This window comes from Coptis chinensis, chromosome 4, assembly GCF_015680905.1.
Source record: "Coptis chinensis isolate HL-2020 chromosome 4, ASM1568090v1, whole genome shotgun sequence".
In the NCBI taxonomy this organism is placed as follows: domain Eukaryota; kingdom Viridiplantae; phylum Streptophyta; class Magnoliopsida; order Ranunculales; family Ranunculaceae; genus Coptis; species Coptis chinensis.
The window spans coordinates 22495229-22565615 of NC_141459.1; the positions used below are offsets into that span (position 1 = coordinate 22495229).

Genomic DNA, 70387 nt, shown 5'->3' on the forward strand with positions numbered 1-70387 from the left:
ATTCACTTAGATCATAACCAACTTGAGACTAGGTCGGCATTATCGATATAGTGGACACCATGGTTTCATACTCGATATATGGTATTAAATGTTGGTGATGTGGAGAGAGATACCATGGATGATGTTTGGTTACGTAAGGCGATTCATCGTGTACGCCGTTCGTATAATCTTACAATGCGCCGAATCGTCTTTAAGTTTTAAGGTATCATCGTGTGGTACCTGGGCGATAGGTGTTGGCACCAAATCGTTGGGACACCTTTCATCCCACACCCTCCTCCAGAGAATATGTGCCCATTGGGAAGAGCTAGTCAATAGAGGTCCTATCTAAGAATGCACGAAGACTTGTGGCCACAAGCTTTTCTATATTTAGATATGAATGGTGACTACGATAGTTACTGGGATTGCGTCTCAAGGAGTCCCATATTGCCTGCTAATATGTACAGAGCTGCTAACATGGACTTTGAGGGACATAATGCTATTAGAAGTGATTTACGTATCCCACACCCTGTTGAACCTTACTCTTCATCTTCAAGATCCTTACGAGTATTTTGTTCCAGCTCCTTCCGATCCGGATAACCCATAGCGCTATGACATAGTTACATCTAAGGGAATACATGTCGCTATACCTATACCTCATGTTGATCAAAGTTATTTTTTGAACCTTGTCTCGGATTTTGACACTCTAGATGAGGTTAGTATTTGGTTTATATTTTGAAACTTGAATTATATTTGATTTATAGTGATGATTTTTCTTAAAGTTATTGATTTTTTTGTAGGCTACACTTATAGCGCGATATGTCGAGTCGCAGTTAATGATGCATGGGATGCGCAATTCGTTTATGACTACAACCGACGAATACTATCATTATTTGGTGGCCGAGCGAGAAGAGAAGAAAAAGACACGTGATAGAGCCGCGGAGTTAGAAGCGCAGGTGCTAGAACTGACATTGTGAGAATCATGACGAGCGAGTAAATCAAAGAAGAAGCAAGTTTGAGAGGGATCGAGCTGAAATTAGTTTGGAATTTGTTTTTATGTGTGTTTTGATTTACTTCTATGAATTTTGTTTAGTTGAATGAATTGAATTATATTTGTTTAATGAATGCATTTTGTTTAGCTGAATGGATGTGTGGATTGTTGTCTCTATTGCATGAACGAAATGGATTGGAATGGAATGAAGTGGAGTGAGTTTATATATGAAAAGAAGAGTGAGATTTGTCAATTTTTACGTATAGAAAGTATAGACGGCAGAGTTTCTGCTATCCGTCCATTTAATTAAAACGGGATACGGACAGCATAGTTTCTGCCTTCTGTACATAAATAACCAACAGACGGTATAAACTATGTCGTTCATCTCACAGAACTTATTATGGCAGCTGCTAGCAAAGGTCTTCACTTTGGCTGAGTTTTTGAGTCCTTCCAAATTTAGCTGCCCCATTGGAATGATATTTTTGTGTTTGGAGTGCTATATTTGACTTTAGCAGCCTATATAACCCATTGGACTTGCTCTTAGAGCATCCCCAATGCAGGTGAATATAAAGGATATGACAATTTTCACCTCCAAATGGTTAAATTTTTTTGCCCAATGCAAAAATGAAAATGGAGGTGACTATTTTCCCAAGTCAAAACGAGAGTGAAACCTTCAACCAAGATAGTGGTTGAGTTATGAACTTCGGACAGGAGATGTTTGATTCCGTCTCGTGTGTTTTTAAAAAAAAAACGGTTTTTTTTTCGGAAAACATTTCCGTTTTGCGTGTTTTTTCGGTTTTTTTAAAACTTCAGATAGGATGTTTTATTTAATTCGGCATATTTTTTCAATTTTTACATTCAGACGGAATCAAATATCCCATCCGAAATTAATATTTACCTCTGTATTGGATAGCCTCACTTTGCTTTTCACTAAACTTAAAAAAAAAAAATAGAAATAGAGCTGATGCGGAGTTGAATAAGAGTTGATTGCACTAAGAAAGTGACAATCGCCCTCCAAAATACCTTCTATGATTCTATCCACAATTCAAAATTTAAAAATTCAAAATTTAAGTTTCAAATTCTTATCAATTTTCTAGATATTCGTGTTTCCAAAAGTAAAATTTGTCTTTATTTTATAGGCCAGCTGGTCCGCAATTATCACACATAGTCCAAATCACATTACCGAAAATGGAAATCGAACGTCTGATAGTGAAATAAAACATTAAAACCAACTCTAAAAAGGCACTCTCGAGACTGAGGACTGTTGAACCGTCACAGGGATTTCGAAATTGAGTTCACGTCGGTTAAGAGAAGTAATGAGAGTCCGATTTTAACTCCTATCAATTGCCACGTGTAACAAATTTCTGTAACCGACCTATACAAATCCTAACAACCGTCAAAGAAACTCTATAAAAGCCGGATCCACTCCATTCGTCGATTGTGTGCGCAGTATTGTTTTTTTTTAACTTCCTCTAGTGATTAGGGTTTGTGTTTTTTTTTCCTCTCTCCCTTTCTTGAAGAACCCTAATCTGTTGTAGTTGTTTGTAATATCTTTGTTGTTCTTCTTCTTTTTCATCGTCATCATCATCATCAAGTATTTCTCTTTCTGAGTGTCAAAGATGGTCAGAGAGGTTCAGATTAAGTCTAAGGTTGAGTTTTATCTTTTTTATTTTCTCTTTCCAACTTGTGTTTGTACTTCTGCATTGTGTTTATGATTACTTAAATTTAATGCTGTCTTATTTATAGCGTTAATTGTGTGTTTATGTTTTGTTTGTGAATTTATTTAGGGTTTTTTGTGCTTAGTTAATGTGTGAATCCTTTTGTTTAGTGGAAAGTTAGGTTTAGTGTGAATTACTTATTTTTTGGAAAACTTTTATGAAATATTTGTTTCCTTATTTTTGTGTTTTTTAAACTTGATTCAAAATTTTTGAGACACAATAGTGACATTGTTGATGGTAATTGTTTGGAGAAGTTGGGTATTGGCCTCATTAACCAAAGCATTAAAAGAGGAGGAAGTAAAGTGTGGTTGATGATGATATTGTGGTAAATTGTGGTGGAAAGAAAAAAGATATTTGATGATGATAGAGCAGGGATGAAGACTAAAAATTTGAAGGGTACAATCAGTATACAATCTCAACACTTAAAAAAACTTTGTAGTTTGCTCCACTTAATATCAATTGTTATAAATATATTAGTGGTATGTTTAATTGGGCAACTCACTCTACCAGTGCTTACTATTGTGATTGCAATCGATAGTGGTATCACTGCTTGCTATTATGGTTTTGATGATTGGTTGAATTTAAGGGTTTGCTTGTGGTGAGAAATGATAGTGATGTTCAAAGTGGTGGTGTATATAGGTGTTGGTTGATTTGGCGGTGGTCGATATAGTTAGGAGGTGCAATAATATGGGTTGGGCATGGAATTTGTAGCACTGTTTATAATTTGTTCTTTTTTTGAGTGGAATATTTCCGTGTTTTTGAGTTGTAAATGGTTCAACTCTTTTTTCAAAGAAAAATTATGCACAATTTGTTTTACCTTGTGGAGTAATACTATTTGGCTTAAAAGGCCCATTTACTCCAAATTCTCCACGTATCACTTAATTATGCTATAAGCATATTATACTTGTGGATTGTATTTAGCATTGTCTTGGTAATGTGTTTTGTGGATATTTTCTTTGGTTTTTTTCATTAAAAATTTACCTTGGGAAATTTAGAAGTTTGAGATGTTCTAGAGGTTTGTTGCAATGGGTTGGTTTATTGAAGTTGACAAATCATAGCCGTGCAATGGAACCTATTCATGGAAGTTGAACTTTTAGAGCAAAGAAGATGGAAAACTGAAGCGGTTGTAGTTTTTTAGTATTTCAAGGTTGTAGTTTTTAGTATTTCAAGTCGCTTGTTTTGCATTGTTGCCAAGTCTACCCTTGACTATTTCAAGTCCATTTGGTGTCTAGGTGTCTAGTAAGGGTGGGATGATTAAAGTCTCCCTCTTTAGCTTTTGTTAGTGTTGCTAAGTTGCTAAGCACTTGGATTGAAACACGAGGTACTTTTTGTGTGAAGATTCATACAGGGTACATGTGTGCTGCCGAAGGATTATTGTTTTTAAGCACATATTGGTTCTTTTTGGGTTGGAGAAGTTGTGATGTGATCATCCTTTGAGGTGAGGATTGTGGAAGGGGATAATCAAGTGAGCGGAGCGAACGATTTTGGCAGAAAGGAGGCTATGCGGACAAAAAACAATTTGGTTGGTTTCTGTCTGTCTGTCCTCATCTTTTTTCTTCTTTTTTTTTCGCCCAAATACCTTTTTTCTTAACCCATCTCTCTCTCTTCCGCAGCTCCGCTCACTCTCCACTGCCACGCAATATACTAGTATAGTGGTGGGAGGATTTTTTTAATTGGGGATAGAGCTTTGGATTGAGATGTTTAGAACATCATGCCATGTTAGAAAGCACTATTTTGGGAAAAGACTATTTGTTTATAGTGGGAAAGCTTGGTGAAGCAATTATCGTACACATTCCGATTTAAACACTAAATTACTAATGACGGTGGAGATTAAAGTTTGTGTCAAGGTGTTGAGTTTGAGTTTGGTATAAAGATTTTGTATTAATTGTGTGAGGGAAAGGGGAGAGGGAGAGATTGCAGTCGAGACATTGAGAGGGTTTGGAGAGGAGAGGGATGAAGAGAAGAGACGAAGAATGAGGATAGACAGACAGAAACCAACCAAATGACTTTTTGTCTACATAGCTCCACTCGATCCAGAATGTTCGCTCTGCTCACTTGATTATAGTTGTTTACTCTTTTAAGAAAAAATAGTGGTTTGATGGTAGCTACGATATAGTGGTGGGAGTGGTCAATCGGTGGCCTTAACAATTATGTTAATATGGACACATTGCATTATGAAAATAATCTGTGTCGGATATGTATTAACATGTTAGCTAGGCACTTTGTTTGTATCTGTGATACTCTGTTAGTGTTGATGTAACTCAGCATTTTACAACTTATGTGATGGTAGGGGTTATTGTTTCTTATTATTATTACACATTAGTTGTCTCTTTATATGATCTAGTTTAAAAGCCAAATCAGATTAACAAATTTGTGTGTCCATGTTCGACATGAAATGAAGTACGACACGGGGACACTACTAATTACAAAAGTAAAGAAAACTATTGTAATTCTTTAGTTACACAACCAGGCTCAAGTTGTTGCAAAGGGGCTTGTTACAAGTAAATAAATATAAAAGTGACGTATCATAGAGTTGTAACTATGTTATAAATTACTTTGTTAGTCAGAAAAAATCTTGGTTTAAGGTAGTATGTACAAAGTTTTCATGTGTTTGACACTCTGACGTGAATGTATATGGATTTTTTTAAGAATATGAAGTGTTCATGTTACTTAGTTTAAAAGTTAGATTTTATATGCAATCAATAGTTATTAGTCCTAGAGAAAGAAAATAGTGGACTTAAAGCATTTCTAGGTGGTAGCAAACAACTGTGTTTGCGACTACCAATTTGGAATTTTGCCAAAAACCAACTCTAGCTGATGGCAAACCTGTTTGCATCAATTGTGTATTCACAAATTTGACATTTTTTGCGGATACAGAGCAACACTCGTGACAATGGGAGTTTTATGTTATATATATATATATATATATATATATATATTTTTTTTAAAAAAAAATTTAACTTGGGAATGTCGTGTAAAAATACGTTTTTTTTTGTTAAAAGTGGGTCCCATTTGAGTGTTTTTAGTATTAAAAACTTATATAGTGAAAATGGCGATACTTTCCCAAATAAAAAACCCACACGACATTCCCAAGTTAATTTTTTTTTTTAATACTAAAAACACTCAAATGGGACCCACTTTTAACAAAAAAAAACGTATTTTTTTAGCAAATAAGTTTTAAAATATTAAGAAATTAAATTAGGCCCCATTTAAACTAGATTTGTGGTTTTGGTTTTCTTGCACCTAACCTAACCTATAGTTTAGAGTTGGGGCCAGTTTGTATATTTTTGTTCACAAATTTTAGGGATTTGCCTCCATCACCTAGAGATGTTTTTAGAATGGTAAGGTAAGAGTTAGGGGTGTGCATGGGTCGGTTCCGGTCGGGTTTGGATAAAAACTGACTATCGAACCGACCCTGTTAGTTTATGTATTGCAGTAACCGAACTGACCTGATACCATTGTCTTAACCGATCTGCAACCAACCCGACCAATTTCTAGGATAATCGATACTCGATCGAAACAGACTATAGACTATGTTATGCATATTTGATCCAAACTGACAATGGGAAATTAGAAAACTCCAAAAGCCCCTACTTCTCTTTGGATGTTGACTCCATTGAAATCAGTTAAACCAAATCACCAAAAGTCAATAAATAAATCTTCTCTCTTTGGAATAGAAGGAATTGCTTCAGCGAAAAATTTGGAGATGACCTGCAACTAAATCGAATCAAATGTTGAAAATTAATGGTTTCTTTTGAAGAGAATGTTGATTGAGCAGTAATTTTGTTCAAACAATTCCATTCCTTTTTGCCTCTTCCTATTTTCTTTAGTTGGGCCTTATAAGGACATTAGGTTAGTATGTGTCTTTATATGGTAATAGTATATATTATGTACGAAATTATACACCATTAGCTAGCTTTTATGTTTATTATCTTATTGGTGTGTACCATAATATACTAGTATATTGCAAAGCAATGAGAGTGAGCGGAGCTGCGGAGTGAGAGAGAGAGAGCGTTTTGGGTGGGTGAAGGAGAGAGAGATGGGTTCCGGGCGAAGACAGAGATATTAGAGAGAAGAAAGAGTGTTTGTTTATGAAGATGAGAAGAGAGACCGAGGACAAACAGAAACGTACCAAATAACAATTTGGGCGCATACCCCCCCCCCCCCCTTCTGTTCAGAACGTTCACTCCACTCACTTAACTATTTCTAAATATTGGGTCGGATCGGTTATTTTTGGGTTTTACAAATACTAACCGATGATTGAACCGACATAATCGGTTTTACATATTATGAAACCATCCTAACCGATGCTAAGTGGATAATGGGTCGGGTCGGTCGGTTCTGTTGGTTGTGGCAGATTTTTGCACACCCTAGTAAGAGTTGTAAGAATCCTTGGCTTTGGATGGAGGAACTCTATTTGATATGTCAAGCCAATTCTGGACATGTTATAAGATTTTCTTTTGTTCATTTTTCACTAGGATTTTGTAATTCATTAGTACTCTTTTGGCATTTGTGGCATTAATAGTTAATTTTTCGTGCAGGCCAGTGTTTGTCAAACCTGTGGTAATAAGGGCTATGAAGAGCTTCTATTATGCTGCAGCAAGTGTCAGATTTCAATGAAGCATAAGTATGTAAACTAAAACCCCTTCTCATACAAAGTTTTCTTTAATAAGTTTGGATGCAAGGTCTTGTTTGTGATCATAAAATAGTAACTCTTTGAAGAGAATGTAGTGTCTTTTACTTTTCCCCCCTTAGAGCATCTTTAATGGTGAGGTGAAAATCAACAATATTTTTCATTAACTCAAACACCAAATCATTTTAAGAATCAACCTTCCAACCTTCTTCCGTTTTGAATCAAAATTTGCATCACCAAACAACACATCACTATAGACCACGTGGCACTTGATAAACTGTGTGGACCTGTGTTGTAAGCGCATGCCCCATTTTAAAAACTGTGTGGGCCTAATGAAAAAGCGCGTGCGGCTTTTATAAAACTGCTTCGTACATTTGCTGAAACACCAACCTTGACACCAAATTGAACCCTATTTGGTGCCAAGGTTGTTGGTATTTTGATGTTGATGACTCATTAGTAAAGCGCTTTTTCATCAAATTTTCAAGGAGTTGGTGTTGATATTTGAGTTGGTGTCTAGATTGAAGATGCTTTTATATAGCGGTAGCAAACAAGCTATGAAACATGGATGCATACTTTTGATGGGCCGTCGGACGCGACGTGGCCAACTAAACTGGACATGGATCAAGTCACAGTCAACATGGTTAGGACGCGGATATTTGACTTACAAAAGAAAAAAGAAAGTGAAATTATGTTAAAAGACTTAATTTTCTTGTTTTGTTGACTTATTGCCTTTAAAGTTTGATTAAGAAATATGTAACTTTTAATCTTGTTGCCGTTTATCTTAAATTGTTTTGAATTTATAAATTATGATATCTTTAAATTAGTTTCTAATGTTTAATTTATTTAAAATAAAATTACAATTATTTATTAATTTCCGCATCCTATGCCGCGTCCACATCCTATGTTTTTGAGATAGAACCGAGTTGCCATGTCCGTGCAACATAGCATACAGCCATACAAGTCTCCAAAACTTCTTTTGCTTTTTCGGTGTCTGCCTTATGTTCTGTGTGTCTATGTTTGTTTATATCTTAGGTTTCTCCCATTTTAAAATTGGAGTTGATATCTCGGTGGAAGCAAATCTGCCAATTATCATTGAGGAAATTTGTGATTGTGTTCATTGTCTCCAGCCCGTGAGGTGTAATGGCCACCTAAGGTTCAGTCCCACTTTAAGATAGGCTTGGATGACATCCAAAAATCCTTCCCAAGATACACTCACGTATACAGTGATCAAAAGTGTGGATTGTTTCTTTAATAGATTTCTTGAAACCTATATATTGCCTGTTTTGACTTGTGAGGTTGAATGTTCTTTTTATTGTTGTTCTCTGTATTCTTTTCCCGCTTGATAAATGACATGGAGCTTTTTTTTAATTATTATCCTTAGCATGTGCTTTGTGTTCAGTTACAAGGAAGAGTTGTTTGGCGAGGCGTAAACTATGAATTTTTTGTGACTTAATTGTTTCTTCTACCGTTTTCCTCTCAGATATTGTTTAATGGAAATTCCTGAAAAAGTTGGCAAGGACTTTATCTACACATGCCAGCAATGTCAACCAAGTTCTGCCAAGCAGAATTCCCCTGAAAAGGTGTTCCTCTATGCGCTCCGTTCTACTTTTCGACAAAGAAAACGAAGAAGACTTGTGACCTCTTCAGGATCCCCTGTTGCAGATCGTTTCGTAAAGGATGATTTGCTTGAGGCTCACTTGAATGAGTATAACCAGAGTACACATTGTTGTGATGTTAATAGGGAGGGAGGCCAGGACGAGTCGAATGTATCTAATAAAGAGGCTAAAGGTGTTGAAGGTAAAGAGGTGCAAGTAGAATTAAATACCAGTGATGGTCCATTGGAAAATCCACTACTTAAGCCGTCCACTGAAGGTAAAGAGATGCAAGTAGAATCAAATACCAGTGATGGTCCATTGGAAAATCCGCTACTTAAGCCGTCCACTGAAGTACAGACACGTGACGCTCATGCCTCACAAACCTTAGTCTTGAACTTTCTTGCAAAGGATGGTTCTCTTGAGGCTGACTTGAATGAGAACACTCGTAGTCCACTTTGCAATGTAACTAGAGATGGAAATCAGGAACTTAAAGGAAGGAGTGGAAGTTTGATGCTTGACAATTCAGACAAATCTGCTGAAGAGGCTATAGGTGTTGTTGAAGGTCCAGCAATGCAAGTCGTTCAAGCTGCCCAAGTTGATCTAAATTCCGGTGCTGGCCCATTGGATACTCCTTCTAATCAGCCATTCATGGCACACCCTGCCTATTCACGACCAATTATTGAACCAGCCTGGAGGTAGTGGTGTTCTTTCGTTATTCTCTCATTTGATGCATTTACTTTGTGGTGCAGTTTTTTATTATCACATCTGTTTTGTTTGTCATAATGAATATTTACTTCTGTTAGGGGATTCTTTGAAATCTGTACCGGAAAATTTTGGCTACAAGCGCATTTATCAAACAAGGCGTGTTTACAAGTTTATGAGGCTGCAAAGTTGATGCCGAAAGTTCTTTCTATGAATATGATGCCAAGGTGTGATGCATGGCCAAAGAGTTTTAGTGTATCAGCACCCACTGATGAGAACATTGCTCTTTATTTCTTTCCTTCAACTGAATGGTGCGTACTCGTTTTGTTATTTTGTGTATTTACTTTCACTCTTGGTTGCTGGATGTGTGATGCTTTATACTTGTATGTCATTATAGGGTCGTAAAACCATTTGATGAGCTGGTGCAAAACATCATGACATGCGATCTTGCTTTGAAGGTTTTGTTGGAAAATGCGGAGTTACTGATTTTCTCTTCTAACCGATTGCCAAATCACTATTGGAGTAAGTAAAGATTTGTTATTTTACTTTCTATACAAATCACTAGAAGACAATTTCTGTTTGTCTGTTTTGTAGACAGTTTTTGTAGAATGTATTTCCCAGTTTATATTTTCTTTTTGTTTTAGCTTGGTCTGTACAATAACTCTTTTCAATTATCTAACTGATTGTAGGATTCAATGGCAAGTATTATTTGTGGGGCGTCTTTAGAGGAAGGAAAGATTCATCAGATAATAGTCTACAAAATATTAGCGCCGAGTGCAGCATGTCATATTCTGCTTTAGGGAAGAATGACAAGGACTACATGGAATCAAGGCAAAGGAGTCCTCTTAGTCCTTCAAGCATGAGCAGTAGCTATGGGTCTGATTCACCACGCTCGCCTCTGCCTCAAACCAAAAAGTTCCATCATTTAACAAAATCAATTTTAGCTGACAATACTGCAAAATCAGGAAATGATGAATGTGATCCCAAAAATTTACATGGATGCTTAAATGAAGACAAAAATATTCTCTCACGGTTGGCAGATACATTTGCAACCGGCAGTTTAGATGCTTCAATCAGACCTGCTTTAGAGTTGTTTCCATTGGGAGTGGAAAATATGGCGTTAGCGACTAAGATGGGAGCAAGCAGTGGACTCCATCTTGAATTGAGGCTTGCCAAGTAGAACGTAGAGCGGTAGGGGTGTACAAAAAGTAAATTATGCAATTTTTTGTTTTTAATTAAAGTTTTACCTATCATAGATCTAACTTACCGAAGTCAAAACTAGGTTTATTGTACCGAAGTGGTAGGTTTCTTTTTCTTGTGCTTCACCTAGGTCAGAGTTTCACTCTTAGGCATGTGTTTTGTGGGCTGTAAATTGTAAATGTTGAATCTGTACATGTTTAAGTTGTAAAAATTCTGAATGTATGTCTGCTTTGGAATGTGTTTCAGTCATGAATCCGCATAGTGGATACACCTCATGGTTGGGGCAACAGTGATCCTCCTATTTTGTGATATTAACATTGATCCACCGTCTTGTGATATTAATCTCATTTCTGCAAGATTGATTTTGGAAAATGTCTGTTGAAAAACTAGTTAGTTGTCAAATCAAATCATTTTTGGGGGAGATTGCTCTTATGAGACTCTGTACTTTTATATTGGCCCTATGAGAGCTTGGGCATGTAGAATAATGAATCTGTTTTAACACTTCAGCCAATCTACTGTTCTGAAATCGAAATTGATAGATGAATGAAACATGAAAGATCTGCGTTCACACAATGCGCATCAAACGTGTTCCTTAATGAGTATTGATGCATTCGAGGGTAATAACCTGAACTTGAAACGAGATTGATTCAAACGACAATGATTTTCCCAGGAATATGTCTAAGCTTAGATAGGTTTCCACATGAACTGTTTTACAAAGATTTGTGCCCCACGTTGAGTAGCCAATAAATTGCTTTTTATGTTCCAATCTTCTGGAGGCCTTTCCAGGACTCTGAAAGAGTACCTGAAGTATATACAATATGAGAAACCAGCCAAGTTTCAGGTCAAGGAAGAAACCTTTTATTCAAAAAGGCTCTTTTATCGGGATCTGGAGTCCTTTGACTTCGTTGGTCACAATTATAAGAATGTTCGTTAGATAATTTGTCGTGTACTCATGCTGATACAAACTAGAAGTTGTAGACAAGTTGAGAAGGATTAACAAGAAAAACTAATACGTTTGAAATGGCCAATGTAATTGCAGTTGATAAATTCCTTCATCTCAAAAACTGAATGATTCAAGACTTTTTCGCGTTCATTTATTTAAGGACCCCAAGTCCCAACTAATAAATACTTGTAGAATTTCAGTTGTTGTATATATCGGCAGTTGATCAATTCCGACAACGACAGTGTGATTCTAGTCTGTTCAGATAAAAACCATAGTTTAGAAACAAGGTGATTATTTTATCACTGTAAAAATTCCCTGTTGATATGGGGACTTGGTCCGAAACATGAATGTTCTTAGTTTCTTACTCATTATTCTGAAACTACATTAACATTCTCAAATTCACTTTGGCCCAACAGCATAATGTAAAGGATATATTTAAAATCACATTCATACTAATATTATTTACACATTATATTATAGGAGCAATGCCTAGAGACCCTAAGCTCACCCAACACCTAGCCAGCGCCTGCACTCTCAAGTCTTAAACTCTTAACTATTCTACTGAGAATACCACCTGATTGATAAATGTTTACTATGGTGTTGACAAATATATTGAGTTGCTATACCGAGTCAAATGAGGCGTACTAGATTAAACCACGATGTACACAAATACACCCTACCAAATTGTACTACTGACGTGGCACTAGACCTCTCCGCGTAACCATCCAAATAAGACAAGTTCAAATTCAAAGCATCAGCAAGAATTTTGAAGGTTTCATGTATATATTTTTAGTCATCTGTTGTTTCCATTGACTTTGCTTTGTCCCAGTCTTAAATATTCACATTATATTTTAGGCCTATATTTTAAGTGAGTTGGTCTGAAACCAACGATCAAAGTTTTCTAAAGTCATCCATAATTTTCTCTATCATTTCATCAATCATTTTTTTTGCCCACCACCATATCCATATAGCAGCAGTTGGAATTTAGAGGAAGGTAAATCAGCAGTGGAACGTCTAGGAGTAGTTCTGTAAGCTTTGGACAGATTTGAAGATGGATTGGCCAGAAACTCCATATGATAAGCCATCTCCAAGGCGAGAACTCCAAGGTCCTCGACCGGCACCACTCAAAGTTCGAAAAGATTCTCACAAGATCAAGAAGCCACCAATAGCACCACAACAAGTACAACAGCACCAACAACAACAACAGCAACAACAGCAACAACGTCAACCAGTGATCATTTACACTTTATCTCCAAAGGTAATCCATACGAATGCATCAGACTTTATGTCATTAGTCCAACGTCTTACTGGTCCTTCCACATCCATACCTTCACCAATCAATCAAGCTAGTGGTGCACTTTCGCCTGCAGCTCGGTATGCATCTATTGAAAAGACTAAAATGCCCTCTGAAGGTGACAAGCCACGGTATTACAGCATGGATAGCATCCTAGAGGAACTAGATTTAGGCCCCAACGTGGAGCGAACTGGTTCGCTCCCGGGGATTTTATCACCAGTGCCATCATCCCTCCCAATTATATCACCCAGTTTCTTTTCTCCACCATCTGATCATAATTCATTTAATTTCTTACATGACTTGAGCCCAATGTTCCAAGGTAACAAGAATTATTTTGAGGGTGCTACTTATATGCCTAGTCCCAACTCAACTTTCCTTTCAGCTCCTATTGCATCTCCTAACCTACAGTTTGATCTGTTTAACCAATTTTTAGACTTCTAGATTGTTCTGATTTTGTAAAGGTAATGATGGGGTGTGTGAGATCAATGATAGAACAGGTTGGTTTTATCCTTTTGTCAATTTCAGGTGGTGCAGTTGGATTGTTTTTATGAGCCTTTAATTTGGTAGACCCTTTGAAGGGTACTTCCATTTTCTTTTGTATTTCTTATTTGGCCCTTTGTCTTATTTTCTTGATTCATTGTAACCCATTTATTTTTCATACTAATCCTTTAAGCTAACTTCTTTTGGCTATACTTCTATAGAGAATCCCATTTTTAATTTGAAATGGTAGTATCTGTGTTTTTTTTTTTTTTTTGCTAACCGGGTGTCCGGCCGGCCAGCTTACGCTAGTCTCTGTTTTTTGCACCTTGACTAATTCCGGGCTCTGGTTGAAAATTCGACCGGATACTACTTTGTCAGTGGTCTTTAGGGAATCGAACTAGTGACCATTGGGTAGCAAACCCAAGGCCGGACAGTTGTGCTACCCCTTGAGATTGAAATGGTAGTCTAAACTCCAGGTTCACTGACTCTAAGGTTGAAGTGGTAGTCTAAACTCCAGGTTCACTGAAAAAGTCAACTATCTTCACGTAGCTGTTTACACCTTAGTTTTGTTAAAAATGACATAAACTAATTTAGTAACATGTGCAATATTAATATGAGAGTGGTTGTGACTTTTTTTTTTCGATAATAGAGTGGTTATGACTTCTGAGGACGGTAAGATTATAATTGATAAATAAAAGTGAATGGTCCTTGACCAGCTTGAATTGAAGGAAGACGAGTATTTGGAAGTATTGACTGTACAAGCAAAAATCATAGCTTCTAGCCTACCATCTAATACCAAATTTACCAACCAAACACCTCCAGAAAGAGAACAAAGAAAGGGGCAAAAAGTGCTGTCCGTTCGTTCGTAATTATAGTCTATGACTAGGATTGTAGGGTGAAAAGGGTTGTTGATAACTTTCGATAATGCATTTGGAATTTAATCTCAGGTAGGATTAATTGACTAAAAGGAAAGCAATGTTACCTCAGAAATGTGCAAGTTGCAACTTGCAACCAACCACTAAAGGACAATGTTTGAACTTTGAAGTGTTGACGACATTGTGTACCATTCTCCCAAGACAACTGAACCCTTTCCAAACATTTTATCCAAAATGGTTGGCCTAGTTTTACTCAGCAAGCTTTTGCAATATATATCAAGTAAGGACTACTTCAAATCCAAACTTTAGCACAATCATATTTTGCTTCCAGCAGTATTAGTTCAAGGTTCAGGCTCCATTTGACATCTTATTTTGACATCTACAACTTACACAATAACATCTTATTTTGATTTTTAATAGAGAAAATATTCTTACTATAGATAGAATCTCCACAAAATATCAAAACATTTGAACATGTCTAATCTTGTCAAAAATTGTATTTAACTTCGATATTTATCTAACAATCCACAATTTTAACATTATTTGCTAGACATATCCAATTGAGACGAATTTTTGTGGAAATTCTATCCATAGTAGGAAGATTTTCTCTCCAAAAAAATCAGCCTTTAGTTCATTGTGTAAATTGTAGATGTCAAAATAAGGTGCCAAAATAAAGTGTTAACATAGCCTGACCCTTAGTTCAAACCATTTATTTTGTAAAACATTGATGACTGCTAATAAAAACACTTGTATACATTGTCATATTGAGTCCTTGCACTGCAATACAAAAGTCACAACTTTCATATACTTCTTATGTTCTACAAAACATATTTACATCTTCTAATTCAATAGCAGCATAACTCATAAACGCAACGTACATATTCCTAAGTTGGACAAACCAACATGTTCCATCTTGGCTATCCAGCTCCCAAATACGTAGTCAAATAAAACCTAAAACTCGATTACTAGCTTTCCCAGAGGTTCACCATTCCAAAACTGTGATATACCAACAAAAGGAATGCCAACTTTACCTTCAAACATTTGCCAAATTTGAATTCCATGTCCCGCCAATTAATGTACCTACCCTTTCTCCCTTAATGGCCTTTGATATGTTACCAGGTTTGTTTAAATTGAAAACAACAACTGCAAGAAAAGGAAGCAGACTTAATATGATATTTAAGCTAAAAAAATATACAACCTATGAAACAGCCAATTCATACCTGGAATATTGTTTTCTTGACACAAGGTGATAGCAGTCATGTCCATCACAGAAAGATCCCTTGAAGTCACATCACTATAATTCAAAGTATCTAGAAGGCAAGCATTTGGGTTACGCTTGGGGTCATCGTCAAAAACTCCATCAACATTTGTAGCTTTGAGTACTACTTCAGCATTAACTGGATCACAGAGTAGACACATGTTAGTTCGCAAGGTCTTGCTTTGTTGTCTAAAAACATCTACACGTTTGTTTTACCCTGACCCTGGAACACAGTAAGTTTACACCCTTTTGAATAGAGGAAGGAAGGCTGAAATCCAGGTCCATAGGATTGTCTAAGATGAAACACCTACTCAAATGTCTGAACTACATCAATCTCCATGTTGCCAATATAAAAGTGTTTTACTTACTTTCTGCACAGCGGAGGGCGGCAGCAGTATCTGTAGTGAAGAATGGGTTTCCAGTTCCTGCAGCAAAGATTACAACTCTTCCTTTTTCCAAATGCCTGACGGCTCTTCTTCGTATATATGGCTCTGCGACTTCAGACATCCGAAATGCAGTTTGCACCCGTGTCGGGATGCCAATGCTCTCCATTGTTGCTTGCAGGAATATAGCATTCATTACAGTTGCCAGCATCCTAGACAATTTGAATTCAAACTTTAAACAATTAAGTTACTGATGAATCTACTGTTTGAAAGTGGACAGAAATACAAGTAAAAGCACGTCCATTTATTTAAAAAAACAGTGTAATGCAGATATCAGTAGAGGGAAAAACAACCTTAGAAGTAATCTCGTCTCTTGTTAAATGTTCAAGTCATGATCATTTCACCAAAGATTTATGTAGAAAGTCTAACAGCCGAAAATACACAGATAAAACGGAAATTGTAGATATTATTTTAAGTTTGTATGATCTATGACTGGCAAGAGATCGCAGATGGAAAATAAATAAACATAATAAGATACAGTTGCATCATTCAAAATCAACAAATCCATACCCAATGTAATCAGCGGATGAACGATCAAGACCACTACATCCTGCCCAAGAGGCTCCACGGAATATATTGCCGCCACCAACCACTATTGCTACCTGAAAAAATTTAAGAAACCTCAGATTCATGCCTTCATGGTTTTGGTTGCAGAGTTTGAGGTCACATAATCAATCCAAAGAAGTATATCCAGGTCGATATAACTGCTGAATATGACATAATAATCCAACTATCAAAATTTACACATCTCAACAGAATAAAGCATGTGCAAAAAAAAAAAAAAAAAAAGGGAAAGCTTACCTCGACACCAAGACGAGTCACAGATGCAACCTCCCTTGCAATGGACATCGTTATCTACACATAAAAGATTTCCTATCCTTAAATCATAAAAGAGTTCCCAATAAATCCCAATAACGAACATTACCACCTTAGGATCAATATTTTGTGCTTGATCTCCTGCAAGTGCTTCTCCGCTCACTTTAAGCAGTACCCTTCGCCATTTATAGGATTGCTTGGAGTTGGCAGCTTCGTCCGTTGTAAAATTAAAAGGTGTGAGATTTCCTGATATGTAAGGATGCCTGCTTATGTCATTGAAAAAAACGGAAGCGACAGATTAGGGATCTTTATTATGTCAGAACTCTCTGACACTTCAAGTGACAAATCAACTCAAATTGAAAAGAAAGTCGTCTACCTAAGTGAATGGCTTCAAGTTGTAGATCAGTAGAGTACAAATTACTGACGTCTATGGTTCAGGAAACTTACAATGAAAAGAATAAAAAGCAAAATGAACCTCTCTCAGTTAAACAGCTAGAAAGAAGAAAAATAGACAATGGGAAAATAGGCAGACTGGAAAACTCAATTTGCAGGCTATCATTTAATACAATGCAAAAACTCTAAATGTGAACTACATGGTGAACAACACTGACATTCAACTTATTCATCAAGTTCATTACAAGGTTGAAAGTTGTCCAAGCACCCAAAATTCCAAAATGAGACAAAGTTCCTCTGAAGTAGCAAAGGCTATTGACACCGTCACACACTACAACAACTATGACACCAATGGGATGCACCAAAATCTAGAATCCTCAGCAAGATGGACATCTTTTCAGACCACGTGGTGTGTTAAACTCCAGAGGGCATATAATCTCGTATATATATATATATATATATATTCTTGGTCAGGTGAATTTATATTTTCAAATGCTCTAACATTAAGCATGCTTCAAGACAATCTAACGATGCATCTGATAAGCTAATCATCTTTGACCCTACTTTTGAAAAGTTAAACAGTAAATATGTCCTAACTCAAACACATTTAGTAAAGCTCCTGCACTATCCCGACTTAGCATAGAAAACAACATAATAACCATCGACTTAGCAAACACCCAAACTTGACAGAATTCGAAATAGTCCAAAAAGATAACATTTTTGCATAATGGGTACATAATAAAGTACCTGAGATTGATTGGGTCAGCAGGCATAGAACCGTTTTCAGAAGAGGAGCATTTGAGAACCAATAGCCTTCTATGTGTACTTGTTTTCTCCAGAACGTTGGGCAGCAGCTTACAAGGAAACAAACAAGAAGAAGAAAGGGTGCTTAAAGGAACAAGAGAAGAGATAGCCATCTATGAAAATGAGTTCCCTCCTCTCTCACAAGTCACAACAAATGCTGTTTCAGGGTTTCTTTCCTTTTCTAGTTTATGGACTACCTTAATTTCAGTTAAAACTGATGTGATATATCAAAACGAGATTTTCTGATTTTATCCGAAAAACTAAAATTTCGTTGAAACTTTCTTGAAATCCGGAACTGTTTATGTCGACCGAGTAGTTCAAAGTTGAAACGGCCATTTGCCGCATAAGAAGTAGAGAAGAGAATAGCCAAATGGAGCTGCAGCTTTATTGGGACGAAATAAAATAATTAGGGTTAATACATGTTTAAATTTCTAATTCATTGTTACAACTTATATCTATGGAGACCAAGGAAGAGTTCCAGGATATGGAGTTACACCACAATATCTAAACAACTCTTTCAGCTCGGGGCAGCCATTTGGGTAGGGGATTGAGCGGTGGAATGGATCACGTCCAAGTTTCTTACGCCGGAGAGAACCCAAACACCCATAAGGGTCATCTTGGAATTGGGTCCTGACTAATGCTTCACCTTTCAGTGCTGCTTCTTTTGAAGTAGATGAAGCTGGGGTCCCAGAGTAGAAGAACCTTGCTTCTGGAAACCTAATTGCTGAGCGGTGAAGATGTGAAAACCTTTCCTCCTTGAAATCATAGCTTACAACCTGCATTCAATTAAATGGAAATCGAAATGATGAACCAACTATGCAGAAATTTAGATCCAGTGGTTAATCTAATGTGAAGAGTGCTTCGGTGTTGTACTCTGTTATAAGCCCGAGTTATGAACTTATAACCAGAAAATATTTCTAGTTCAATCATTTCCTTTTAAGACAAGCTTGAGCAGTTAGCAAGGATATTAAACCCTACACCAAATTCAATTATTCATGTATATTACATTGACAGAGATAGAGTAGTTTCAGTGAACAATGGGGTTACTATGCCCCAGGTCAACCTGAAACAGGGTCATAGAATTGGCTAGTTCTCAAACTAGAAGAATTAAGACAAGCAAGAAGCATTCGTCAAAGAGATAATGAGCTCACAGTTATGTTGTCAGGGTATGAGCCAGTAAGTTCCCGAAACCGGCACACACTAAATAGAAGGTTCTCAAAACTGTCCCTTGCGTGTTCTTCTGTAAGTGCTCTCGATCTCACACCGTCTTGCTTGCCTGTACAAGATATAAAACCTCAAAAAGATGAACCATCGGATCCAAAGAAAATCTCAAACAGCAACTCTTGAACTAACTGAAGTAGAGAGTATTGAATAAAAGGAAATTTCCTCAATCTAATTCTAGCCAAAAAAAAAAAAAAAAAAAAAACTACTGCCAAAAAAATGATTTCCAAAAGCCGTTTGTTAAAAAAAAATATTAAAATAAAAATAAAATATGTATGGAAAAATATGTTGGACTCTCCAATATGATTTATAAGGTGTTCCCAGTTATAATTTGCTAAGATTTCAGTCACAGAAGATTTTAGTCAAAGAAGCTAAAGTGCAAGTCACTTCAAAATACTTCTGTCCAAGTGACCAAGTGCACTGATAGGCTCAATGTGAAGTGAGTCATATTGAAATTGGGAAGAAAAACATTCCAATCAACCTGAAAATAGTTTAGAGGACTTTGAAAATCCATATTCATGGGAATAAGTTTCCTACATCTAGAGATACAGCGGAACTTAAGAAGGAGAAGTATATATATATATATATATATATATATACCCCTTGTCAACCAAGAAGTCCGCATTATGTAACTGCACACTCATAATCACCACCAATAACACAACACTAACAGTACCTAACACGACACGGCTTAACTATAGTACCACATTGTAGACTCCAAAGAGAGGTTGGAGTTACCCTGCGAAAGGAATTGAGCAACTACAAGCTAACCACAATATTAACTTAGATGATTGATTTCGTATGGCGCAAGTAAACCACAATATTAACTTAGATGATTGATCTCATAATGTGCAAGTAGAAACACAATTAACCAACCTCTATTAATAGAGAAAAAACGGAAATTTTTGTGGTCACCATCTACAACACAGCCACTTACAATCCACATTTCTATTTATCCCTATCCTATAAAATTGACTAACAAGTGATCAACATTTGAACATTGTGGAGAGCACTTATATCTAACAAGTAATGATCAAACAACTCAAAAAACAATAACAAACTCACCGAACCAGTCCTTTGATTCAGCAACAGCCCAGTAACTCTGAGCCTCACTTCTAGGACCAGCATCTTTCCTAGTCTCCCCACCACTAAACAAAAGTAAAGCCTCCACGTCTTTCGACACAATATCAACCCCTTCCTTAATATGCCTCAAAAAAGTAGTAGCCTGCCCAGGATGTTTCTGATAACTCTCTAAAAACCATGAATCCTCCTTATCAACTTTCCCACAACTACTACTAGTATAAACTGAATGACCAGCTACCATAACTAAATTCCTAAGATTCGAAAACGGGTAAGAATTCTTGGAAACCAAACCCATTTCTTCACTCTGCCTATAACTTAACCGAAAACGTCTTTCATAAACGGAAAAAATAATTAAAATTGTTACACCAAGTGATAAAGAAAGGAAAAAAAATAATATAGGGTGTAGTTTGTAATAGTAGTAGAGACGAATTGAGATTGATTTAAGCATTTTAACGGAGTTGGGTATGGATGGTTTGGGCTTTCTTGGTTGTTTTCTAAAGGTGCCTGACTCTATATCAAAATCTGCTCTTGGGTATGCTGGAAATGCTTTGGGACTACTTGTTGGGAATGGTGGATTGTTCATGGTAGCATTGGATTGATTGTATGTATAGGAAATAAATTTTAGATTTAGAGAATGTACAGAGTGTGATTTGTGGGAATAATGGATTGGATCATGAGTTTGATGGAATGAGATCCCCTCTCGCTCGTTTCTTGTAATAACAACTTACACGCGGACGTGATTTTTAAGAGCACCCACTTTAGCTGTGATTTTTTTTTTTTTTTCCATATATTTTTATTGAATGTCATAAAATATAAAATGATTTATTTTATTTTTTGTTTAAAAGGATCAATTACAAATTAAAATTACTAGTACTGTGAATCACATATTAAAATGTAACGATCCTTTTTATGGTAGTCTTGTTTTCACTCGGCACTGTAGTGTGGGGTTTTGTCCCTACAAAACTTCTCATGATATTACTCATTCTTAAATTGTTTTTGTCTAAGCATGTTTAAGGGCATCTCCAATGGGGGGTGTAAACCGTATAGAGTTAAAATTTTACACCTCAAATATAAAAAAATTCTCTCCAATGGGAGTGCTATACCGTAGGTAATAGTGTATTAGCTAATAGAGAGGGTGGGGAATTCTCCCTCTCATTTATTGGGTTAATAAAAGTTTCATGCGACACTCGAACCCGTCGCCCGAGTGAAATAATTTTGGACGCCACTTGGAAAGTAACGCCCTTTCTAATTCTAAAGTAATTTTTTAATTCGGACGTCACGTCGGCCGACGCCCCGCTTTAAATTAAAGAGGTGACGTCCGAGTTTAAAATCTATTTTTTTACACTCTTCCATGGAGAAGTATAGAGTGTGGATATTTATAAGCTATACAATAATATACAATTATAAGTGTAAAATCCTAATGGCACGTACGTGGAGCCTAGGTGGAGGTGTAATTTTACACCCCCCATTGGAAATGCCCTAACTGCAGAGTTCTCATCAACTTAGTAGCCAAATTGAACTTGAAAATGTCTCAACATTATAATTTAAACAATTATCCGTATCCAAAATCTAAAATAACTTTCTATGCGAAATTGAGACTATATCTTGACAACCTATCAGTATGTTGGAAGCCTTTCAAACATACACATACTCCCACCACAAATAAAATCCGTCTAGCACCTTTTTAGTTGGGGTATTTTTTAGACTCTAAATAGACCTTGACATAATGGTAGCAAAATTAAAGTATGGATTGATAGATTGCTTCCAGGCAATAAGCAAGTTTCGAACAACAAGTCAACAACAATAAGTAATAACATGAGGGATTTAGCCATCTTAGAGGAAGGTCTAAATCAAATTTTTTATATCAATTTTTTTTACCGCAAAGTGTACCTTTTGAGTCTTGAATTGCACAGCTCACCAATTTTAATGTCAGTAAAAGGTACATAATGGGTGCCCACACCAAAAAACTGTAAAACAATATGTCGACTATTTTCTTTGGAAGCTAATCTGTGACTCGGACGGACAAGATTTGGCCGAGAACCTTGATAAATAGAATCCAAAAATATTCCTGGATCCAAGTTCACCCACGTCACCTAGTCCCTGCTCTATAAATCCAACGTTACACGTTTTGACAAAGTTGAGGACAAGGATAGAAAGGCTTCAAAAATGGAGAAGAAGCTCTCTGCATCACTTGGTCTTCCACCTCCAAATACCACTGCCTACCTTCAAAGTCTCACTAATTTCGACAACCTTTTCACACATTTCAACGACACTCTCTTATCTCCTCCAAACAACAGTATCACATTCTCTTCAACTTCCATTTCAATGGAACAAAAATTTTCTACCCCCAAACCAAAAAATTGGATTAACCCCATTGCTAAAGGGAGTCCAAAGATTCAGACTTTGATGAAAAACTTGACAACTTTTGAGAAAGCACTCATTGGTTCATCAGCTGGAGGTATGGCTGGTGCTTTTACTTACGTCTGTCTTTTACCTTTAGACACTATTAAAACAAAGTTACAAACTAAAGGGGCAACTCAAATTTACAAAGGAAGTGTAGATGCCATTGTGAAAACTTTCCAAGCAAAGGGAATATTGGGTTTTTATAGCGGCATTTCTGCTGTAATTGTTGGTTCAACTGTTTCTTCTGCAATTTATTTTGGTACTTGTGAGTTTGGCAAGTCGTTTTTATCGAAATTTAGTGGATACCCATCTGTTTTAATTCCACCAACTGCTGGTGCAATGGGGAATATTGTGTCTTCAGCTGTAATGGTGCCGAAAGAGCTTATTACTCAAAGGATGCAAGCCAGTGTGGTGGGTAGGTCTTGGCAAGTTTTGTTGAGTATATTACAGAAAGACGGGATATTGGGTTTATATGCTGGTTATACTGCGACTTTGCTTAGGAATTTACCTGCTGGGGTGTTGAGTTATTCATCGTTTGAGTATTTGAAAGCCGCAGTGCTGGCTAAAACTAAGAAAGGTCATTTGGAACCATTTGAGAGTGTGTGTTGTGGGGCGTTAGCAGGGGCGATATCAGCTTCACTTACGACGCCTTTGGATGTGGTTAAGACTAGATTGATGACACAAGCTCAAGTAGAAGTTGGTACTAAGATTGCTGCAAATGTGTATGGTGGAGTTACGTCCACTGTAAAGCAAATTTTGCTGGAAGAAGGGTGGGTTGGATTTACGCGTGGTATGGGTCCAAGGGTTCTTCATAGTGCTTGTTTTTCTGCATTGGGTTACTTTGCATTTGAGACGGCTAGGCTTATGTTGTTGCATCAGTACCTTAGCAAAAAGGAGTCTGAGGAGATGGTGTCTGCTCCTGCCTGATTCAACATTTTGGTGTATTTGTTGAGGATATTTCACAAATTTTGCGAAGGTGACAGTTTGTTATAATGCATTATATTTATTTATGTATTCATTTAGTTGTTGTTTTGGTGTTTATACAGTAAATAAATGCAACTTCTTTTAAGAACGAACTCTTGGGTTGCTGAAGTATTCTTTAACTATTACGCATTCATATATCTCTAGAAAATTATATGACAATCACGGAGATTCTTTTTAGTTTGTTTATTATCTGGAGTACAAAATTTTGAAAGAATATGATTCTTCCGAAGATATAGATGTAAAAGGAGACGAAACAGGCAAGATTGGCATACAACAAGAAAGAGAAGCAAACCTGATGAATTAAGGAAAGAAAATTTTGCGTGAGGCACTTGTTCTTATAGTGAAGCCCTTCATGTTCCTCTTGACGATCCTATTTTTGTCTTCTCTGTACCCTAAAAACAATATGGAGCTGTGATTGATGGGAATAATTTTATCAGGAAATTACTCCATCTGAAGATTGGCCATAGATCTAATATTGTTTAGTTTTGAAATTTGGAGTAAAACCAATTGATTGTTGGAAGGAGATGAAAAGTTTGCTCTGGGAAAATCTCAATGATCAGAGTATCCGTATCTGCATGTAAGTCCAAATGCAATTTATTCACGTCTTACATTGTAAGTTGCTTTAGTAAATAGTGTTTGCAAAGCATTATATTGTAGACTTGTGGCGGCATAAGCAGTCGAAGGTAGTTAGGAGCTAGTGGAGAGCTTCAGTCTAGGTGGTGCCCTACTGATCTAGGCTCATATGTGCCTAGCAGTCGAAGGTAGTTAGGAGCTAGTGGAGAGCTTCAGTCTAGGTGGCGCCCTACTGATCTAGGCTCATATGTGCCTAGGGCAGGGAATCGGGTTGGGTTTGACCCGAACCCGAACAGTTCGGGTTTGGGTCGATTTTTATATCCGTTTACTTATTCGGGTTCGGGTTCGGGTTCGGATATATTTTTTGGGCTTTTTTGAATTTTTAGTGTTATCCGATCGGGTTAGTTGGGTTCGGTTAGGTTCGGGTCGGGTTCGGATATTAAATTTCGGATATAATCGGATTCGGGTTCGGATATTATGAAACTATTCGGATTCAGATTCGGATATAGCCATATCCAACCCAAACCCGACCCGATCCCTGCCCTATATGTGCCTAGCAACCGCAGGCAAAGGGCCTAAGAGGGGAGACAAGCTTGAGAACTTCTGCAACGGTGAATTTTACGAGGAAACATGGCAAACATGACGGAGTCTTGTAGTGAGCTTGATGAAATCTCATTAAGAGTTTGTAGATGTGCATCCTTTGTCTAGACCTAACTTTAAACTTAAGAAAGGCCTTGTTGTCTTATCCTTCCGGCCAATATGATCTTCAATCTTAGTGTAGTCTGCCGACCTCTCCCTCAAAATATAATGTTCTTACTTGATTTGAGCTCCTTGTTTAGAAGCATCTTTGCGCAGTTGCTCATAGTGCAAGGTTGGTTACATATTTTCTTAGTTTCTTTGGCCTTGTAATGATACATCCTCTTTAATTTGTGTGTGAGCATCCTGTTATCTGTCCCTAGGAACTGCAACTGTGGACACTTTCCATGTATTTATGAAAAACCAAATCATTCAGTTCTGATGAAGGGGAATCTTACAGTTCCATACATTGCATTGATTATGGTCGCTTTCTTCATTACTTTTGATCTGCCACTCAGTTTGGGCATTGATTAGTGTTTGAATTTTTATACTTCTATGGTTCGAAATTAATTTAAACTTGTAATCGATCTGTGGTGTTTTCAAGATTAACCTACTGAAATTGTAGGTATTGCAGTATTGCAACTTTGATCTACTCTGAATCTTTTGTTTTAAAGCTGACTCCACAGGTTCAACTCACTGATAATGTGGTCGTTTCAGCTTTAGCAACTCGTAATTTTTAGGTGGCATTAGTAGATATAACTAGTGATGGTGTTTGTTTTACTGGCTAACCTACTATACTTGCAGGTATAACTTTATAGAGTGGTGTTGCAGACTGTTAAACAGTGAAGTAGTGGCAGAAACAAACGGTGATGTGTTGGGAATTTATACTCACTTCAAAAGATATGGTTGTTTTGTGCAACTCAGGAATGAAGATTAGGGTATTAGGCCATGCCCCCGCCTCTTAAGTTGAATGGTGTGGTTCTTAATGAATATTGTAATGAAGTGGTGCTGGTAATTGGCCATGAAAGAAGTATTTCATCAATGATGATGCTATTATTATGTGATATTTTGACAGATTGATGGTGAAACTGTTATAGCATGTTTCATCAGTGGCATGTTTTTTGTGAATTTTAAACCCAATTGTTATTATTATTTTTTTAATATTACGTTGTAGAGAATGCTAATGGTTTTGTCTGAATGAACTCCATATTTATTTCTTTAACCTACTAGTTACTTGCAAAATAGGTTTTGTTCAAAGCTACAGTATTCTAGCTCAAGTTTACATGGATTTTTTTTTGGAAAGGAAATTGGAGGTGAGGAATGAAAACAGATAACCCTATTCTACTTCAGGTTAAATGTAGTGGCAATTACTTAAGAAGATGCAGTGCTCGTGCCATTAGGGTGCCCATCTAACCAAAACTAAAATATACAAGTGTGCTTCGTTGACCTCTTACTTAATGGGCCTTGTGTTCTTTAATCAAGAAAACAGATAAACCGAATAACGGTTTTATAAAACTAGCGGGAAGAATTAGTTATTCCTTTCTTCTCTCTCTGTGATGCTCTTCTGAAGAAGTCTCATGGAGTTTTCACTCATCTTCGTCCCAAATTCTCCAAAATATTGATTCTTTTCAACAAAAAGATTACTTCAGACAAGAAAAATCACACAAACTCCATCAGTTTTCTCTTTCTTTCTCTCACTTTTGCACCAAAGATACAAGGACATTTTCTCAAAACCTCATCATAGGTAAAGATATTCTCCTTCATTACAACAATGGGTTCTTCTCATTTCATCTTCTTCATTTCATTTTTCATATTTTTCTTCTTCTTGAGTACTTCTCTTTCTTTAGCATTAGACAACAATTTCACTCTTTATGGTGATGCTTCTTTCTTTAATGACGCCATTAGTCTTACTCAAGAAGCCCAACCTCTTTCTTCTTATTCTTCTTCTTCTTCTTCTCCTTCTTCTTTTCCTAAAGGAGTTGGAAGAGCTTTATACACATACCCAATTCGTTTTCTTGATCCTTTAACTAATTCTACTGCCTCTTTTTCATGTCATTTCGCCTTCGTGATAACTCCAACACCTTCTCAATATTCTTCTGGAGACGGTCTCATTTTTCTTATCACTTCTAATGCTACTTCTGTTAGTAGTACTTCTGGTTACATGGGTCTTCCAAATCATGACACAACCGGTGCTCAAGAATCTTTCATTGCAGTTGAATTCGATACTAGTTTTGACCCTAGACTTGGAGACACTAACGATAATCATATCGGTCTAGATGTTGATACAGTTGTTTCGTTTGCGTCTGTTGAAGCAAATTCAGTTGGGATTGATCTTAAAAGTGGGAGGTACATTACGTCTTGGATCGAATATGAGGATGAGAAAAAGATGATGAGTGTTTGGGTTAGTTACTCACCATTCAAGCCTCCTGATCCAATTCTTTCTGTTGATATTGATCTTTCGGAGCCGGTAGTGAAGGAGTTTATGCACATTGGTTTCTCTGCTTCGAATGGACAATTGGGTTCTGCACGTCATCTTGTGCAGAGTTGGCAATTTAAGACATACGGGTTTCATTCATCGCCGACAAACTATGATAGAGGGGAAGAGGATGACAACGAATGCTCGACGTGCTTAGCAGATAGCGTTGATTTTGATTTCCTATATACAGATTTTCATGTCCAGCCAAGAAGAAAAACAAGCAAAGCAGGAGACTTTGGTCTCGGTTTGGGGGGAGGAGCAGCAGCATTTCTCTTGGTCTCCATTGGCGCTGTAGGATTTTGGTTCAGGTAGTAACTGCTGGAAATCTATTTTAGAGAATCTGAAAATTTTATTTGTCAAATTATATCTGTTGTCTAATGAATGATAATTGAATCTCAGGTCGCATAGGAGCATTGAAGGACGCAATAGAACTCGAGAACTCACCAGAAGTTTACCAACAAGACTCTCACTTTATGAGATAAAAGCAGCCACAAGAGGATTCCACCAAAGTAGAATCATCGGTGAGGGAGCGTCTGGTGTTGTATATGAGGGGTCCCTGAAATCTGGGAAGGAAGTCGCGATCAAGAGATTCAGTCAGATAAACCAACTTGGTCCCTTCAGCGACCCCTTCACCAATGAGTTAGCGGCAAATGTGGGTTGCTTGAAACATAAGCACTTGGTTAAGCTCTTAGGATGGTGTTCTGAAGGGAAAGAATTGGTCCTGGTTTATGAACACATGGCCAATGGAAGCCTGGACAAGATCCTACATAAGACTGCCAGACCCAACTCACCAACAGTTCTCACCTGGGAACGCAGACAGAAAATTATCCTTGGCGTTGCTTCTGCGCTTATTTACCTGCATGAAGAGTGTGAGACACAAATAATTCATCGAGACGTGAAGACATGTAACATAATGCTTGATGCAGAATATACTGCAAAGCTTGGAGATTTTGGCTTGGCAGAGCTTTATGAACGTAACAGAAGTACACGAGAAGCAACCATACCAGCAGGAACAATGGGGTATCTTGCACCTGAATATGTTCATACAGGTGTTCCCACTGATAAGTCAGATGTATACAGCTTTGGTGTGGTGGTGTTAGAGGTAGCAACTGGAAGGCTGGCAGTAGATAATGGGGAATTGTGTTGGTTGATTGGGTGTGGGAAATGAGGGCTAAAGGAACTCTGCTGGAGGCTGTTGATCAACGATTGCAGGAGAGCTTCGACAAGGTAGCAATTGAGGGAATGCTCATGGTAGGACTTTCTTGCGTGCACCCTGACTCTACAAAGAGGCCAACAATGAAGGAAGCAGAGAGGATGCTCAGAGGAGAAGCTCCATTCCCTATCTTACCACGAAGGAAGCCAGAGACCAGACTTGTGTTCCATCTTCCTCAAGATGCTGAAGACATACTGCAGGCAGATTCTCCATGGTCAACCCCACGAACTCATTTCAACTAATATGAAAAATAGTACTGAATATACACGACTGCTCGTAAAACAATAAAAAAACCGAATTTCATTTCTGTTTTTTTTTTTTTTTTTTTTTTTTCAATAATTCGGTATTTCCTTTTTTAACAATTTATTGTTTTTCTAGTGTTTGGAAGTGTTCTGTATGACATGTAAGCTGTCTATGGCATGAATGGTATTTTGAAGTCTCTGTTAAAAAGTTGTTGACATCCATCCTACAGTAATCATTCTTAAGGTTGTTTTTAACTTTTTATACTTATTAGCCTTCTTTCCCCTTAAATTCTCTCTATTACAATTAGTAACTTCTGGAAATTTCCATACATCAATAATTTGGGATTCAGGAAAAGCAAAAAATGAATTAATTTTCTGAAATCCATATCCTCGACTACAAAAATTGCCTGGGTTCAAGTCTAATGACAAGAACACCTCCTAGTGTAAACACAAGATTGGAAAAAAAATGATCTAAGTTATTGCTTCCCGCAAATTACAATCAAAATAAACAAATTTTAATTCAACAGTTGCCAAATAACTCTTCTAGTAAACCCTAAATTTTTCATGGCCGAACAATGGACCAGGATTACAATGAATGTAATGATGCTAATTTAGCAACTACAAATAATTAAATTGGCCAAAAAGGACTTTCCAGGAGCCAGATTTTCCTATGTTAATTCCATATGCTCATGGTATAAAGTTACTGGAGATAATTCGCAGCTCAAATGAAGTGATGAGTTGGGTACTCGTACACATATCCATTGTAGTCGTAGTAAAGCCTCTCGCCCTTAGCAATATCACGAGTTGCAACCAGAAGAACACGGCATTCACCATTTACATTATACCTTATACACTTTACATTCTGCTTCCTCTTACCTTCCCTGCAACAGAATGTATGGGTTCAAGCATAATGGTTTGTGAACTTCCTAACATATTGGATACGTTCTATTTTCTTGACATAAATGTCTTGAATCCTATAGAAGGAATTTTGAGAAGGATTGAAATAAAACAGCAGAGAAACTGATAGATTTTGAGTTACTAAAACATATTTCTAGAGTTATAATAAGGCAAATGGGGAGACCATCTTACAGAGTATGATTGTTGATGCCGTTGATGAAGCGAGCAATATTTCCATGTTTATCAGGGCAGATGACAAGACTTTGACAAGGATTTGTTGCTGAAAGGAGGGTCATCATACTATCACAATCATCATGTTCTCGATTTTTTATGTAATCCACATCACCTGTGTATTCGGTGATTAGGGTCATATCCTTGATCTGGCTGTCAGCCTCTACTGTATAACTGCTCAATGCATACGTTATTTAAGTTTAGGATCTCTTAAACATAATTGCCAGCTAAGCCACATAAGAAATAATGTAAGATCATACGTACCCTTCACATTGATCAAATACTACAACAAGAGGAGGCCATTCTCCTTTTTTCCACATAGCTCTGCACTGGTCTAAAGTTTCTATATCTTCTTTATGGAGTACCTAAAAGAAGATCCATATATCAAACTTTTAACATTTGAAAAAAGAAAGAGGTACGTGTTAATGTCCCCTTTGAATAACAAATAACGGAACAGATTTTTAAATCCTAACCTGCATACCACCCTTTTCAAATTCGGCCCGGTTAGCAGATCTAGGGGCCATGTCACAGATGTAAGTGAGGTCATTGCTATATTCTATGTGTAAGGCTGTCAAGGCGGTAGCAAGTGAACCCATTTGTTCTAGCCTCCGTGCATGATCCTCAGTTGGAACAAATGGTAACAATCTCCTCCTCTTCTTATACATCACTAGACGTCTCCTACGCTTCTTACCATCTAAAAGCAAGAAAGAGGAAGAAAATATTGAAGAATATTGAAGCATTCACCAACTCAAAGGTCAGCAACAAAAACAAAAAGAAAAAAACAAGTATAGTTGTAATAAATTTGCAGCTCCATTTTATCTAAGATACCAACTTACGTAGAACAATTACGACTACGCTGCAGCATATTCATAGGGTTTAATGACATTTAAGTACGTTTAAGATTCCTAATTAAGTTTGGAAAGTCAACTTGGAACTTGGAAAGCATTTAGAAATTATTAATGTATTGTAGTCTTGTCTAGAAAAGATCAGTCTATAAATTCGGCTTGTAATTGCATTTGAATTCAAAATACTTGATGTGACTTTCTTCTTCCTTGTGATCAAGGTGTTCCTCCCACTATTTTGGTTGCAGATAGTGTTCTCTAAGCTCTGTACATGCTTTACGCTACTTTATTTATTGACCACTACCTAGACACAAGCTGACTTCAGACAGTCACACTTGGACCTCTTATCTACTTCACTCATCAGCAAAGCATCCAAATCAGTGGATCCTTCGATGGTTCCACTGTCTGAAGTCAATTCCTCATTACTGCACCAATCTTGGTAACATGTACTAGTTCTTTAATTACTACCATCCTCACAAAACAATGAGTCTTGGTATAACATATATAACCCTTTAAAACATTAGAGTTATTCTTTTTATCTTATTAAGACTGTAACACAGACATCTAATATTATGGACGGAAGTAGAAGAAAAGGATAAAAGTAACAAAAAAGCAATAGTCAATTTGGGCATCTCCTAGCGATTAATCTCAACTAAGGAGAAACCACTCAAATTTGGTCTTTATTTATAACTCCCTAGATTTTAATGCATCTTCCATTATTTCTTAACCTATGGAAAAAGACAATAATCTAGTCCAATATCTTCCTTAGACTCTCAAAAAGTGGAACCACTGACTGCAGAGTAATTTCTGTCCAAGGCACCTCTCTTTTGTGTGTGTGTGTTAGAGGGGAGGGGGGGTTCGGACCAACCAGTATTATTTGCTATCCAATGGCCCTTTAGGGAAATCACTGTAATAAAAATTGACTAAGGGCTGATTTTTTCTGGATATGATCTCCCCACCATAGAGATCATCTCCACACAAAAAAAAACCAGCTCTCTAAGACAACCCCCCCACTCTATTACCTGATATTTGTCCCCACGAGACCACCCCACTGTGAGAACTATGGGGTTTCTTCAAAGAGCCTCAGTACAAAGTAGCAGTTGATAGTCACATGATAGCCGTAGGTCTTGGACAAAGCATAACTGATGTAAGACTTAACACAACCTTCATCCCGTAGGGCTATAACAGTTGCTCCAATTTGAGAAAGAATCACCCTGTTGATCCTATCTCCGTTTACCCTAATACCTAACCACAACCTTCATCCCATTGTGCTAGGAAACAAACCCTTGGGATATCCATTCTATAGAACGAATCACCCTGTCGCTCCACTCTATTGTTGACCCTATCTCCAGTTACCCTAATACCTAACCAGTTCAATCTATTTCCACGAATTCTTACCTTTCCAAATATCCCAAACCAAGTCCTCAAAAAATCTGATGATTTTTCCAGGTTAATACTGTTTGAAGATCCATTGTATCTTAGCTAAACTTGTCAGCTAACGTATGAAAATAATTTGAATAGGTATTAAAATTGGTGGTATTTGTTCCTCATATTACTCATTCCTCTAATTTCATAGCATGAGTTGTTGTACTTGAATATGAGGTGATCGTTTATTAGAATGGTAATTGTATTTCATTTTACTTGTACTCGCAGGCTATCTTAGCCTCCTTTGCTTTTTTAATGAAATTCTTTTACCGAGAAAAAAACTGGAGTCTCATTAGACTTTAACCTATAAATTTCAAATTATCTCATAATGATGACACTAATACTAATAGTAATATTAACTAGGGCATACTGGCGCATTTACGTCGTTAATTGATTCAATTTCCATCTCATTACTCATAACTAGATATAATGATAACTAAGCAATGCTTGCGCCTCTGACTCGTTAATTGATTCAACATCCTATATTACATTCATAACTAAATACTAGACAAACAACAATAAATTAACCGATAAATAATTTATTCAGTGATTAATAAAACAGTAGTTACCTTGAACAGATGTGCCTTTTGGCGGCACATCAACGCGTTTCTCAATCCGAAAAAAATCAACAATCTTTGTTTGCAACAATGGGAAACCTAAAAAAGTTTCCAAAAGTTCAAAAAAAATATTATCAATTCACAAAACATTAACATTCCTAAAACCATACACATAAAAAGTATAGAATAATCAAAAACTATAAAAAATAAAAAATAGAAAGAAAGAAAGAAAGAAACCCCTACTTCTTACTCTCTGGTCAGAACAAGTTGGGCAAAACCAAGACCCAATAGGAATTCTAACCAAAATGGGTCTCAAACAAAACATATGAAACCCTTTATCACATTTATCACATAGAATCATCTCATCCCATCTATCACCTGACCCACATTCCTCACAACACAAATCACTATATTTTTTTACTATAAAAGCTTCTTCTTCATCATCACCATCACCATCATCACAATCATCATCAATTATCTCACACATTGGAGCTACTTTCATTATTTCATTTATAGACTTATATTTCTTTGTTTCCTTTGATGATGATGATGATGATGATGATGATGGGCAAAGTTGTCTTGGTGCTTCTGTTCTTTTTCGAACGTACCCATTGATGGGGAAGAGTTTTTCTGGTGAAGCCATTGAAACAAGGGACTGAGTTGGGATTTTTGTAATTCTTTGAGGGGTTTATTGAAAATTTCTTTTTTTTTTTTCCCCTGTTGTTTCAGAAATGAGGAGGTGTGTGAGTTGCAGGTGAAGGTGAACGTTAACTTAAAGCTGAGCTGGTTTTGGTGAGATCCACAGTGTTTGGTTGTGCACCTGGTTGCAGTTTAATTTGAATTACTACCATATATAAATTATATGATGATCTTTCAATGATATAAATTGGTTCATGTTTATGAAAAATTGGGGATGTATTTGGTCAGATATTCAAAACTTTTAATGTGGAGATTTTACCATTTTTAGGCGATGTAAAATGAATCGGAAAAAAATCTATCTTACCAAAAGACAATACAATTAATTTTTTTAATTTCGTTTTAGAAAAAACAAAAAAATAGCATAATCTTAAAAACGAGAATTTGGAATTTACATGATTATTTTTCCTAATTTGTGTTATTTTTTTTAGTGAGTCCTTAAATTACAACCACTAAATTTAGTGGTTTTATCATTGAGAATATAGAAAATTATAAGTCAAATCCAAGTCTTAATTAGGAAGATCAAGGATCATTCATTCAATCGCCCAAAATTAGTTTTTGTTCAAGGATTAGATTTGATGTGAGAGACCTATACCATTTTATCAATCTCTAACAAATCCATGTTCAAATCCTAGGAATGGATCAAAGGACAGTTTTAGCGTGTGGCCAAGTAGAGAGTGGATGCGAAACCACATGGAAATCATGCCAACATTTTGGGGGCTTTGGAAGTTGGAACTTGAAAGCCAACCTTTGATTTGCTGAAGTCAGACAATTGACCAATTCTACTGAATTAGTAAACCATGGTTCGACTCTGAACAAGTCCAATTTGAAGTTTTGGACAATAATCATTCATTTCACTCAAACGATAAAAATAAATAAAAATTGTCCAGCCCATTTAAAGCCTGGCGTCTCGAGTGACTCGTGAAATTTCATCGTTCTGCTTCTTATGTTCATCACATTTTCACCATTTACTTTTATTTTGCAAAGAGAATAATTTTGTGGACATATAACTATGTGATGTCTCCAAGAGCTCATGTGCTGATTGGAGATACTGCCCAGAAAAACTGTTTATATGCCTGAAAAAACTGTTTATCTGGCCACAAAATGTTTGGACCAATGAGAAGTTGATGTTTGTGGACAAGTCTGTTCACAAATTCGTTCTCTTTTGCAAAAGGCATTTACATATTTACACCTAACTCTTATAGGGGTGTTTTGTCAAAAGCCTAAAATATATTCTCTTTTATCCTCTCTAAGCTTAGACTATCTCCAACGGTCCACCAAATAGTTATATTTGACGAATAATCTCCAATCGAGCCAAATTATGAAATTGGTAGCCACAAACTAGTTAAAATGGTACAATCACTCACTCTCATATGTTCGACACATTTTAACAGGATAGCAAAGTGTTCACACTCCATATCATATCGGACAACACCACACTTTACGTCGTATGGCATATAGTCTCTCAACCTCCACAACATATGGCGTGTGAACTCCAAAAACAAATCCACAACATTTGGAATATCTCACATAACATATGATATGGAGGGTAGATTTTTACAAATTTTACATTATGAAACCGGTACCTGCAAATTAGTTGAAATGGTATAATCACTCTCATATACGACACGTTTTAATAGGATAGCAAAGTGTTCACACTCCATATCATATCGGACAACACCACACTTTACGTCGTATGGCGTGTGAGTCTCTCAACCTCCACAACATCTGGTGTGTGAACTCCAAAAATAAATCCACAACATTCGGAATATCTCACATAACATATGATCCATATGGAGAGTGAATTTTTACAAATTTTACACGCCATATACAAGTTGGCGTGTGGAATGTGTTACGATTGTAGACAAAATTATTAAACTGTTATCCACAATTTGAAAATATATGGGGTATGGCAGCCAATCACTGCTACGGTTGGAGATAGTCTCACTTTCATATATAAAAGTCTTCCTAAACTCACTTTATATATGCAATGTTTAATTAAACAAAATGTTATGATTTTAGGAAGTGAAGTCTTGCCACCTTATTGTTCTTTCCCCCCCTTGGTTCACAGTGTCGCCACTGTCGAGTTTCTAAGCATTTCATTGGGGGCTGGAACCAGTCTGATGTCCGGTGATCGACTAGGCACCCAAGCTGTCTGGGGCCAACCGGCAAGTTCCCTTCAGAGACTAGCGGCCATGACCATACACGATACGTTCTTTAACATGGAAGCTATTTCACGCCAACTATAACCTTTAATAAGTCTTTATAGTATAATTCTTGTTTTATATATAATGTGCTCTCTTCCTGATATACTAGTAGTCTACAACTGACACTAAAAATATGCTGAGGAAGATATGTTACACATTTCTTTATTCTAAAATTACAAAATCAAATAAAACAACCCCTTGGTGAATTTTTACATACTATATATATAAAAAATAAAAAATAAAATGTATGTACATTATTGTTTTTCATCGCTGTTGTTGCTCAACTCTCCACGCAAGGTGCCATCATTTCCTTGATTACCAAAGCTCGCGCCCTGTTTATTGTGACAAGGCATAAATAAACATGTTCTTCCAAATCCTCCAACTTCTTTTTGAACCCAGTATCACTCTTCCTGAGTTCTTTCACTACTTCCTGCAAAGGGAATCTATCATCCTTTCTATCCAGACAGAATTTTATCATAGCCTTACTGTCCTCAATGTCATCATAAAGGCGCGCAACAAGTCGTCCCATGGTATCAAAATCCCTATTCAAAATATAAGCTCCTTTGGCAGCTACATCAAGTTGCTTTCCTACTTTCCTCAGAACTCCACTTCTTAAAAACCTAAATTTTAACTTCTGCTTCATGGATAAACTAACAATCGCCGGTCCCAATAGTAACCCCACTAAGGTATGTGCTGCTACGATAATTGCTAGTGTTGTGGCCGCTCCACATGCAACTGTGAGACAAGCCCCAGTCGCATGTTTGCAACAATTTACTATCTTGATTTTCCTTGCTATATTTTTTCGCCTTGTCTTCAGATGGTGTAACACCCAAGAATACCGGTCATTTATGAGCTTGAAATCGTATTTATTTGGGTTTGAGAAAGGGTTGTGCAGGAGATTATAGGACCTAAGCTCGTTGCTTGCAAAAGTTAAATGGTTAGGAAAAGAATGCTCTCCTACTGTATCTAGTGCTCTTTGAATGAATTTGTAGTTGGAGTGAACTTTGTTGATGCTTTCTAAGAGGTGACTGCAGATAATTGACGCTTCAGCACTAATACTGAAGTAGTTATGTAATAGGCCTTTGAGTTTGGAATTCTTTGAGAATTTTGACATTTTCAGAATAGTAGCTATAGCTTCTTGTCCAGGTTCAAGAAGGATATCTGAGATATTGGTATGCGAGAAAGATGAGGAAGATGGCTTGTTGATAAGTAATTGAGCTTTTGTTTGAACTTCGGCGTAAGATTTGGTTTTAAATGCACTAAGGTATTCCTCATCGACGTTTGAACTTCCATGGACAGATTTGAAGGTCACACCACCTGAACCAAAAATAAACTATCAAACATACGTAACAAGCACGTTATATGAACTCCAAATGTACTCCACCACCAAAAATGGATTTATAAGATGAATTGAGGGCTGATTTTTGGTGAAGATAGTCTTCTCATAATAGAGAATCTTCCTACAAAAATCAGCCCAAACGAAAATGTTTAACCTTGTCATGATGACGAACAGATTTTATTGATATATTGTGACGATGATCTTCTATGTGTAACCTAATTGACTACGCATTAATAGGCCTAGATAGAATGTATCCTTAGATCGAATCAAACATTTCCAGAGAAATTCTTTACTTATTCAATCATATACCATATCTTGGATGATTGTCAATCAGCTATGTTTTTGATGTGTAGATCTAAATGAAATTACAAAGCAAATTAAAGTTGTTTACCATAGAAACCATACCTTTGGTGGCCTTCCTTGAGGCTTTGAACGTTGCCCACATCTCTTATATATGACCTGCTCTTGATGATGAATAATGGAGTCTTAGCTAGTTAACTTGCAACAGTTTCATGAACATGTGAACTGAATCTAGCATACCAACTTCTCCAAAATCTTCAAGAATCTAACAAGAAAGAGACACAAATGAAGTTATGAAGACTTTAATAATTGAAGTTATGATCAACTTCCTAGGTTGTTGAGGCTGAGGGTTGATGCTTTTTATACCCTTATAAAGGTGCTACAAAAGGTGTTTTGAGGATTGTACTTCACGTTTTCTCTGCTCGATCAATGATCTCTTTTAATGATAGATATCACAATAGATTGTTCGTGGTAAATATACATAAGGAGATCTAGATGTAGAGATGGTTATTTTTCCAACTTGCTGGCAAAGCTATTAGCCTAAATTTGCTCAAACATTCCTGATTTCCTCATGCGGCTTTCTTTTCTTCACGTTTCCTATCTATTTTCATATACCTTGTCGTTAAAAAACTGGATAATTTTTGATGAGACAGTTCTATTACATACTTCTCATATTAGAAGTTTAGAACACCATTCTTTTGTGATCAAATTACATTTTGCCATAATAAAAAATTACATTTTGCCATACTCAGTTATCTACAACTTATGTGTCACAACTACTGTAATTATAATTCAGATCATGCCGTAAATACTTGGTAAGCAACTTTGTAATACTAATGAATCTTGCTCGTTCTTTGATTGAAGTAGAATTAAAGTAGTAAAAATGAATACATTTCTCTGCCTAGCTAGTACGATTAGAGATCAAAATGACCACAATATATTTGCTACATCCCTAATACTAGTATCTTAGCAGAGTCTGATAAACTAAATTGATAGAGATAAAATTATATTCTCTCAACTGAGAACCAATTTGATCAGTTTTGTTCAGATTTTTTCGTTGAGAAGTTGAAATAAATAGTCCAACATACATCGGGAGTTTGAAGCTAAATATTATTAAATCTCCCGATGCATTGTGAGAGTGTGAGACTACATACATATTGTCCGTAAAACTAGTTCAATAAAATTCAACACGTACTGAATGATTTTATAGAAATAGTTCGATCAGTCACTTTCGTTGTTGCCTTTCTCTGTTCATATTTTGTCACACTGCGTGTTCATTTTTAAAAACCAGTTCACCTTGTAACTTCCTGTTGAAAGACCAGCGTTCAGTGTTCTACTAACGATATGAGATCAATTAGATGAATACTACTATGCCAGCCATGGTAATCTCAGGCCCTAGCGTCTAGAATGCAATCCCGCCTTTTTGAAAATAAGATTGTGTGTTATTACGAGTGTGTTTGTTAGGATGGAAACACTATAGAAATGAAAGGAAAATAAAAATGGTCCACTTTTTCCATAGTTTTTAAAGTGTTTGTTTACCCATGGAAAGGAAATGAGTTTTTCCATAGGAAAACAAAATCATGGAAATGAAAAAGGTTTTGTGTCCTTAGTTAACTCCTGAAAATTTTGTAGAAAGGAAAGAAAATAGATAGCCACGGACTTACTACTAGCACACCTAACAATACAATTATTTATTTCTATAACTTTTGCAAACAAACATGATTATTTATTTTTCCAGTTTTTACTTTCATTTCCTCAGTTTACATCTGGAAATGAAAGGAATAAGAGTGGTCTACATTTTCTATAGTTTTTAACGTGTTTGTTTACTCATGGAAAATAAATGAGTTTTTCTATAGAGAACCAAAATCATGGAAATGAAAAAAGTTTTGTGTTTTTAGTTAATTTCTGAAAATTTTGAGGAAATGAAAGAAAATGGATAGCCAGGGACTCTCTACTAACACACCCTACAATACAATTATTCATTTTCATAGGTTTTGCAAACAAATATGATTATTCATTTTTCCGGTTTACCAAACACATACCATTTTGAAATTATTTCATTTCCATTCTATAGTGGACCATTATTTTATTTCTTTTCCTTTCCATTAGCTAAAATTTAGCAAACACCCTAAATATATGGTGAATTTTGTGTGGGCTGACATGCATGGAAAAAAGAGAGTACGCGGATAGATTTGAAATATGTTTTCTTTACGAAGCAACCCCGCTTCAAAATACTGTGTCTTGTCCTTTGAAAACGTTCTAATGGACTTTAGTGCTTCACTACTTCAATTCTTCAAAATGAAAGTTTGTTTGCTCCGAACATTACAACTAGGGGTGGGCAATGGGCCGGGGCCGGGCTAGCCCGGCCCTAAACATTTAAAGCCCTTCAAATATTTGGGCCGGGTTGGCCCGACCCTAAAGTCAGCATAGGGTCGGGTCGGGCCGGGTCACAAGTCTAAACCTCAAGCCCTTATCCTACCATAAGCCCTCTTTAAAGGCTTTAGGGCCGGGCTTTAAGGCCGGGCCTATATATTTTTTTTTTTTACTACATCGGGGTTTTAAAACTCATTTATATTACAAAATGTACAATAATCTACAAACTCAAAGTCCAACCAATCTAGTAATAATCCCGTATAAGTCCAAAAAATTTAAAATGCACATCCACAATCTAATGAATCAAGTACATCGAGAGTTCGAATTTGTTCTTCCTCAGACTCAAACCTCACTAAAATTACATTTTAAATTGAAATACATGACAAATAATTATATTATCATTTTAAAAAGAAGAAGTAATAGATATAAAGAAAGTTAAAACATAATAGTTTTGGTTAATGGGTCATGGAAGTTGTTAAACTATTTGTAATATCATAAATTATTTCTATAATAGATTCAAACAAATATAATATTACCTTTCTTCTAATTTAAAAGTGATTCAAGCTTTGTATATGGAAATGAAAATATTGGCTTTTGAACAAGTGATGGAGAAAGGTTTGAGATTACAAATGTCATTTTTCTGACAAAGGTTGTTTTTTGGTTTCTATGTTACAAATGTCTGTTCTGTATTTTACTTTAATGATGTGGAAGGAAATATTTAGTTTTAGACTTGGCTTGGATGTGAATAAAAATATAATTTATAAGAAATAAGTGAGAAAAGAAATTGAGAATAATAAGTTATGGACTTTGACTTGATGATCAAAGGAATAAAGTCTTATTTTTATTAAATTTAGTGCTCATTGTTCTTTCACCGTTAAGTTGACAAGTTTTTGTTATATAAGACAAGTTATTGGAAGTATCCTGGGTGTAAGTGATAAATTACAAAGGACAATGTTATTTTAATTGAAAATATTTAACAAAGAGTTGGACAATTATGGTATGTGTATTTATAGTGAAAGTGTGAAACAGAGCCGGTTAGGGTCGGGCTAATGAGGGCTGAATTAGGGTCGGGCCTATGTTTTAGAATCTTAGCCCTATTCCTGCCCTAGAAGGCATTAGGGCCGGGCCGGGCCGGCCCTAAACTCTGTGAAGGCTTTATAGGGCTTAGGGTCGGGTCGGTCAGGGACTCAGGGCCGGGTTAGGATCGTTAGGGCCAAATTCCCACCCCTAATTACAACCCATTCAGGCATTTAGCATTTCAGCTACTAATAAGCCTCGTAATAATTATCGAAAAATAAAAATAAGCCTCATAATAAATTTTTGTAAAATCTTTGTCCAACACAAATTTGTAAAAAAATGTTCAAAATCTTGGTGGCCTCGCAATGAATAATGAGTGCTTATGAATAATTACCTACAAATTGATTGCCCTCATCCATATTCCTGACTCTGAACAACTTGTTTTGGAAAGGAAGAATTTTACCAAAAAAGATGAAAAATAAAGAAAACAAAAATGGTGGTCTGGAAGAAGGTGGGCTTTTCTAACTTGGACGAAGTCCAAAGGCAGGCGTCATCCAGACCCAGTGGTACTATTGTAGTTAAACTGAAAAAATAAGGTCCTTCAACAAGTAACTTCTGCTAGATGTCTGCATTAGAACATTGCCGCACAAGGATGTAGGGAGGCTTGTAGAAGGCAGGTGGATGCTGGCAGGCAATCCTGTTGTAAAGACATAACGCCTCCTTAACAACCTCATGTTTTTCAGCTCTTAACAGTTCTCTTTAAAAAAAAAATCTCACCTAAAAAGCTAACCTCATTTCTCTTTTTGTAATATCCTTTTAGAACAAGAGGATTCCAAGAGAATAACTGAAAATAAACGTGAGGGTGTTCTGTTCATCGCGTAACAATTGTCTACTTGCCCGAGGGTGCTAACGGGTCGGTTTTGGGTCGGGTTTTAACTGTTTTGGTTTGGGTTTTATTATTTGTAGTTGTATCAGTTTCAGTTTTCAACGGTTTTAGTATGAGAATTATAGAATCCAATCCAAAACCATCAAAACTCTTTTTATCGATTTCAGTTCTAATTCGGGTCTTTATTATTTATTATGATTATTAAACAATTTCAATAATTTATACACAATTATATTTTATATTTTTCTTTTCCTACATGATAATATTTTGTGTATAATTAGTTATGTATCAACAATTATATTTACATCAATCTATGAATATATATCAATCATAAATGTTAAAACATTTACCATTCATGTGATAATTTCAAACTTTGATATAAAAATTAAAATAATCAAATATCTAACCCCAAAAATTTGATTTTTTTTTACATGCATACACATATATTTGTTTCCTTGTATTAACTCGATCGTGTACACGTACAATCACATATATTTGTTACTTTGATATATTTTACGTGCATACACATATATTTGTACACATATATTAACTCGTATTTTAAATCGAACATGTGAGTACATGCGTCTTATAATTACATCTCATCACTAATTTTTAACATGAATACTACATATTTGATTATAATAAATGCGTTTACCACAATATATAAACTATGTGTATCCTATTTAAATGTACACGTGCATAAATTAATAAATATAAAATGTATTAGTTAATTCATAATATACATGTTGACATTATTATTAACATCTATAATACACTTGTTTAACGTATTATTATAAAATACACATTTAACAACACACATTCACTATTATGATATATATATTTAATAAACTTTTACATATAAAAAAAAATATTATATATTATAATATATGAGTTTGATTATCTTAAATGTAATATAATACTAAATTTTATATATCAAAATCATAATAATCGATTCCGATTTCGATTCAGATATCTACAGATTTTTTACTATTCGATTATACGGTTTCCGGTTCAATTTTTAATGATCCGTTTTAAATGGGTCTAACTTTTTAAGAGTCAGAACCGGAACATTCAGTTTCGATTCCAATTCAGTTCCAGATAATCCGTAGCCATTGGCATAGTACAAAATATCCCGATATATCACGATATTTGGAGATATCTATCCATATTTCAGAAAAAGATATTTAAATATCACGATATGTTTAGAGATATATACGATTGCAAATATCAATTATATTTCGATAATATTTGCGATATTTGTGATATTTTGTGATATTTTGTGATATTTGGCGATATTTTGTATATATAACAATTTTATTTAATATTTATCATTATATTTCAAATAAATATAAATAATGTATCATGATATATCAAGAAATATCTACAATATTCATGATATTTGTCGATATTTTGGATATATCCACGATATTTGCATGTGAAACAATGTCAAATATCTCCAAAGAGAGGGATATATCCATGATACATATCTAGAAATTGAATATCGATAAATACCCATATCCTGATATTTTGTACTATGACCATTGGCACCCCTACTTGCCCCCTGTCATACCTTACGCTAATCATTGCACCCTCACATTTTTTTCAGCTACGATATTTTCTTTAAATCCTGACCATATTCTACAATGAGGCCACGTTGACATTTTCGGGCAAGTAATGTGATGATGGCCTCTATTTGTTGCTCATAAGTCATAATTGCTTTGGCAATGCAAAATTTCTGTCATAAATCCTCGTAGATATATATGGGACATACGAATTCTATAACCTGTTTTATTTAGGAAACAATCCTAGATCCTCCGGCAATATATACTCAACAAGCAACTAATTTCTAACAAGAAGAGAGGTGGAGAGTGTACGTGGTAGATAGAGATGGAAATGCGTATTGAGATCAAGCACTAACGGAATATCAGTTGTTTGTCCATATACACGTGCTTTATGTTTAAAGGGTTAGGCTTCTCCCCATTTTTATTCTAGTTATACATTCCTTCAAGTTATTTGCTACCATACAAAACCAAACTATGAGTTAATTGTTTAATCATTGACTCGATCTTTAAATTATTAAATTATTGCCAACAAAATGAATGACTTTTGTAAGGAAGAGGTTTATGTCACACTCATGATACAGAAACTCGCTAATCGAGTCAGTCTAAAACTCAAGGAAGCCAATCAAAATTGACCATGTGTGGAATTTTGGCTAAAGTCAATTGACATTAATAAATAAGCAAAAGGGTAAAATAAATAATAATATGACGCGACTTAAGTCAAACTTCAGTTATCTCATTTTTCGACCACAGTTCTTGTCCAAATCAAGGCCGAAAGTTATGGGATTTGAAGATAACCCTCCCAAAACCGATATATATCGGAAAAATAAAAAAATCAGATCGATATATTGTTTTTATCTATTTTGGTGATAATATTCAAAAAAATTGAAAAATCAAAATATATCAAGAATATCGTCAATATACGATATATATCGAGATATACCGGTCAACCGTCAACAAAATTGGTCAAAAGTCAAACTGTCCAACCAAATCAAACAATATATGTTGGAATATATCGGAATATATTGCCGATATATATCTTTATATCGGTTTTACCAATATATATCGGTTTAAAATTAATTTAATTTTCGGAGCCGATACTTCGAAGTCAGTAGGTTGAAAAAACGATAAATATCTATGAAAAATTGATTTTTCGACCGATATTTTCAACCATGGTCCAAATCGGAAAGGTTCACAACTGGAGACGTCAATTAAGAGTTCGGCCCAGTCTGGCTTGTTATTGTTTTGGCCCGGCCCAGCCTAACTAAATTCTTGACTTTTTTAAAGAATACAGTATTTTATATCTATATCTTAATATTAAAGCTCCTACAAGGGGTATTTTTTTAGCTCTCTTAAAATTTCACGTCATTAATTCCTATTAAAACAGGAATTCCTCCAATTGAAAAGAGAAATTTTAGCACTTCTAATTAAAATGGGAATCTTTCTCCTATTATAATGAAAATTCATTCCCTATACAAAAAGAAAAATCTAACACTTCTAATTAAAATATCACACTTTTAAATTAAAATGGGATCTCTCTCCAAATTAAAAAACGGGTTTTTAAAACTTAATTAAACCAATTTGTTAGGAAATTAAAACGGGTTAGCGATAAAAATAGAAATCATGATTTGTTAGAAAATTTATATATGTATAGTTATGATTGTTAAGCAAATTTTTAAAATAGCCGGTGCGTATGCACGGGTCTACTTTCTAGTCTATATCTATATCTATCTATATATATCTTAATATTAAAGCTCTCACAAGGGGTATTTTTCGAGCTCTATTAAAATTCTACGTCATCTCCTATTAAAACGAGAATTTCTCTCCTATTTAAAAAACGAGATTTTTTTTTTTTTACAACGGGAATTAATCTCCTATTATAACGGAAATTTCTCTACTAGTCTACTTTAAGAGGAATTGCTTCTGTGCAGTTCCTCTTAAAGTTGGATATCGTATGAAAAGTCCTGGGTTCTCAGATTTTCTTTCCTATGAGTACCCATTTGAGGTATACATAACCAGTTGTCTTAAAGTAAATCTTTACCAGTTATATATATTGATTCATTTAGCTAGGAAGCAGGACCTCAACTGAGAAGGTACTTGAAGTTGTTTCCAGAGTTCCATAACCATTCTAATACCTTTAATGAGAGTGAGATTCGAAGAATCAGGAGCATGTTCACAGGGTGGACTCTACCAGACACTCCAGACATTGATATATTTGGGCCACATGAACTTCTCAATTTCACTCTCTCGGGACCTTACAGAAATGGTACGTCATTCAATCCCTATTTTACCTACCAAAGGTACATAAAAGAAGTTGGATCGATATTGCTAACAGCCAGCTACAGAGACTCTGGATTTTATAACTTTACAGTGCAAAACATATATCTACGACAGTGCAGTGACCACTAACCCGGATATAAATTCTGCACATATGCAACATCAAGTGGACCACCATTTGATAACCACCATAGTAGATCCCTATGCCAAAACTTGCCCTGAGTAATGTTGTTTTGTAGTGTATTAATTATTAATTTTAATTTTAATTGTCACAAAATGATTGTCCATCCCCTATATGCGTGCTGTATACGTAGCACTACTATTATAAGCTTACCTATGTTTACATATTTATGCTGGATTTGGAACATGATAAACTTCCATCTCTCTTGGGTTCAGCAGCACAGAGAGGCAAATACATCTTGTAATTTCAATCCAATTTTTGGTCTTCTATCCAAAATTATGTAAGTAAAATTGATATCTGGTTCATCCTTGTATTTCTGGTGCAGTGGTCCTGGATTTTCCTAAATCATAACTCATATCTCCACAAAGTGTCAAATCATAACTCCACAAAGATACCACATTTGCAATGTTTTCGCCATTTCAACTAACGGGTACAAATATTAATCTCATGGCCCAAGTCATAACCACATGCAGATGCCAAGTTCGTTGCATAAAACTGTACAAAACTTGACACATATTTATAATCATTTTTCCATTTGAAGAAAAGGGTACTTCACAAACTGTGAATAAACAGTTTACCTCGGACAAAAACTTCCCTATCTCAATAACAAGAACACTCAAATGAGGTGCAACTGTTTTAGCTCTTATTGCTCCATACACTCCAGCTGCTCCACCTCCTATCACTACCAACAATTCTTCATTTCCCTACAAAACACAGACATTCTTTAATCAAAACATAGAAATAGATAGTTAAAGAGTGTGTATATATGAAAGTATACATGTTGTGCTTTGGGGAAGTTTTGGGTTGTAGTAAATCTTCTTGTTGTATTCAGTAAAGGCAAAGAAAGAGCCCCAAAGCGAAGGGAGTGAAAGAAATCGCTTCTTATCATCTTTATTGCATTCTCTTTCGTCTGTAAAAACTAAAAAGACTCCTGGCCTCAAACCATTAAAAGTTGCAAGCCCATGGGTTAGTCTTCAAATTTCTATACATTCCGCGATACATCGACATATTCGCCATAGTTTGTTTTATGCCATAATGCACTTCTCTCTTTAACAATCCCTGCCATGGGCCGGGCGAAAATAGGAATTGGATTCCGCGTAGGACACGGAGTCCAAGGGAGCTAAAATGCTAACTTCCCAGTCATTCAAAGCTCTGCACATACCAAGATACACAATCCTCATTCCTAACCATGCAATCCATGATGGGTTTACCTTTGAAGCCAGACATGCAGAACAACAAAGGGAAACAAGTAGCAAGGGAGTCACCATTTAACCATCTGTCCTCCCAGAAAAGAATCCTATCACCACTCCCAAGTTTGTACTGAACCTCTCTCAAGAAAAGAGGGAGAACTCTATGAATGTCTTTCCAAACCCCACACGCAAAAGGACTGGAAACAGACCAACTTTCACACCCAAAATGGCCCAAGCGAGAGACAATCAATCCTTCACAAACTCTGGAACTCCTCACCAAATCTCCACAACCACGTGTCCAACAGGGCTTCATTAAAGAGGAACATGTCACACAGACTTTCCCACCCAATAAGTACATAGTACATGATTATCATTTTAATTTATATTTTGATTAGTAAAATATTGTTTTATTGATATATATCTAAACAATGATACAATAGGATGAAATATCCTACACTACAATAGCATAAAATTGACGCGAGAAAGAAAAAAACGCAAAACAGGCTAGTCCAATTAACTCATAATGGAGTACCATCTAAGATTATCATGTGTACTTTCTTTATAATTTAGAACCAAAATACACCTTTTGTAGATTACTACATACTCCGTTTTTGGGAAAAAGAGATGGATGATTACTGGGCTATTCTTGTTGTGATGGCAGATTTTGGTATAAAAAATGAAAATCCAAATCAATAAAACAACATACACCAACAGGAAAAGTATAATCAACCAATCATTCTGAATCATGAATCATGCTAGTGAATTCAGAGAAGTGGGAAAACCTTTGCTATTTATGTAGATGCGATTAGGAAGAAGCTCAGTTTTTAACTTGAAATGGCTGGTCCTGATGCATAGAGGGCTACATTGTATATAAGAATTCAAGTTCTTATATTGTTGATTTGGTGCTCACATCTGCCTCTCACCCCAACATCCAAGATGTTATAGAGATGCTTGCTGTTAATAAATATTGTGAATAAATCACATTTCCTTGCCTTTGTAGGTTTCGGAACTTAAATTGCAATATTTCAATAAAACCGGCATTTCATCATAGAAAAAGTAAAAGAGGTGATACATATATAGTCATGAAATTTAATACTGCTACGACTCAGAAAAATACTAGAAAACACACTATTCTCAGAAAGGTAATCCAAGAGTTTAACCACTGGTATTCATCATTAAAAATTAATTAGCATTCGTGTTCAAATAGACATGATTCTTTATGTTGAAAAGTGTACCTCCTGAACTCTTTGCTTCAAGCATAAGACAGTCAATTATAGAAGACAAACTGTTGCTTACAGGAAATACTCTTCCATCGTCCTCAGTCTGAAGAGAGAATGACAATCATGACTGATCATTATCTAAACCATCCCGAAGAAGTAAAAAAACAGGACAAGATAAGCATGGAAATCAAAAAATCAACCTTGAGTGGCACCTCATGATCAGAAAACCAAGACATTGTATCCATTGGGCCATGCATACTAAAGAACGATCCTCGCAATTCCTTATAACCCTGAGGGTAATTGTCTGCCAGGACCTACATTAATCGGCGGATATAACATTTCAAGTCAATAGTCAACTTTTTAGTTTATAAAACTCTTACATTGGACCAATCGATATAAACACTCTAGTGCAATGAAAATATCAACACACTAGTAAAATATAATGCATAACGCCATAACCTTGTTTTAATAGCATAATGTGCTAAAGTATGAGTAACTATCAAGATAGACAAGTTGAGAATCAAATATGCCCGAGAAGAATCTGCTTTGTGTACAATCCAATTGTTCTGTTTTTTATGTACAAACTAGTTCAACATCTCTCTCCTGTGGTTGTGTGTACAATAATCAGAATCAAATTAAATTGCATTTGCGACTATTTTTAATACTAGGTAACATCGACTCTTCATATTTCGATTATTTTATTTTCATAATAGTCTGAACAGCGAGCATAGAGTATTAACACAACTGTGTCGCCGTGTTAACAGAAAATATAAATTAATTTAAGATTCAGCAAAAGCATACAATTTTCCTCATATGCAGTCTAACTATGGAAAGCATCTACCAGTGTTCATAATTTCAGACACAAATTGACAGACTCACACAAAATGTTTATAACTCAGACAGACTAACTCTAGTTCCTACACTGCATTTCCTCTGGAAAAAAGGCAATTGAAAATCAGATATTCCTCACCGTTTCTTCCATATAATGCCCGTTGGTCACATTGCATCGGCCACCTCCAGAAATTTTAACCTAGCAGTCATATCAAAATTAAAAATGAGAACAATCAGAGAAAATACTAAAAATGATTCCGCCAAAGAGTGGGTCTTACTCCCAACTGTTGAGTTGTAACACCTTCAAGATGCCAAATCTGTAATGTTTATTACTACTAAACTATTAACTTTTCGCTCTTCCAAGAGTGGGTATCTATCACACTCTCAGTTCCCCAAGTCTCAAATCATAACTCCACAAAGATACTACATTTGCAATGTTTTCGCCATTTCAACTAACGGGTACAAATATTAATCTCACAGCCCAAGTCATAACCTCATGCAGATGCCAAGTTCGTTGCATAAAACTGTACAAAACTTGACATATTTATAATAATTTTTCCATTAGAAGAAAAGGGTACTTTACAAAATGTGAATAAATAGTTTACCTTGGACAAAAACTTCCCTTTCTCAATAACAAGAACACTCAAATGAGGTGCAACTGTTTTAGCTCTTATTGCTCCATACACTCCAGCTGTTCCACCTCCTATCACTACTAACAACTCTTCATTTCCCTACAAAACACAGTCATTCTTTAATCAAAACATAGAAATAGATAGTTAAAGAGTGTATGTGTGTATATATGAAAGTGTACATGTTGTGCTTTGTGCTTTGGGGAAGTTTTGGGTTGTAGTAAATCTTCTTTTTGTATTCAGTAAAGGCAAAGAAAGTGCCCCAAAGCGAAGGGAGTGAAAGAAATCGCTTCATATCATCTTTACTGCAATCTCTTTCGTCTGTAAAAACTAAAATGACTCCTGGCCTCGAACCATTAAAAGTTGCAAGCCCATCGGTTAGTCTTCAAATTTCTATACACGGGCCGGGCGAAAATAGGAATTGGATGCCGCGTAGGACACGGAGTCCAAGGGAGTTATGAAACCGAGTAGAACTCGTAATCCAAACTCTGTTCGGCAAGAGATTTTCGTGAAACTTATAAATAGACGACACATATTACTGCTCGAGTCACCTTCTTTGTTAGTTTGTTATACTTTTTAATCTTCTTAAAAAAGATGGAAACGGAGAAAATGGAGAGGACTGAAGTATGTACTTTTCTTAAGAACGTTTTTAAGGATATGGTAGGTAATGGTAACGGCCACAATGCCGTCAAAGGTCGCACTCTTCTCATCATTGCTGTTCATGCAGTCCTTTTGGAGTTCGGGTTCGTTTGTGTTGATCGTTTGTCACAGAGGAAGATAGATACCCAGCCAAAAAAAGAAGAGGAAGATAGACAAATTTCATCTTCCAGAAGGTGGGACGCCGAGATCTGGACATTGGCGATATACTGTTCCTGATCTTATAGGTGTTGGCAGTGAAGTGTTGGAAACAGTTGAATTCAGGTTTCAAACTTGGGGAAAGTTCATGAATGTGATTGGGTCTCTAAGCAAGAACCCTCCATTCAGGTTGTGTTTGGATACATTTTGTTTTGTTCCATCCTTAGAGTTTGTGTGTAAGTCGATGACAAATGGTTCTTCTAAATCTTTCCATGAAAGTAAAGTTCTTGAATTTTGGAGAATTGTAAAAGATAAACTTGCATTGCCTCTTTTAACAGATCTATGTGAGAAAACTGGACTTATACCTCCGCCATGCTTCATGCGCCTTCCAGCCGAACTCAAACTGAAAATATTGGAATTCCTTCCAAGTGCTAATGATTTCGGAAGGGTTAGTTGTGTTTCTTCTGAGCTGATGTATCTGTCATCATACGATGACATGTGGAAGCCAAAGTACGAGGAGGAGCTTGCATTACTGTCTTCATATGCGCTTTTACAGTGGAATTTTTATTTTGAAGCACCGGAGTTTTGTTGGAAAGATAAGTTTCATATATGTAGGACTCTTCTTAACTCTTGTTAGAGCATTTGCAAGAGATCTATCACCAAGGATAAACAAGGTGGGGGATTGGCTGTTTTGAGCCGGGATGTTGGATTCTGCGGACATAAAAATTGAAAAAACACTCGGACGGAATGAAACATCCCGCCTGAAATTTAAAAAAATCGAAAAAAACGAAAAATCATTCGGAATTTCCGAAAAAAACCCCATTTTTTAAAAAACACACGAGGCGGAATCCAACATCCCGTCCGGTTTTATGGTTTGGAAGGTTTCACCTTGTTTTGAATCTATAAGATAATAACTTTTTGTAAAATTGAAATATGATTTGAAATATGATTTCGTAAAAAACCCTAATCAAATTTTACAAATTAGATTTTAATTTTGTAAAATTTTGTTAGGAACAAAGATAAGCAACATTCATTACATGCACTACTCGTAAAAAATGAGTTGGTGTCAGCTTTTGTATACGTGTATGACAAAGTTAGGGTTTACATAAACAAGTTCAATAAGAATGATTATAGCTGTTGGCGGTGAAGTGTTGGAAACAGTTGAATTCAGGTTTCAAACTTGGGGAAAGTTAGTGAATGTGATTGGATGTGTAGGCAAGAACCCTGCATTCAGGTTGTGTTTGGATAAATTTTGCTTTGTTCCATCGTTAGAGTTTGTGTGTAAATCGATGACAAATGGTTCTTACATGCACTACTCGTAAAAAATGAGTTGGTGTCAGCTTTTGTATACGTGTATGACAAAGTTAGGGTTTACATAAACAAGTTCAATAAGAATGATTAATTATAATCAAACATTTTATAAATCAGATTTCAATTTTGCAATCTTGATTGGTTGTGTTGATCAGTTGTAAACTTATAAGACATATCTAGGTTGAACCCTAAACTCACTAAGTTGTAGACATATTCGAGTAAATGGTCGGTTAATCATTTGTTTCTATCAATTATTGTTCAATTAAGTATGGGGTATTATAAATTTTAATAAGTTTTAATCACTTTCACAAATGTGAATCAACAAATCGTTTAGGGTTTAGGGTTAATAAATTTCATACTAGAGTCTCATGTAAATTGTTCTATCTAGCTATCTTAATTTCAAATTTTACACTCAAAATTTCATAATTAAAATTCAAAATGTCTACAAATGTCTGGACGGCATGGCTGGGTCGTGCATTGTATGCCCAAGCGATCTGCACTTGTCATTAAGGCCGATAAATGCGGTAAAATATATATTGCAACAAAGATATCGGGTCGTTTAGGTGTATACCTAAACGATCTGGTGAGGTCATTCAGTTCTCTAGGCCAGCGGTCTGGAGAGGTCATGAGGGATACCTCGCGGTCTGCAGAGGTCGATTAGTCCTAAAATCTCGGGGCAACGATCTTATGAGATCGTTTGGGATGCTTTTGTGCGACTTAGCTGGGTTGTCTAGACCAAAATCCAAACAAATTTTTTTATTTGATTTTGTTCTTTCCATATCCAAACTAAATTCATATACACACATAACTTCAAATTCATATTCATATTCATAAAACCATATTCAAATTCAAATTCATATTCATATTCATATTCATATTCAAACGCATATAACCAAATTCCAAAATCAAATTCATACACAAATGATTCGAACTTAAAATTCCAAATTCATAAACTTCAAATTCCATATATTCGTATACATCAAATTTCCACCAAAACCAAAACCATGAAATTATACAATAAAGCTTAATCCATACACGAAACCCTAATCCATATACAAAATCCTAATCGATATACCAAAAAAATAACTTCATATCCATTAAACACGACGGTAATGCCCACCAATAAACTTGCACCGGGTCAAGTTTTCTACATTGCGAGACTCGGTCTTTGATTCCTTGGGAATGGCAGACCGACCAAATTGCAGACCTCTCTCTAGCATGAGAGTAGTTTCATCGAGGACGTTGCTCTGAAAAAAAAAATGCAAAAGTAATTTAGTATGAGGAGCCATTTAGTATTTACAGTTTTAAAAGAGCGGAACTACAATTATCAAATGACAAAACTCACCAGCTAAGTACTGGAACTAGGAAGTATCTGTGGGGAGAAATGTATAGGAAGCTGGGGATTTATCATTCGAATGTGAGTATTCTTTTCATACCATTCCATATAGCCCCACAAACTGATAAACGATAAAAATTGAATAGTTCTACCTACGAAATAAACGATGAAATTCAAACGCAAGTAAAACTAAACCTTATTACCTATGCTCGATTGCTTATCAAAAATATCTATACTCTCAAATCTATCGAAATAAAGTGGAGTAAAGGATTCGTTCCACTCCTAGTTCTCTAGCATTCAAGTTTTCTACAATTGACGAGTCTATTCAAAATCTAATGAGAGTACTGGTGGGAATTACACTACGATGTGAATTCAAATAACAAGATACGAATAATGAAATGACAGAATGCTAAGGTTTGAATCTAGAATAAGAATTAAAGGGAATTGAATCCACCTTAACTCGACTTAATCAACTAATAAAGATTCGTCGTGATCCAATTTGCAATACTTCGCATATCAAAATGGTAATTCTAATCCCTAATTATACATGGCATCTCTACCAATTAATAACTAGCATGTGAGGTCATCCACCCATTCTAATGGCGAATCAATGACCTTCTAGAGTAGAATAAACTCTCACGATGATTCTAAGTTAATAAGGATCAAGCTTCATCACGGCTTCTTCAACCCCTCTAATGGAGGTTTAGCCTTGATTAATCAAGCTATCATTTCCCATTGAATTAACACTAGACATAATATAAAGATTTGAACTTTACTAATTTTAACTAAACAATACTTCAAATCTAATTAATAACTAAGAATTGAATAACAACAAGAATTGAAATTAGATCTACAAATTTAAATGACAAAATTGAAATGATCAAGAAATACTATTTTATTTATCTAATCAATGAAGAACAATCATTCAAATAACTAATCTAAAAACAATGTATGAAACTAATTAATTAACTAATTGAAATTCAAATCTAGATCTACAAGCTATTCTAATGGCTACTTTCTATTCTAAACTATCTAACTATATTTTCTTAAGAGCTAAGTCTTGTTTTTATCTAAAGGAGGAGACCAGATCCACAATTTCGTGCATCAGCTGAGGAGCCATGTTTTGGGCCGGAAAATCGAGCACAAAGCCCACTTTTTCAGTCCATAGAGCCTGTTTCAGGTGGCTTTGACTTTAGGAGACTTTTCATCCATTTCTGCTCTTCTGATTGGGTCAAGGCTTGAACAATTGGAAAGCTCTTTCTGAGCCGGTCGTTTTGTCGTAAGGTAGGCTCAAATCCGAGGCCTGAGTCCAAAGATATGGTCTTCAGAAGTTCTGCTGACTTGTGCACTATTTATGCCCGTGTTGACTTTTCAGCTTTTAACCGGGATTTACAAAGGCTTTGTCTCCTTGAATCTTGGCCTTTAATCACAGAACTTCTTAGCAACCAACCCTTGCTCCTTTATCTCGCCAAAGTGGCACATTTCTGCACATAATTGACTTCAATGCCTGAAATACATAAAAAACGAATGTCGGCATTAACTCTTATTTATTACTCGCATAATTGGTCTAAAAGTATGATTGTTAAGGGGTTAAAACTATAGTTTTGGGCTCTTATCAAACCACCCCCAAACAGCATTTTGCTTGTCCTCAAGCAAATATGAGAAATTAGAATAAGTGACCAAAAATGGAGTTCTAACTACTCTCGTTTCGCTGAGTGCGATTGCATTGACCATATACAACAAGGTCTTAAACCACTAGGAATTCCCTAGTGGACTAGTTATAGCCTCGTGAGAGTTTTCCAGTGAAGGTACTCATAAACTTTATCTATACTACAACGACTAAGAAATAAAACTATTGTTTCCTTATTCATGCTCCCAATTATCTATACATCTCACTAACAATGCATACAGAATAATCAAGTCAAAACCTAAGCTTAATATATGCATAATAATCAATCGTCTACAATAAACATATATAAAATGAGTAATACTATGAAATGCACTAGCAGGTCCGTTTCTGAAAACTCGGAATAGCGTTCTTAAGTAGGTCCTCACATAAATGTCAAGACAAAAACCACTCTGATTTTTCCGCTCAAGTTTCACTACTCCAGTGTGTAGTGGGCGCACTTTAACTTACAATCTCAATGACACATAAGGAAGCCGAAGTCGATCAAACACATCTGCCACTTATTATCACACTAACCTATTCCTAATTGAGCTAGAGGTCTTTATTAGGTGTTGCGGGGATTAGGAGATGGTTTAAGAAGGAAGGAAATGGATATTCAAATAGGACAAGTTTGAGATATTAGAGTCTTCATTTTATGTAACTAGAGAAAACCTTGTTTCTTACTTTTGTTTCTACACTTTGTTTCCATCATTAGCCATATTTTTCTTTTTCTTTGGCTTTTGACTTCTTTGATTCTATTTTTGGAGTTCTAACTCTTTATTTTCTTTTATTTGTTTCTTTTTCTTTTCTTTTTTTTATTTGGATGGAAACTTTCTTTTCTTATTTGAAGCGACTGACAAATTCTTGATTTCAAAGGTCTTTCTCTTTTCTATTCTTCATCTCTATTCTCAGACTTATTCAAAGAATGGGTAGGCTGAAACTTTTTTTTTTTTTTTTTTTGGTTAAAGGATTTGCGGTTTATGAAACGCTAAGGAAAGGCTCAGAGGGGCGACTATCAAAAAATAATTTCATAAGGGTTGAATTTCTGGCTATATCGATCTAAGAGGGCCTAAATGTGGACGTGTGATTTCTTTATCCGGATTTTACTTCTCCCTTGTGTGATTTCTCTAATGTTTCACTCATATAAGGCTTTAGACTATATTCTCACAGGATTTATAGAATAAGTACTCTAGCCTATGTTTCGGAAACTTACTACCAAACAATCATAGATACTCATGTAATATATTTATAGCTAGATGCAAAGATTATTACCTACATATTAACCTAAGTTTCTACAATTTATTCTAATGCAAAAGTTACGTGAGACTTCTAGATTATTCAAAGCATAGAGAAGAAAATAATACAAATATTCCTAAGTGTATAGTATAAACTTTTTATTTTTATTTTTCTGAATTTTTGAAATTTTTGAAATTTTAACTAGAAATAAATGCATATTATACATATCTATATCCTAACAGATGCCTTAATTACACGTGTTTCTACGCCCCCCAAACAAAAAGCATGCTTTGTCCTCAAAGTATTTTAAATAAGGAGGGTAGGAAAATACCATTAAAACGCGTGAAATTCCAGAACATCTGCAAAATAAAGTTATAACATACTAATATAGAAACTAAAACTGACGCAACTCTATAGGAGTTCCACCCGTTATGAGGTAGTAAGAAATTACGTGCTTGGGACATAAGCAGACCCTAACTGAAACTAAAAACTTACCTGCACTCCCGCTTAATCTTCCTCTGCCTCATCATCCTCTGTAAAGAGATGAAGTTCCTTCGCGTCCTGCCACGCCATGATAACTTGCCAGGCCCGTCGTCGTGTGTTATCTACTTGTGCTCACTTGTCGAGTGTTACTATATCTGATGGGGTGTAAGGAACAACCAAGTGAGGTTGCACCTGCCATCCCGACCAAGTCATGACTCGCAAAGAGCGAACCACCCAATTGGTGGGTCTCATGACTTCGACCCTTTTCGGTCCGTGGTGAACCGGGTACAGAATTCGGTAGGCAACTGAGCATGATGCGGCAAACTAAAACAGGCATAAGAATATACTTATGCCTCATATTTTGGGCTCTCTTAAGACTAGCCACTAAAACTCGGGGAATGTCATATCGGCGATGTCCCTCAACTAAAGCAAGGAAAATGTCACCAGCGGTACTATTTGTAGAGGTAAACCGCCAATCCCCTAAAAAATTCATCAGGATAAATAACATGGTGGTGCCTACATTTAGGACAGGCTACCACGGGGCTATGTTGTAACGCCCTTGGTCCATTATATGAAATACCCCTCCCCCATAATACTCATGGAAATATGTATAGTCATAGAGGTATGCATTATCGGTCATATATCCCCACGTGTGAATAGGATCAGGTATTGGTATTCCCGAAACTACTTATTACGACATACTTATTGAATTCTAGTGGTGTGTCATCACCCGTGACGGAGAATTCTTGTTCTCCGATCCGGTTACAATAGAACTTAACATTATTGTAAAAAATTCAGTAAGCTTAGGTGAATACGAAGTCGGCGCCACTTACAAAGTAGATGCCCCACCTTAACCGCAAGATTCTTTTCAGAACCAATGTCCATAAGTCTCGCTTCCCAACAAGTGTTTGAAAGGCGCTCGGTGTCACTATTGGAGAAGTCATCACAAAACTACTCTCTGGAACAGCTGCAACTATCTGGAACAACCCACAAAAATTGGATTTTTCGTGCTCCACGGGGGTCGAGGGGCCGCAGTGCTTCGCCAGGCTATGCCGGGATGGAGCGCGCAGGTGCACTCTGATGAATTTCGAGTTCCAGGCACTTGGGCACAGAGTGCGCTAACTTTTTCCCTGGGATGGGCACGGGGTGCGCTCTGGATGAAAACTGGAATTCCAATGTTTTGGCGCAGGTGGCACTTTCGAGGTTTGAAATTTGGAGGGCGCAGTCGTGCTTTCAGTCAAGAATTTTTCTTTGCGATGTAGTAGGCGGTAGTAGCTCCTCACGGGAGTGCAGATGCTTCGAGGGGCTATTGCGCCAAAGTGTGAAGGAAAAATAAGGTAATTTGGGAGTGAAACATGAGAGATGAATGTGAGATGTAGTTAGGGTTGTGATTGTAGAATGAATGAAGTTTTTATAGGTTTTAAGGTGCTAAAACGAATTGGGAAGTTGCCAAAAAGCTTTAAGGCAATTTTCGGAAACAATAAAATTTCCAAACCCAAAAACGGAAACAATTCATATTCTCAATTCTAAAACAACCCGAATCTCTTTTAGGTTGAATTTAGGATAGAAACTGCCTAACCCATCGAGATTTCATCCTACCACAATATCTATTCATAGATATGCCCATATCGGCAATATTCTCACCATCACTCCAAAACAACTTCTAAATTGGATGATTATATAACAAACCATGCTAAGCTAAATAATACCACCCCCAAACAATTCGGGAAGGTGGGATCAACAATAAAAACAACGCACAATTTGAAAATAACCAAATTATATTAAAATTGAATTCAAACAACAGGAAACAACCAAATTCAAATTTAATTACTGAACTAAAAATCTAACATCCAACCGAACTAAAATAAAGACAAGTACAATAAAACAAATCAACTCATAAGATCCCTAAACCACTCGCTGCTAGTAGTGGAATACACTCGAGAAGGAGATGGCTCTTGGGCTTGCGATGGGCCAGAGCCATCCGTCTTGCGGCAACGACGCTCGTGTCTCACAGACTGCTCCTCCGAAGAAGAACCCCCCTGGGGTGGGAAGTGTGCAAGCATGTCTTCTCGGAACTCGCATTGTGCATCCATCTTTATCTTCAACTGTTCAACGCTCATCCTCGCGCCGGGCACGAGTCTCAAAGTTATGATGCATGGTAGCCTGCCGAGTCCGGAGGTCTTCGCAAATAGTATTGAGAGAACGCATGCCACGATGGATCACATTCATGCGTTCTGCATCCGACCTACACCGCTTCAAGGCATCGGCATCAAAACATGTCGTGTCCTCCTCATCCTCCGAGTCAGTCTCTTCAACTACCCTATCTTCATTCAACCTCCAAACTTATTGGATACACTCCGTATAAATATGAGGATTTCTGTGCTCTTTCAGGCAAATCCTATCAGACCTCAGAGTCGCTCTGAAGGTCATCATGATCTTTGTTATCAAAACCGCGAGAGGCGCGATACTTTTTCCAACTGCCCTAATCATGTTACGCACAAACTCCAAAATACAGAACTCATACTTCTACTCCTGGAGTATCCATAGAACATGAAGGCAGTTCATACCAATGTTGCTAACTTTCTCCTTCCCTATGACATTCCGACCAATCCACTAAGCTACAGCCAGCTGGTTGGTTCTGAGAGACGCCTGGCGAACACAATGCGAGCTCGCATTGTAGTTCCCTTTCAAAATAGTCGCGTTCATCAAAGGTTCTACCGCAATAAACTGGGAATCCTGTAATGTGGCATCGAGATGGCGCCTAGGCGGAATGCCTAGAATCTCAGCCAACAACCCCGTAGTAACTGCTCTCCTCCTCCCAGCCACCTTAACAAAAATTCCATTCCCATCCAACTCCCTCGTCTTGTAAAACTCTTGGACCAAATCTTCGTGATAAAAATCGTCTGTCGAGTACCACAAACCACTCCAGTCTCTCCTAACCATTTCGTCACCGTAAAACGGCGTGAATTGGTTGGCAGTAAATGCGTGCTTCGGCAATATCCGACGTCTTTGAGCCATTGGAGTTTTGATATGATTTGAGGGTTTGAATAAGGTAGGGAGACTTGTTTTGAAACACCCTACCAATGGCAGGAGGCACGGTGGTGGTGGTGGCCGTTCGAAATTTTTGAATTTTCGGTGGTTTTTGGGTGTTTAAATTGGCGGATATTGGTGGGGGAATGATTTGGAGAGGAATTTGGAGTGAATTAAATGTTTGGCGTAGGTGTATTAGGTTTCTTTTTTTTTTTTTTTTTTTTTTTTTTTTTTAGTTTAGGTTTAAAAACTTAACCTTGTTAATGGCGGTGGTGGAGATAGAAGAAGAAGAACGCGATGCGTTCTTGGGTTGTACTGTGGGCTTGGGCCCAAGCCCAATTCGAAACCCAAAAAATTTCGATTTTTAGCGCAACTTAAAACTAAAATTGCCACTTCGTTACTGGTCCGATTTCTGTGAATGAGATATGGAAACGATCAGGAGAGAATTTCCAATCTAATGATCCATAAAACACTCTATTCTGATTATGGGTGACATATAAGAAGATGGAAAACACCTCGAAGTGCGTGTGTGATGTAAGTTATGCGAACAAATGAAATCTAAATTCATACATAATATCAACCCGAATCAGAATACAATTAAACGGCCCAAACAACACAACTGGAAAGTTGAATAATCCATGATGGAAACGAACAACCCACCCCCAAACAAATTTTAGACACAGAGTTTAGAATATTTTATTTTATTTTATTTATTTTATTATTTTATTTTATGAATAAAATATAATATAAGGAAAACAAGAAAACATTAAATGCATAATTCACACCGTAGAGGAACATGACTCAAAAACCGAGAAAACATGCAAGAGTGGAAAACGTGAATTATGTTAAACGTAGACTTAGGATCCGGTACTTATAGCCACACACTCCATAGAGAGGGCCCGGTTACCTTTATGGTGCACTTACCAATATATGGAAATGAAAGAAAGTACACCAATGAAAAAGGTCAGTCTTCATAGACAGGGTCCTGTAAAAGGACTTCCTCTACATCAGGGGACAATAGCTCATGAAAATGTTTCAATCGTTGGCCATTAACTTGAAAGGTACTATTGTCCTTGGGATTTACCAAGGTGATTGCCCCGTAAGGGGTGACTTCAATAACCAGAAAAGGACCAGACCAACGGGTTTTTAATTTTCCTGGAAAAATATGTAGACGGGAATTATAAAATAAGACCTTTTGACCTACCACAAACTCTTTGCGCAAGATTTGCTTATCATGAACACGTTTCATGTTAGCTTTATAATCCTTCGCGAAATTATAAAATCGCTACGGATTTCTTCAAGCTCATTCAATTGCAACTTGCGCTTGACACCCGCCTCATCAAAATTAAAGTTAAGGCTTTTTATAGCCCATATATCACGGTGCTCCAATTCAACTGACAAATGACAAGATTTCCCAAATACAAGTCTAAAAGGAGACATACCTATAGGAGTTTTGAAAGCAGTCCTATATGCCCAGAAGGCATCAGATAGACGCTTCGATCAGTCTTTCCTATCAGGATTTATAGTTGTTCCTAAGATCTTTTTGATTTCCCTATTAGAAACTTCTACTTGTCTGCTAGTTTGTGGATGATACGGAGTTACTACCTTATGTGTAACTCCATACTTTTTCACTAGGGATGCAATAATTCTGTTGCAAAAAGGTGTTCCACCATCACTAATGATGGCTTTGGGAATGCCAAATCGATAAAAAATATACTCTTTTACAAAAAACACAACTGTCTTATGGTCATTGCTACGGCAAGCCATGACCTCTATCCATTTAGACACGTAGTCCACGGCAACTAGAATATAAATGAAACCGTGGGAAATTGGAAAGGGACCCATGAAATCAATGCCCCATACGTCAAAAATTTCTACCACCATGATTGGATTCAATGTCATCATATTACGCTTCATGATTCGCCTAAGTTGTTGGCAATGAATGCACGTCTTGCAATGCACTTGGGCATCTTTAAAAAGAGTAGGGCAATAAAACCCACATTGTAGAATTTTAGCAGTTGTTTTCATACCATTGAAATGGCCACCACACTCTTTGTCATGACAAAATGAGAGAACCTCACTGTATTCCCACTGGGGAATACAACGATGAATAATCTGATCTGCACAATACTTAAAAAGGTAGGGCTCATCCCAGTAGTATAGCTTAACTCTGGCCAAGAACTTCTTACGTTCATTTCTTGACCAATCATAAGGCATAACATCAGACGCTAAATAATTTACGATGTCAGCATACCATGGTATAAAAAAAATAGCATACAAATACTCATCAGGAAAAGAGTCAGGTATGAACTCATAATCACTATCATCGTCGTTTGTCAGTCTAGATAAGTGGTTGGCAGCTATATTTTCAACCCCTCTTTTGACCTTTATTTCTAATGTGAACTCTTGCAGGAGGAGAATCCTATTAGATTAATATCTGCTTAGCATCCTTCTTTGCAAGAAGGTACCTAAGGGTTGTATGGTCCGTGTAAACTAGGGTCTTAGAACCAACCAAAGAAGGACGAAACTTATCTAAAGCATAAACGACAGCTAATAATTCTTTTTCAGTAGTTGTATAATTCCTTTGAGCATCATTTAGAGTTTTACTAGCATAATAAATAACAGTGGATTTATTATCTAGTTTCTGTTCCAAGACAGCACCAACGGCATAATCACTAGCATCACACATGAGTTTGAAAGGTTTAGACCAATTGGGAGGCTGTATAATGGGTACAGAAGTTAAGGCGGCTTTTAAGATTTTGAAAGCCTGTTTACAGTTAAAATTAAAATCAAAGATGGCATCCTTTAAAAGCAGATTAGTTAATGGCCTAGCTATTTTCGAAAAATCTTTGATAAAGCGCCTATAAAAACCTGCATGGCCTAGAAAGGCTCTAATATCACCGATTGTCCGTGGTATAGGTAGAGTTGCTATCTTATCTAGTTTGGCCTTATCAACTTCTATGACATCACTAGATACAATGTGACCTAGTACTATGCCCTTTTTTTTTACCATGAAATGATATTTTTCCCAATTTAAAACCAGACTCTTCTCTTCATACCGTGTCAAAACCTTAGATAGGTTAGACAGGCAGTCAGTGAAAGAGTCTCCATAGATAAAAAAATCATCCATGAATACTTCCATGAAACGCTCTACCATGTCACTAAATATATGAAGCATACACCGCTGGAAGGTATCAGGAGCATTACAAAGGCCAAAAGGCATTCGTTTATAGGTGTATGTTCCAAAAGGACATGTAAAGGTAGTCTTTTCTTGGTCATCAATATCAATAATAATATGGAAATAGCTAGAGTAGCCGTTCAAAAAACAGTAAAAAGGATGATCAGCTAGACTCTCTAGCATCTGATCTATAAAGGGTAAGGGAAAATGATCCTTTCATGTCATGGCATTTAAATGTCTGTAATCAATACAGATCCTCCATTTCATAGGACCATGTGTTGCAATATATTCACCCTTTGCATTATGTACCATGGTAATCCCTGATTTCTTTGGAACTACATGAATGGGACTGACCCATTCGCTATCAGAGATTGGGTATATGATACCCGCATTGAGTAACCGTAAGACTTCTTCCCTCACCACTTCTTTCATGGCAGGGTTCAAGCGACGCTGAAGTTCGCAAGATGTCTTTGTGTTATCCTCCAAGTGGATACGGTGAGTGCACACATTAGGGTCAGTTCCCTTAATGTCGGCTAGGGACCAACCAATCGCAGAACGATGTTCCCTAATCACCTTGATTAAACGTGTCTCTTCCTCCTTAGATAACAGAGAAGATATAATTATCGGATGACTACCATCCGGATCAAGTTGAATATATTTTAACTCAGGAGGAAGAGGTTTAAGTATCGGGGTGGTTGGTATATATGTCGATAAAAGCTTCTGGAAGGTCCTCATCTTCAGTAATGAATACTTGCTTAGGCAGCAGGTCTTCAAACTCTGTATATGGAGGAACCGAAGGGTCTACGATTTGTGCAGACTTGAAGATAGTGTTGACTTCTTCTACGTATGAGTCATCGACAAAATCTGAACTTCCAAAAGAAAGGAATTTATGCATATGGTTTTCTAGAAACATGTTATTAAAGTAATCTTGAGCTAAGCTCTCGATCATGTTAACCTCTCCATCTATAGACAAATATGGTAACTGTTTCATCATTTTAAAAACATTTATCTCAACTGAAAGATAGCCAAAAGACAAGGACATCAAACCATTGCAGCAGTTTATAAGCGCGTTGGCAGTTGCCAAGAATGGACGCCCTAAGATGATTGGAACAGAGTCATTAATGACTTCTGTATCGAGGATGACAAAATCAACAGGATAGTAGAAATCCTGGACCTTAACTAGCACGTTTTCAACCACACCCTTAGGATACTTAATAGACCTATCCGCTAATTACAACGTCATTTGAGTAGGTTGCATCTCTTGTATACTTATTTGTTTGTATAAATAATATGGGAGTAAGTTGACACTTGCCCCCAGGTCTAATAAAGCGGTGGTTGTGTGAGAATCTCCTAAGGTGCATTGTACAGTAGGACGACCAGGGTCCTTGTACTTCACAATTCCATTATGTTCTGATAAAGTTGGAAATTGTTCAGTTAGAAAGGCGTCTTTAGGAATATTTGTCCTATGCCTAGTAGTGCACAAATCCTTAAGAAACTTAGCGTGGTGAGGTAATTTTTTAATTGCTTCGAGAAAGGGTAGGTTAATCGTTAGATTCTTGAATACTTCCCTAATCTCGTCAAAGTTTGTATCTCTGTTTAACATAGCTAATTTCTGGGGAAACGGTGGTTTCTGTCTATACTTAGCGTATAGTTCAACTGGATGTCTAACCTTTGCTTTTTGTTTCTTAGGTTGTGGTTTAACTGGTACCTCTACAGAGGTAGGCTCTTCAGTTTCCATTTCGGTATCTAGTTCAATCTCAGGTGTAGGGACTACTTGTGGGGTAACTATAGGCATAGTTACGTTGTTATCAACCACTCTGCTAGAACGGAGAGTGGTGATGGCATTTAGCTCACCTACGTTTTCATTTTCCGTACTAGTATTACCGTTCACCTCAAAGGTTGTGGTTGTTGTTTTAGGATTAGGTATTGCTTGTCTTGGAAACACACCTTTGGGTTGTACTTTCTCTTGTTCTAACTGTTGTAAGGAAAGTTGGATGGCTTGTAAAATCTGTTGTTGAGATTGCATAAAGGTATCGAAATGATCCGGTTATGGAAAAGTGTTAGCTATAGGTTGTGTGACAGGAACTATGTCACATTGATTATTAATGGGTGGATTTTGGTAGTTATTATTTACCGGAATGATACCTCTATTAGCATTATAATTATAATTGTTATAATTATTATAATTATCTTGACCTTGTGCTTGACTTTGTCGTGGTTGCGCTTGGTTGTTATAATTATTATAATTACCCTGACCTTGTCCTTGTCGTGGTGGAGCTTGGTTATAATTGTTTGCTTGCCTAACATTTTGATTATTAAACCCTGGAGGTGTTACTTGTTGATTATTTCTCCAACTGAAGTTGGGGTGTTGTCTCCAAGGGGCGTTAGGAATAGGATAACTATTAATTGAGCAAACGTTATCTTATTGTAATGTTTGTTGTTCGTAAACGAGAGGACAATAGGAGTCGGGGTGCTCTGGACTCAAACAGAAATTACATGGATTGGAGTTGATATTCATGACGGGGATAGGCATTTGTTGAACAGAAATAGCCTCTACCTTTTTAGTTAAATATTCGATTAAATTTTTAAGTTCCGGATCGGGTTTCATCTCAAACATACCGGCGGCTTTAACTGTTGTAGAAGAACTAGCGTAACGGGAGATATCATCACTACCGCCCCGCCCCCCAATTTATTATTATGCTTAGTTTGATCTTTTAAAAATTTATAAGCCTCTGAGGCTCCTTTACTTAAGAAACTACCCCCATTCATTATGTCAAGGACTTTCTTGTGGTGGTGTAACAGTCCCTTGAAAAAGGCACGAACTAGCGTGTCTTTCGTGAGGTTATGGTGTGGACACTCTATAAGTAGATCGGTGAAATGATTCCAAGCCTCTGAAAATGATTCATGAGGATTCTGTCGAAAGAAATGAATCTTGGAAAGCATTTCATCGGTCTTCAATGGTGGGTAAAAATGTTGCATAAATAGTTGAACAAGTTTAGCCCACGAGTCCACAGAATTAGGCGTTTGGGAAGTTAACCAAGACGCCGCCTTGTCGGCTAAAGTGAAGGGAAATACCCTCAGTTTAATTTGTTCAGCACCAATTGTAGGATGGTGGAATGTAGTAAGGACTTGGTCAATCCTATGCATGTGCTGATAAGGTTTTTCATGGTCTAACCCATGAAAAACGAGTAACAAATTAAATATATTTGGGGGGATTCGGAAATCCCCCACTGGGTCTGATAGAACGATGCAAGATTTAGGTCTATCGCTCAAGGCTTTGTAAAAGTCCAAGAGAGGAGTCTCTCTTTCTTCAGCCATTATTTCAGGTGTGCTAGCTAGAGGTGTATTGGGTGGTATACTAGAAAAGCGTGTTTGTTGACGTTGTCGGTTAATTACGTTAGGCGTTTTTCTTCAGCCTGACCTTATTCTCATGCAAGGCTAAGACCAAACTTAATGAAATGCAACAACACCCCAAACAATCCTGATATGCTAGTATGAACATCTAACAGAAGATGCGAGGTGTGGAAGAAAAGAGTACCTGAAAGCCTCCTTGCTTCGCTTATGAATAGCGTCTTGTTTACGCGTGCTCAGTGTATATAACAAGTTAGAACACTGAAAAACTTGAAGAAATGTAAGTTTGAAATAAACCTGTGGAAATCGGGCTGTTTCAGCAGAGGGTGCAGGTAGCGCTCCGAATATGCCTAGGCAAGGCGCAGGTCGCACTCAGGCAAAAGTTGGGATTCCAGGCGTGTGGGTGCAGGTAGCGCTCCAAGTTGGCCTTGGTAGGGCGCAGGTCGCGCTAAGGCAAAGAGTGGAATTCAGTTTTTGTAGGTGGTGCGCTCTAAGTTGGCTTGCCCACGGTAGCTGGAATAACGCTTTACGAAAGTAATTTTTCGAGGAAAAATTGCGATCTTTGAAACGGACAACCACGGTGAGAATCAAACATGGGTGGGTGGGTTATGGGACTTTGAAAAACTATCAATTCTAAAGAAAACAATACTAAAGAGTACAAAGATGGCGGCACCATTTGATAAACGATAAAAATTGAATAGTTCTACCTACGAAATAAACGATGAAATTCAAACGCAAGTAAAACTAAACCTTATTACCGATGCTTGATTGCTTATCAAAAATATCTATACTCTCAAATCTATCGAAATAGAGTGGAGTAAAGGATTCATTTCACCCCTAGTTCTCTAGCATTCAAGTTTTCTACAATTGACGAGTCTATTCAAAATCAAATGAGAGTACTGGTGGGAATTACACTACGATGTGAATTCCAATAACAAGATACGAATAACGAAATGATAGAATGCTAAGGTTTGAATCTAGAATAAGAATTAAAGGGAATTGAATCCACCTTAACTCAACTGAATCAAGTAACAAAGATTCGTCGTGATCCAATTTGCAATGCTTCGCATATCAAAATGGTAATTCTAATCCCTAATTATACATGGCATCTCTACCAATTAATAACTAGCATGTGAGGTCATCCACCCATTCTCATGGCGAATCAACGACCTTCTAGAGTGGAATTAACTCTCACGACGATTCCAAGTTAATAAGGATCAAGCTTTATCACGGCTTCTTCAACCCCTCTAATGGAGGTTTAGCCTTGATTCATCAAGCTATCATTTCCCATTGAATTAACACTAGACATAATATAAAGATTTGAACTTTACTAATTTTAACTAAACAATACTTCAAATCTAATTAATAACTAAGAATTGAATAACAACAAGAATTGAAATTAGATCTACAAATTTAAATGACAAAATCGAAATGATCAAGAACTACTATTTTATTTATATAATCAATGAAGAACAATCATTCAAATAACTAATCTAAAAACAATGTATGAAACTAATTAATTAACTAATTGAAATTCAAATCTAGATCTACAAGCTATTCTAATGGCTACTTTCTATTCTAAACTATCTAACTATATTTTCTTAAGAGCTAAGTCTTGTTTTTATCTAAAGGAGGAGACCAGATCCACAATTTCGTGCATGGGCTGAGGAGCCATGTTTTGGGCCGGAAAATCGAGCACAAAGCCCACTTTTTCAGTCCACAGAGCCTGTTTCAGCTGGCTTTGACTTCATTAGACTTTTGGTCTACTTCTACTCCTCTGATTGGGTCAAGGCTTGAACAATTGGAAAGCTCTTTCCGAGTCGGTTGTTTTGACGTAAGGTAGGCCCAAATCCAAGGCCTGAGTCCAAAGATATGGTCTTCGGAAGTTCTACTGACTTGTGCACTGTTTCTGCCCGTGTTGACTTTTCAGCTTTTGACCAGGCTTTACAAAGGCTTTGTCTCCTTGAATCTTGGCCTTTAATCACAGAACTTCTTAGCAACCAACCCTTGTTCCTTTATCTCGCCAAAGTGGCACATTTCTGCACATAATTGACTTCAATGCCTGAAATACATAAAAACACATAATCAGCATTAACTCTTATTTATTACTCGCATAATTGGTCTAAAAGTATGATTGTTAAGGGGTTAAAACTACAGTTTTGGGCTCTTATCACTAACATTCCCATGGATAAGTAGCCAGAGGTCCTTGATTTTTGGGTTGGATCACATGATTCTCCCATGTGGTCTAATATGCCGATACAAGATTCCATTTCACCTCGTACCTGTGTCCGCAAGTAGTTCTCGTCACTTTAATTGGGTGTGGAGGATTGGTGGGTATAAACTGGGTGTGACCCAACTGACGCACCGCCCTACAAACAGCATAAAGCTCCATGACACCAAGAAAGCATATAAATCCCTCAAAATAAGCAATCTCATCCACCGGGCGTGTAGATTTGACATTATTGTAGGGCCACCATTCAACCTGTCATATGAGAAAATCAACCATTAATGACATACTCCAATGATCAATTAATCAATAAAATATTAAACAAATCTATATACTTACCATTTGACAATTTGTATCATCAAGAAAGTTTCGATAACACTGCAATGCATGTTTTGTGTTAGCATAGTGCAGAGCGATCACCTGAAAACACCAATAATAACTTCACAAAGTAAGAATGCAATGTAAAGTTCATTTGACATTGAAAATATTTATCTGGACAAAAATTACATTGGAAATACACTAGTGTCAAATGCATTTGACATTAGAAATGATCAATGTCAAGTTCATTTGACATTACATTGGAAAGAAGCTGAACTTCACAAGTGATAAATAATCAATGTCAAATGAACTTGACACTACAACAGAGTTCCAGATAGTGAAAAATACTTCCATAATTGGAATGGAATTCTGACAACATCGAAATTTCAAAGAAGACATCATATAGGGGGAAAGGAATAACTTCAAATTCTAATACATTTGCTCACCTTGTCCACTCTCAAATTTGACAAGGATTGGGTACAAAACATTTTGCCGAGTGTTGCAATATTCCATCTTGCGAACAAAGGTACATAATCACAAGGTCTATTTGGCATTGCTTCAACCAAATTGACATGATCACACAACCAGTACTAGTATCAAGAGTAACCAAAAAAAAGATAGTAAACATGTAAAAAAATGAAATTAATTATAAAATGACAATCAACAAACTAAAGTGAATTGAGATTGTAACTTACCAAAAGAAGAACTGCACAAGATTTTACTTTTGTAGGTTCACGGTAGTACATCTTCATTCGGCACATAAAATATTGATGTATCACTTTTGGTAAGGATACTTCATTCATCATTTTGACACTCTCTAAGTACTTCAAAAACCACCACTGTGTTTTTGATGTTGTTGGAAAGAGAACAATGTTGATAATGTATAATGAAACAAGTTTGATGAAGTCCTCTTCATCCTGCTTGCCATTCCATGAATTCACCAATTTATAAATAGCATTTACAATCAATTCCTTGGATAAGTTCTTTTCCCCGCCAAAGTGTCGAGTCACAAACCTCATTTTACTCAACTCGTCCGCATCTACGTTTATAGTCACATGACTCCCATTCATTGGCATACCAAACACTCTAGAAACATCTTCAGCTGTTAATTTGACAAACACCTCTCTAAACTTGAATGCTTCTTCCCTTTCATTGTAAGTTTTAATAATATCCACTATGGTGCTTATTTTTTTACCAACATTTGTTTGTCCAACAAATCATCAAAAAACACTCTAAAAATGTGACCAAATGGTGTTATACCCATTAGATCATTGAAATCAACACCAGCTTTTGACTCACGGAGTTTATTGGCAAGATTAAAAATTGGTAAGAAGCTTGAGTGAAAAGGCTCTGATTTCGTTTCTTTCTTATCTTCATCCACTACCTTCTCTTCCTTATTTTTCTTCTTATCTTCATCCACTCCCTGAACTACCACTTCCTTCCTTTTCCTCTTCTTATTAGCTGCTAACTGTGTTTCCTGTAGATTATGCATGAAAATGTCCAAATAACTATCTATAGGAAACCAATTATTCAGATTCATTTTTAATAGCCGGGTTAGTTAGGGTTACCCCTCCCCCATTTTCAAAAATATTAGTGATACCTCCTCCCCCGCCCCCCCCCCCCTCCCGTTACAAGATCCAATGGCTACTAGATGAAGTTATTTTCACATGAAGAAACATGACTGTTGGATCTTACAAACTGCCGGGGTATTATCATTTAAGGAATGTATGTTAAATCATCAATCTGTAGCATCATTGCAAAAGTGATGCCAACTGAGCTTCACATCATTGAAAAGTGAAGCCAAATGAGATGGACATCACTTCAAATACAACACAAACAAATTGATTTTATCTTGATTGATAGTGCAATATTCGTCATCACTTCAAATATAATAAATGACATGATTG

General features: G+C 36.4%; 9 protein-coding genes across 11 annotated transcripts; 4 read left to right on the forward strand and 5 right to left on the reverse strand.

Annotated features, from left to right (window-relative positions):
* The first annotated feature begins 2164 nt into the window (after positions 1-2164).
* Positions 2165-11051, forward strand: LOC147502654 (RING/FYVE/PHD zinc finger superfamily protein). Of its 2 annotated transcripts, XM_086607487.1 has the most exons (6): positions 2165-2616; positions 7227-7312; positions 8799-9608; positions 9717-9926; positions 10013-10137; positions 10305-11051. In XM_086607487.1, the coding sequence occupies exons 1-6, from the start codon at positions 2587-2589 to the stop codon at positions 10793-10795; spliced, it is 1752 nt and encodes a 583-aa protein (XP_086463613.1). In that variant the 5' UTR covers positions 2165-2586; the 3' UTR covers positions 10796-11051. The 2 variants fall into 2 exon arrangements, with proteins under 2 accessions (XP_086463613.1, XP_086463614.1); XM_086607488.1 differs by lacking the exons at positions 2165-2616; positions 7227-7312 and adding an exon at positions 7804-7958.
* A 1621-nt stretch (positions 11052-12672) lies between these two features.
* On the forward strand, positions 12673-13776 carry LOC147502655 (protein MKS1-like). Its single transcript, XM_086607492.1, has one exon. The coding sequence runs from the start codon at positions 12810-12812 to the stop codon at positions 13491-13493; it is 684 nt and encodes a 227-aa protein (XP_086463618.1). The 5' UTR covers positions 12673-12809; the 3' UTR covers positions 13494-13776.
* Positions 13777-15135: 1359 nt separating this feature from the next.
* Positions 15136-18341, reverse strand: LOC147502656 (Amino acid kinase family protein). The gene is made up of 7 exons (XM_086607489.1): positions 18065-18341; positions 17037-17187; positions 16910-16963; positions 16619-16710; positions 16034-16260; positions 15628-15804; positions 15136-15550 (listed from the first exon to the last, which is right to left on the reverse strand). Exons 1-7 carry the CDS (start codon positions 18232-18234, stop codon positions 15441-15443), a joined length of 981 nt encoding a protein of 326 aa, XP_086463615.1. The 5' UTR covers positions 18235-18341; the 3' UTR covers positions 15136-15440.
* A 143-nt stretch (positions 18342-18484) lies between these two features.
* Positions 18485-21157, reverse strand: LOC147502657 (uncharacterized protein C57A10.07). Its single transcript, XM_086607491.1, has 3 exons — positions 20408-21157; positions 19273-19397; positions 18485-18897 (listed from the first exon to the last, which is right to left on the reverse strand). Exons 1-3 carry the CDS (start codon positions 21006-21008, stop codon positions 18577-18579), a joined length of 1047 nt encoding a protein of 348 aa, XP_086463617.1. The 5' UTR covers positions 21009-21157; the 3' UTR covers positions 18485-18576.
* Positions 21158-22513: 1356 nt separating this feature from the next.
* Positions 22514-26139, forward strand: MFL1 (Mitochondrial substrate carrier family protein). Its single transcript, XM_086607496.1, has 2 exons — positions 22514-23804; positions 25766-26139. The coding sequence occupies exon 1, from the start codon at positions 22592-22594 to the stop codon at positions 23753-23755; it is 1164 nt and encodes a 387-aa protein (XP_086463622.1). The 5' UTR covers positions 22514-22591; the 3' UTR covers positions 23756-23804; positions 25766-26139.
* A 491-nt stretch (positions 26140-26630) lies between these two features.
* On the forward strand, positions 26631-28901 carry LOC147502659 (L-type lectin-domain containing receptor kinase S.6-like). Its single transcript, XM_086607493.1, is given in 3 exon segments — positions 26631-27745; positions 27837-28567; positions 28570-28901. Coding segments are annotated over 3 exon segments (2067 nt in total). The 5' UTR covers positions 26631-26732; the 3' UTR covers positions 28893-28901.
* A 336-nt stretch (positions 28902-29237) lies between these two features.
* Positions 29238-33816, reverse strand: LOC147502660 (putative Histone-lysine N-methyltransferase ATXR5). 2 transcript variants are annotated; one of them, XM_086607494.1, is made up of 6 exons: positions 33088-33816; positions 32857-32943; positions 30494-30714; positions 30285-30385; positions 29982-30194; positions 29238-29773 (listed from the first exon to the last, which is right to left on the reverse strand). In XM_086607494.1, exons 1-6 carry the CDS (start codon positions 33485-33487, stop codon positions 29614-29616), a joined length of 1182 nt encoding a protein of 393 aa, XP_086463620.1. In that variant the 5' UTR covers positions 33488-33816; the 3' UTR covers positions 29238-29613. The 2 variants fall into 2 exon arrangements, with proteins under 2 accessions (XP_086463620.1, XP_086463621.1); XM_086607495.1 differs by having other exon boundaries at positions 33453-33568.
* A 2131-nt stretch (positions 33817-35947) lies between these two features.
* LOC147502661 (UPF0496 protein At1g20180-like) lies at positions 35948-37767 on the reverse strand. Its single transcript, XM_086603890.1, has 2 exons — positions 37492-37767; positions 35948-37064 (listed from the first exon to the last, which is right to left on the reverse strand). The coding sequence occupies exons 1-2, from the start codon at positions 37529-37531 to the stop codon at positions 36028-36030; spliced, it is 1077 nt and encodes a 358-aa protein (XP_086460016.1). The 5' UTR covers positions 37532-37767; the 3' UTR covers positions 35948-36027.
* An 8290-nt stretch (positions 37768-46057) lies between these two features.
* LOC147502662 (uncharacterized) lies at positions 46058-50926 on the reverse strand. The gene is made up of 6 exons (XM_086607497.1): positions 50710-50926; positions 49526-49651; positions 49060-49119; positions 48290-48403; positions 48105-48192; positions 46058-46383 (listed from the first exon to the last, which is right to left on the reverse strand). The coding sequence occupies exons 1-6, from the start codon at positions 50716-50718 to the stop codon at positions 46376-46378; spliced, it is 405 nt and encodes a 134-aa protein (XP_086463623.1). The 5' UTR covers positions 50719-50926; the 3' UTR covers positions 46058-46375.
* Between the last annotated feature and the right edge of the window lie 19461 nt (positions 50927-70387).

What these genes read in the sequence shown, in the direction of transcription:
- LOC147502654 (XM_086607487.1), top strand. Translation starts at nt 2,587, where the DNA reads ATGGTCAGAGAGGTTCAGATTAAGTCTAAG. An exon ending in AGGTTCAGATTAAGTCTAAG is followed by an intron (nt 2,617 to 7,226) that starts GTTGAGTTTTAT and finishes TTTTTCGTGCAG; the next exon opens with GCCAGTGTTTGTCAAACCTG. An exon ending in TTCTTTCCTTCAACTGAATG is followed by an intron (nt 9,927 to 10,012) that starts GTGCGTACTCGT and finishes ATGTCATTATAG; the next exon opens with GGTCGTAAAACCATTTGATG.
- LOC147502655 (XM_086607492.1), top strand. Translation starts at nt 12,810, where the DNA reads ATGGATTGGCCAGAAACTCCATATGATAAGCCATCTCCAAGGCGAGAA.
- LOC147502656 (XM_086607489.1), bottom strand. Translation starts at nt 18,234, where the DNA reads ATGGCTATCTCTTCTCTTGTTCCTTTAAGCACCCTTTCTTCTTCTTGT. An exon ending in TGACTCGTCTTGGTGTCGAG is followed by an intron (nt 16,711 to 16,909) that starts GTAAGCTTTCCC and finishes AAATTTTTTCAG; the next exon opens with GTAGCAATAGTGGTTGGTGG. An exon ending in CGCCCTCCGCTGTGCAGAAA is followed by an intron (nt 15,805 to 16,033) that starts GTAAGTAAAACA and finishes TCTGTGATCCAG; the next exon opens with TTAATGCTGAAGTAGTACTC.
- LOC147502657 (XM_086607491.1), bottom strand. Translation starts at nt 21,008, where the DNA reads ATGAACAATCCACCATTCCCAACAAGTAGTCCCAAAGCATTTCCAGCA. An exon ending in TGAATCAAAGGACTGGTTCG is followed by an intron (nt 19,398 to 20,407) that starts GTGAGTTTGTTA and finishes TATCTTGTACAG; the next exon opens with GCAAGCAAGACGGTGTGAGA. An exon ending in CATACCCTGACAACATAACT is followed by an intron (nt 18,898 to 19,272) that starts GTGAGCTCATTA and finishes AATTGAATGCAG; the next exon opens with GTTGTAAGCTATGATTTCAA.
- MFL1 (XM_086607496.1), top strand. Translation starts at nt 22,592, where the DNA reads ATGGAGAAGAAGCTCTCTGCATCACTTGGTCTTCCACCTCCAAATACC.
- LOC147502660 (XM_086607494.1), bottom strand. Translation starts at nt 33,487, where the DNA reads ATGGCTTCACCAGAAAAACTCTTCCCCATCAATGGGTACGTTCGAAAA. An exon ending in TTCTGACCAGAGAGTAAGAA is followed by an intron (nt 32,944 to 33,087) that starts GTAGGGGTTTCT and finishes AAACTTTTTTAG; the next exon opens with GTTTCCCATTGTTGCAAACA. An exon ending in GTATTTGATCAATGTGAAGG is followed by an intron (nt 30,195 to 30,284) that starts GTACGTATGATC and finishes TGCATTGAGCAG; the next exon opens with TTATACAGTAGAGGCTGACA.
- LOC147502661 (XM_086603890.1), bottom strand. Translation starts at nt 37,531, where the DNA reads ATGTGGGCAACGTTCAAAGCCTCAAGGAAGGCCACCAAAG. An exon ending in CTCAAGGAAGGCCACCAAAG is followed by an intron (nt 37,065 to 37,491) that starts GTATGGTTTCTA and finishes TTTTTGGTTCAG; the next exon opens with GTGGTGTGACCTTCAAATCT.
- LOC147502662 (XM_086607497.1), bottom strand. An exon ending in AAGGGAAGTTTTTGTCCAAG is followed by an intron (nt 49,120 to 49,525) that starts GTAAACTATTTA and finishes TATGACTGCTAG; the next exon opens with GTTAAAATTTCTGGAGGTGG. An exon ending in GGCATTATATGGAAGAAACG is followed by an intron (nt 48,404 to 49,059) that starts GTGAGGAATATC and finishes CGATTAATGTAG; the next exon opens with GTCCTGGCAGACAATTACCC.